Source organism: Benincasa hispida, chromosome 4 (assembly GCF_009727055.1).
Source record: "Benincasa hispida cultivar B227 chromosome 4, ASM972705v1, whole genome shotgun sequence".
Taxonomy (NCBI): domain Eukaryota; kingdom Viridiplantae; phylum Streptophyta; class Magnoliopsida; order Cucurbitales; family Cucurbitaceae; genus Benincasa; species Benincasa hispida.
Window position 1 is genome coordinate 40,481,718 of NC_052352.1, and position 70,012 is coordinate 40,551,729.

At 34.5% G+C, this 70,012-nt stretch overlaps 3 protein-coding genes across 4 annotated transcripts; 2 read left to right on the forward strand and 1 right to left on the reverse strand.

Moving 5' to 3' along the window:
* Positions 1 to 1,083: 1,083 nt before the first annotated feature.
* Positions 1,084 to 5,558, forward strand: LOC120076449 (uncharacterized oxidoreductase At4g09670-like). Its single transcript, XM_039030282.1, has 2 exons — positions 1,084 to 1,699; positions 4,606 to 5,558. Exons 1-2 carry the CDS (start codon positions 1,238 to 1,240, stop codon positions 5,224 to 5,226), a joined length of 1,083 nt encoding a protein of 360 aa, XP_038886210.1. The 5' UTR covers positions 1,084 to 1,237; the 3' UTR covers positions 5,227 to 5,558.
* A 1,702-nt stretch (positions 5,559 to 7,260) lies between these two features.
* LOC120075364 (exocyst complex component SEC6) lies at positions 7,261 to 39,416 on the forward strand. 2 transcript variants are annotated; one of them, XM_039028686.1, is made up of 26 exons: positions 7,261 to 7,376; positions 7,575 to 7,709; positions 8,762 to 8,800; positions 8,958 to 9,046; positions 9,127 to 9,217; positions 9,642 to 9,731; positions 9,901 to 9,980; positions 10,873 to 10,965; positions 12,816 to 12,842; positions 24,040 to 24,147; positions 24,233 to 24,368; positions 24,804 to 24,848; positions 25,923 to 25,978; positions 26,228 to 26,336; positions 27,347 to 27,487; positions 27,581 to 27,760; positions 28,125 to 28,208; positions 28,303 to 28,389; positions 34,102 to 34,146; positions 36,327 to 36,405; positions 36,896 to 36,965; positions 37,453 to 37,540; positions 37,651 to 37,740; positions 37,886 to 38,002; positions 38,237 to 38,299; positions 38,772 to 39,416. In XM_039028686.1, the coding sequence occupies exons 2-26, from the start codon at positions 7,581 to 7,583 to the stop codon at positions 38,901 to 38,903; spliced, it is 2,268 nt and encodes a 755-aa protein (XP_038884614.1). In that variant the 5' UTR covers positions 7,261 to 7,376; positions 7,575 to 7,580; the 3' UTR covers positions 38,904 to 39,416. The 2 variants fall into 2 exon arrangements, with proteins under 2 accessions (XP_038884614.1, XP_038884615.1); XM_039028687.1 differs by lacking the exons at positions 7,261 to 7,376; positions 7,575 to 7,709 and adding an exon at positions 8,061 to 8,200.
* Positions 39,417 to 45,866: 6,450 nt separating this feature from the next.
* LOC120075591 (G-type lectin S-receptor-like serine/threonine-protein kinase At1g34300) lies at positions 45,867 to 49,042 on the reverse strand. Its single transcript, XM_039029127.1, has one exon. It carries the CDS (start codon positions 48,720 to 48,722, stop codon positions 46,158 to 46,160), a length of 2,565 nt encoding a protein of 854 aa, XP_038885055.1. The 5' UTR covers positions 48,723 to 49,042; the 3' UTR covers positions 45,867 to 46,157.
* Positions 49,043 to 70,012: the final 20,970 nt, after the last annotated feature.

The following is a 70,012-nucleotide window of genomic DNA, read 5'->3' on the forward strand; positions in this document are numbered from 1 at the left end:
GTCTAAGAATATTTTAAAACTTACTTGTCGAGTTCGTATATTCAAACGAGTGGCAACAAATAATCCTCTAGCTTGAACTCTGGAATTAATTTTAAAAACCTATACGAGTAATGTGAATGTAAAAATAACATGAAAACAAAAGAAAATATATAGAGCATAATATAAATATAAAAATTATGTAAACAAAAATTAACGATACATTTTTAATAAAATGTTCTTGAGAGTTGAAATTAAAAAGTGAACTTCAAGAAGAAGAAAAAAGTTTATAAAAATTCTATTATCGATAAAAAAAATATTATTTGACTATTTATTTTTTTAGGGTAAAAAGCCATTTAAAATCTTAAATAAAAATTTAATAAGGTGTAGGTATCAAGTCCTTGCACCTTACCAAACATATATCACCCCAACATATATCACCCCACGCCAACAAACCAACACCAATATTATTACTTAAGTTGAACTTTTTTATATATATTAATACATATCACTTTATAATTTATATTAAAAATATAAAAAAAAACAAATAAATTAAGGGGAGGCACGTGCCCCCAACACCTATGTAGTTCCGCCCTTGCAAGTGGGATACATATAAAAAGTTTCTAAAGTGTGGTGGTAGTTGAAGTATAACATTTTCACCATATGTGTGTCGTTGTCACTGGCCGAACGGATGGATTTGAGTAACTGTACTTATCCTTTTAAATTTGTATAAAAAAAATTACAGAGTCTGAGTGTTGTTGATAGCTGTACTTATCATTTTAAATTTTTATCAAAAAGATTATAGAGTTTGGATGTTGTGTGAACTTTAGGGGACCAATCGATTTGTTGCGATATAACACCGAGGTTACGTCTTTTAATTTTAAGATAATGACTTTATCCACAACACAACAACCTTCATCCGAAAGAACAAGTAGTTCGGATAAAATTGAATCTGAAAACTCGTAATCCAAAATGTAACCAAAGTCCAAAAAGTGTCCCCCTAATGAAAATAAATATATTTTCATAAATTTATGACCTCAGACACATTGCCGATCTTACCCTCGTTCAGTCTATAAATGAACCATAGTTAGCACATATTTTTATACATCCGACAAATTATGATTCAGCAGATATAACTTGGAATATACGGATACCTAGTTAATTTTTCCAATAAATTTAATTTCATACACATCCGGTTACCTGTTCTCTCCTTTATCTCCATCACACTTTCCAGCAACGTCCAAACCTCCGGGCCGCAGACATGGCCGACACAATCATCCGTTTCGGAATCATCGGCGCCGCCGAGATTGCTCGGAAAGTTTCACGAGCTATTGCTCTTGCTCCCAACGCCACTCTCTTAGCAATCGGCAGTCGTTCACTTGAAAAGGCCTCGAAATTTGCGTCCGATAATGGGTTCAGTCCTCAGGTCAAAATCTATGGTTCTTACGAAGCTGTACTCGATGATAACGAAATCGATGCCGTCTATATCCCCCTTCCGACTGGTCTTCACTTGCGCTGGGCCGTGCTCGCCGCCGAGAAGAAGAAGCACGTGCTCCTCGAGAAGCCTGTAGCTCTTAATGTAGCTGAGTTTGACAAGATTCTCGAAGCGTGTGAGGCCAATGGAGTGCAGTTCATGGACGGTACCATGTGGATGCACAACCCTCGTACGGCCAAGATGAAGGAATTTCTTTCCGATGCAGACAAGTTTGGCCAGCTCAAATGGGTATGTCATTCAAATTCCATTCAGAATGATGTAATTTATCTACTGAACTCTCTGACTTAATCCAATCATGCCGGAAATTCGAAATATTCGAAAAGTAATTTGAATTGTTTGGTTTCTTAGTTGAAGAGGATTAAGTTGAGCGTCAATTATGTGGTTATACCTGATTGTGGTCTGTTGTTTCCTGCAAATGGATATGATATAGCCGTGGGCTATTAGGCTTACCACTAGCCTTTAAACTTTTTTTTAGGAAGTTTGGACTTAAGACATAGATTGTTAGCTTATTCACATTGAGAGATGGAAACTTCTCTGAAAATGACTTTATTTGGAGTTGTAATTTCAATCACGATAACAGATGGCAACAAGCAAAATAATGAGGTGTGGTATTATTTCAGACATTGAAGAGAAACAAGAGGAAGAACATATGTTTGATTTGTGATATTCTGTATAGTTCTTTGGAGCTATTGGAAGGAAAGAAAACAAATTATTTGATAATTTTGATGATGAAATCGGTGTGTTATTTCGTTTATTTATAGTTATGCAATATTGAAACTTTCGATGTGATGTTTGATTGTTTTCTCTGGGTTCTACCTTGTAAATTTTTTCTTTTGATGATAGTTTGTTTCTTTCTGAAAACTTCCAAAAGTAAAATCGTTTAACTTTCAAAAGTAAAAAGTTTGTTTCTTTTAGAAACTTACAAAAGCATAATAATTTGTTTCTTTTTTAAACTTTCAGAAGTGTCAAATGGGTTCTCAAACTTTCAAAAGTAAAATAGTTTGTTTCTTTTTTAAAAACTTACAAAAGCATAATAGTTTGTTTCTTTCTATAAACTTTCAAAAGTGTCAAATGGGTTCTTAAACTTTCAATTTTACGTCGAATGTTCCTGAACTTTCGAAGGAGTTGAAATTTTTAAAAAGCAATTGATATGTTAAATATAAATTGACCTTTATATCTAATGGAACCCTAAATTTTCATTTTTACAACTAGTAGATTCGTGAAATTTTTAAAAGTTTAGGGACAAAATTTGTAATCTTAAAAGTTTAAGGACTAAATAGATACAAACTCAAAGTTTAGGGACTAAATTTGTAATTTAACCAATTTTTTTTCTTTTTTCATTTTCAAAAAGAACTATCATTACAAGAATTGAAGGATTTTATTCTTGTTCATTGGGTTGTCCTCGTCCATTATTGAGCTCACACGATTCCCATAAAAACCATAGGAAGAGGGCAAATGTGCATGACTACTTAGTTAGTATGATAGTGTCAGCATATTTCGTACCGAAGGAGAAGTGGGACCCTTTGAGTTCGGTAGTTGGAGTAAGCACCAAATAGATGATGTATAAGCAACGTTCTTTTATTTTTTCTCAATGAAAGTCGTTTTTTCTATTAAAAAAATGATGATGCGTAAGCAGTAAAGAGAGTTAAGTACTGAACTAAGCATTGGGAGAACCTCAGACCTCTTGAATAGTCAGAGAACTTGTACTTCCATCTTGTTTTACAATTGGCACATCTGCTTTCCTTTTTATCTAGATTCCTACATTCCCCTTGTTTCATTTATTCATTTTTCCCCCTTCAAGGAGATGGTTTGTACCTATTGACTGTTTATATAGCATAGTGTTTCCTTCCTAGCAAATTCTGAGAATGCTTGTAACACCCCAAGCCCAGGATTCGGAATCTGGATTCGGCCCCTGATGGCCCTGACATTCCCCTGCGTCCCCTGCGACTTGGCTACATCATCCTCACTTACCTTGAATGCTTCTAGAAGTGAACATTGTCCCCACAAAGCAACACGGATTCCGAATTCTGGGCCTGGGGCGTTACAGATGGTATCAGAGCGGAACCTCTCCCAGTAAGATGTGGTTCGGGGACGAACCAAGTGGAAGCGGGTGGGCATATAACGACCCGAGTTTAGGAGGGGTACATGAATGAACCGGTATCACATCCGAATGAGAGGGAACCTGAGGACATGAAAGTATGGTTGAGAAAGGCTTAAAAGAATTGAAAGTTACTACCTATACCAACAAGGTGCACTTTCCTTTTCGGTGGCTCAATCATAAGAACTCCAAAGTTAAGCGTGCTTAGCTTGGAGCAATCCTATGTTGGGTGACCTCTTGGGAATTTTCCTAGGATGCATGTGAGTGAGGACAAAGCATGCTGAAAGGACCCGTGTTGGTTTATGGGGACAACTTTCACTTTTAAAGCATTCAAGGCAAGGGAGGATGACATAGCCAGGTTGCAAGGGACGTAGGGGAATGCCGGGGCCATTAGGGGCCGAATCCTGGGCCTGGGGCGTTACAATGCTAGTTATGGATATGTTGAAAATACTAGTAGAATAGTAGTTATTGCATAGTGGTAATTAGTTAGTGGGTATCTTGATTATAAATAAAGGGACACTTTAGATGGGAAATGGTTTTTGGTATTGTCCAGTGTGGGACTTTAGAAGAGGGATGAACCTCTTGAAAGACTGTTGATAATGTAATTTCTTCATCGGCACTGCAATGTAGTTATATTTGTTGTTTTCTTATATTTTGCATACTTAGGATATCTAACAAAAATGCTTTGCTCATCAAAATTGTTGGTTGTGGTCTTGAACAAGATGAAATGAAATGGGTTCTCCTTCGGCAGTCACTGTTTGTTGTCATGATCACATTGGTCTTTACTTTTCCAAATTTGATGATAACTATGTATTGCGTAGATGTTAAAAGGTTTGAGTGAACTAGTTTTTGGATAAAATTATAAAAACAAAATGTTAAATTTAGCAAATGCTATGGAGAATATTAAACTCTTATGTAAATGTTATTTTTCGCTAGTTATTTTCATTGTACTTAAGCCAATCAGTTCATAATTACTCTTGATTTGGATGATTAATTAATAAGAGGACTGTATGTTTTTTCTTTATGAATATCACAGGTAAACAGTATTTTCTCTTTTGCGGCTGATTCTGACTTCTTAGCTAAGGATATTCGTGTGAAACCCGACCTTGATGGTCTTGGTGCTTTGGGTGATGCCGGATGGTACTGTATTCGCTCGATCCTTTTTGCTGCCAACTTTGAACTACCTAAAAGAGTAATTGCCTTGCCTAATCCTGTTTTGAACGAATTGGGCGTGATTTTATCATGTGGATGCTCTCTTTTTTGGGATGATGGGAAAGTAGCAACCTTCCATTGCTCTTTCTTGTCAAACTTGACCATGGATATGACTGCCATAGGAACAAATGGGACATTACATCTTAATGATTTCATTATACCTTACGTAGAGAAGGAGGCCTATTTCTCCACCAGTTCGAAATCCGGGTTCACTGAACTCGTGACTGGTTGGGAACCACTACCAAGCAAACATATCGTTCCTACCGATCTTCCTCAGGAGGCTCACATGGTGAGAGAATTTTCTCATTTGGTTAAAGAGATCAAATTAAATGGCTCCAAACCTGAGAAAAATTGGCCAACCATCACTCGAAAGACTCAACTGGTGCTTGATGCAGTGAAGGTGTCACTCGAGCGAGGATTCGAACCCGTTGAAGTAGGACTGTGATTCCAATGGTCTTTCTTCATTTCTTGTTGCTTTATGATGCTATCTATGTATTGGAACTTCAATTTGTTGGTCTATTAGTGTGATCATGTTCCTTTGCACTTGTAAAGGTTGGAAAGCTTTGCATTGTCTTGAAGAGCTAAAAGCATGGAGAGAAGTCATTCCTTGAAGATGATTGCATGGTTAATTTGTGTCAATTGTGTTTATATGTTGTTCAAATGTTCTTGTAATAAATTTAGAGTCTCCAATTTGGAAGTTTAGATTTTGGATTTCAAACATGGCAGGAATTTTGTTAATTTTATCTTCATAATGCTTAAATTTATTATGAATCAAAACTACATGATAGAAGCTAATTTTGTTCAATCACTGAATGAGCTTAATGAGAATTAGAGATAATTAAAATCGGTATTAGTTTTTTGTTAGAAAGAAACTAATGAATTGTAATGTATAGTAAATATACTTTAATATGGATTTTATTCAATTTTACCTGAGGATTAGATTTTGTGTTTTGTTTCTGTTTTTGAAAATTAGGTTTATGAACATTACTTTTATCTTAAATTTCTTTGTTTGTTATCTATTTTTTATTAAATTAAGTCAAATTTTGATAACTAAAAAAAGTTGTTTCAAAAAGTTGTTTTTTGTTTTTTTTTGGCTAATAAAACCATTTAATTGAAAGAGATGCAAATTATTGAAATGGATGAAATAGATTGGAGTCTATTTAAGGGGAAAAAAAAGGTGGAAAGGATTAAGATATCTTTTGATAATATAATGAGTTAGTTTACTATAGTTTGTTGCTTTCAAAATTATTTTTAAAATGGTAGTGAAGAATTAAAGTTATGTATATATGCACACTTTTATTTATATATATGTATGTATATTTGAATTCTCTTTTTAGTACGAGTTGGGGATGAGGAATATGAATCACGTACCACTTGATCTTTGATACTAGGGGTTTTGTGGGTTTGGGTTGAAGTATTTTTTAGATCTAATCCAATTATTCAATGGTTAAATTTCTTCAGCTTAAATAATCTTTATTTAAAAAACATGGTTGGGTGGATTGGTTTTGCTTACTCAGATTATTTATTTACATGTTTGTTTTAAAAATATGTAAAATGTTAATAAGTAGAAATTTGATTTAATTATTTATATATATTGAATTAAGATTAGGGTTGTCATCAAATATAGAAAAAGAACCAAAATATTTATAAAATATAACAAAATTTTAGATATATCAATGATAGACGCTGATAGACACAGGTGTCTATCAGCGTCTATCAGTAACATTGATAGACACTAATAAAAGTTTATCAATATTTATCATTAGCAGTTTTATAATTTTGCTATATCTTGTAAATATTTTCAACTTTACCATTTGAAATAATTTATCTTAAGATTAACAACTCAACTTGAATTTATATAATAACATTTTTATTTTCAAAGTGCTAAATAACTATTTTTATGAGTTGCTAGAGAATAAATTATATAAAAAATAATGAAATAAAATAAAATAAAAATAAATACATGTATATATAATTGTATCAAAAATAAAAAAATATACATTCATTTGAATCAATTAAACCCAAAAAAATTTCATTTATTTGACCTCACAACCCAAGCTAAACTCTTATTGGCATATATATTTGAATTTAACCCATGGATGAAAGAATTTGAATCTCTATTTATTTATTTTTGTTTAGGGCATATGCCTTAAAATGGAGATGTTGATGGTCATCACCTTGTTCTAACCTCTATTTTAAAAATTCTTAGGAAAATTATTTTAAATGATAAAATTGTTGAAAATATTTACAAGATGTATCAAAATTTTAGAATTATTAATGATAGATGTTGATGTAGACACTAATCGACCTTTATCAACATCTATCAATAGGTATAAAATTTTGTTATATTTTGTAAATATTTCTTTTCATTTTTCTATATTTAAAAGTAACGCAAATTCTTATTTGTTTTCTAATTAATTTGTTTTTTTTAAACTATTTCTTATTAAAAAAATTAACTAGAATTTATTGTTTTGTCATTTTATTTTTTACGGAGAACACACTGTTCGACAGATAAAATCCCAGAAATCATTTAATTTCAAAGCAATTTCGTTCTGCCTAGCAATTCATGTTGTCGCCCAAACCGTCTTCAATCTGGTAAGAATTTTTTTGGAAGCAGCTTCGTCAATCAGATCCATTTCTATTCGGATGAAGAAAGATTGTTCCGAAGCTGAAGAATCTGTTTATCACCGGAGATCGCTTCTATTTTTTGAAATCAAGTTTTCGTTTAATTACATTGATTATCTTCTCCTCGATTTTCAAGTTTCTTTTGTGTTTCCGATTCTTCTTGTTTAGTGCAAGATGATGGTCGAAGATCTTGGTATCGAGGCAAAGGAAGCAGCCGTACGCGAGGTTGCCAAGCTTCTACCGCTTCCGGAGCTTCTGCAGTCAATTAGTTCGATCAAGGCCGATTACATTACTCGTCAACAGGTACTTGTTTTCGACGAATTTCTACCACATTCTTCAACTTCTGTGATTCTTTCCGAGATGCGCCTGAATTTTATCTTGCTTAATTTTTGTTCCAAATTTTTGTGCTGGAGCTTTGTAGGCATTCATACTAATGGTAGGATGTAGAGCAAGTAATTCTGCTTTTGTTTTATGTTTTGTTGTAAGAGACTGACGACGACAAGTATTTGATTTAGTTTAGTCAAGAAACACCAGAATATGTTGCATCATTGCTCTTCTGGATAGTGATCCTAGTCGGTCTTGAAAATTCTCAATTCCTCACCTACAGACTTATGCTTAATGCATTTCAGACTTGAGCACTTGCACTTAAAATCGTACTTCGACCATCCGTTCCTAGGAACGTATATAGTCTACAAAAATTTCAGGAGTTGGTGATTTTAAATAATTGACAAGTGATGTACATCCTTGAGAGTAATGAATAAAAATCAGTGCTGCAAACAAAGCGTGAATGCAGGGTATAACTATAACACTTGTCCATGTTATCAATTTTGGATCTCACTTAAGCTTCCATAAGCTGAGCTAATTTTTGCTTTCATTTAATTTTTTCTGGTAATTGGGTCTGGTCTCTGGATGTTGCACGCCACTCCACAATTCAGGTACTCCTCCTCATGTGAACTTCAGAACGTAAATTCTCCCATTTTGCCTAATTTTTTTATATAATTGGGGCATTTGATTAAACTTCTGGGTGCAAATGCAACATGTGTTTTTAGATGAAGTTTTGCAGTTTATTGTTGCTGTAAACAGCGTCAAAATTGGTTTAATTCAACAATCAACTTCCCACATAATATTAGTTAATGATACGAATGCTTATAGTTATTGATTTGAAAATATGTTTTGTACAGCTGAAGCATAATTGCTTGTATTCTGATGTTGTTTACAGGCACGATTACTGGTTGTCTTATCTTTCTGCTAAACATATTAAGTTAGCCTTGTTTTGTGGGGTTTACTGAACTCAATAATTCTTTTTTTGTTTTTCTTTTTTTCTCCTGAATGTTGCTATTGTACTTTGTTTGTAGGCAAATGATGCACAACTCAGTACAATGGTTGCAGAGCAGGTACAGCTGACAGCTTTTCCCCATAATTTTTGAAGAGATATGTTGTCTCACCATTGTGTATTACCATATTTACTATTGGACTGAATGTTCTGAGATGCACTTGAAGATAAGGAAGCTAGTGTTGCTGAAATAGTCTTGCTTCCCCACATGAATGCAGGTCGAACAAGCACAAGCTGGACTGGAGTCACTTTCACTATCTGAGAAGACAATAAATCAGCTTCGAGAGAACTTCATTTCAATTGAGAAGTACGAAAATAGATGCACTAGCAGTAAAATAAATATTTTGATTCAAGTATTTTGACAACTCAATTGCCATGGGCATTCAGGTTATGTCAAGAATGCCAAACATTAATAGAGAACCATGATCAGATAAAGCTCCTTAGCAATGCAAGGAATAACTTATTGACAACCTTGAAGGTCGGTCAGCCTTCTCGATAATTATAAATGTAATTTATCTCAAATGTGCCCTTGTAATTGAATACACTCTTGGATGATTTATGTGGCTGTCTTGTTTTCATTTTTGTTCTTGTTATTTTAGCTATTATTTAGGTCTTTATAGAATTCTAGATGCATAACTCGAGAAATTGTTTGTAAATTGAACTTGTACGATCTGCGCTGCAGTTGCATTAAGTACTCAGACTATTAATTTAACAGGCCAACTATCAACTTTTCTTATAGCGAAATCTTACATATCCTGCATGAAATACTAAATCCAAAATCAATCTTCTCACTATAAGCTCAAGACCTTTTTAACTTTATTTCTCTATCCATTTGTTTTCTCTCCATGGTGGTTAGCTGCACTCATATGGTGTTATAGAACTAATGTTTAAGCCTTCAATAGGATGTTGAGGGCATGATGTCCATATCTGTTGAAGCAGCTGAGGCCCGTGATTCTTTGAGTGATGATAGAGAGCTTATAAACACTTATGAGGTGAAGTGGCTTTGTTGTTATTGTTAAGGTTGAAAAAGTTTTCTCATCATTTAGGACATCTATGCATTTGTTTTAAAAGATTGAACAACGTAGTACCTTCATGTAGCTCTTCATGCATTTGTAATTTGGTCCTTATGGTTTTTTCCTATTATATGCACACTTGTCACAGAGGCTAACTGCACTTGATGGAAAACGGAGGTTTGCTTTAGCAGCTGCAGCATCTCACAAGGAAGAGGTTGGAAGACTAAGGTATCTGTTTTGTTTTGTTTTGTTTTTGTTTATGTATTCCTCTGTATATAGATCTATCTTGTTTTCATTAGGGAATAAAACGCCTTCTTAGTATTTGCAATTACATGCAAATATCTTTTAGTTTGGTATCTATTTTAGTTTGGAAGAAAAAGAATTCTTGGATCTTTCAAGACAAAGAAAAATCCTCACATGAAGGCCTAGAAGCCTTTCTTTTTATGACTCTTTCATGGTGTAAAAACCATTTAACAGCTACAACTTAAATTCTCTCATATTCAACAGGAGAAGTTTTTTGCAATTTTTTTGGATGAGTTTTCTCTTGTTTATCATTTTATTTAGTAAATGAAATTGCTTCCTATCCAAATAAATAAATAAATAAATAAATAAAAATTGAATATCTGGTTTTTGGTTACTTTTAATCTTTATAAATTTTATATCTGTGACCTCTTTGCTTGGTTTGGGGGTTGGCCCTTCATTGTTTTGTACATTTCATATTTTTAATGAAACAATGGCTAGAATAAATTTATGATTGTGAAATTTAATGATAGGCTTAAGTGGCTTACTTATTTGGTAGTGTTAGAAGTTCTTAAAGGAACCAGCTATGGTTGGTGGGACAATGGTAAGACAGCAGAGAGAATAATACTTCAATCTTTAAAAACTTTCCATGGGCTAATGTCATTTATTAGTATAACGAACAAATAAATTTATTAGGATGATGACCATGGTGACATTTTATGTTTCATTTTGCTTCTATTTTGTTTATATCAATGTTTTTTTATAATAATTTTATGAAAGTTAAGTTTCTTAGAAAAAAATTATATTTTTATGAATCCTTTTCTCTTGCCACATAGTGTGGCGTTCTCTGCTTCCTTCTAACCTTTGGAATAAACAACAGAGAATATTTTGAAGATGTAGATCGAACGTGGGAAACATTTGAGAAGACATTATGGGAACATGTATCCAACTTTTATAAACTTTCTAAAGAGAGGTACAGTGTGTATAATTTCAGTGCTATTTTTTAAATTTAATTTTATGTGCACCTTGTATTCCCGTTCTCTTTTATTTGTTTGCACCTCATTACTCCTGGGAGGTTGATCTTGGACTGTAGTTCTCATGTTTTTTTTTATTTGGTGTCCCTTTGAAGCAAGGGGACTTAAATTCTGATTATATTCCCCAGGAAAGATATCTAGTTTGTATCATACTAGAGTTATTTTCTTTTGATGCACAATATAAAATCTGAACAATTTTTAGGAAAAAAAGAACATAGTATAATGAATAATACGTTTTTTTCTTTTGAACGGAAACGAGATTATTCATTGATATAATGAAAGAGTCTAATGCTCAAAGGACATGAGAAGAAACAAAGAAAAAACTTCAAGCATGCCAATACAAGGCTAGAACCACCAAATTACATCATAAAGACTAAACTCTAGAAAAAAAATAAAACAATCGAATTAAACACATAGCTCAAGAGAAATCCAAATTCCAGAAGACTTAAACTCGAAAAAGTCCAAAACAAATAGAAGAAAAGCTTCCACCGCAATATCTTGCAAATGTTGAACTTGAGATTAACGACAAGCCCACTAAGCATGATGCAATCTTTGAGAACAATTAAGAGCTCCAAATATCATCACCCAAATTGAATATTTACTCTTCTAGGACAGCTTGATTTCCAGAAGGCTTTAAACAACTTTGTATCCATGGATGAAGATGCAGCTAATCTTTTGGAAAGTGATTTAACCAAAAACTGCCCAGAATTTTCCAAACTCCAAACTCTTTTGTCTAGATAGTCAACCTCTATGAATTGAACCACAACCACAAAACAGAACCAAAATAATTAAAACCAACCTCTTCATAACAACCACAAAACTTTTCTGGCTAAAGAAGAAATACTAAGATTCCAATTTTCAGTAAAATTAAAGTGAATTGTGATGAATAATCCTACCAAGCTTCAATTAAGGAAAAAAACTTTGAAGAGATTTCATGAGACTTGATTAAGGAGAACTTGCAAGAAAGCATCTGTGGTAACTGTTTGAAGGAAGGAGTTTGAAAGAGATCTAACCTCTTTCCCAAAAATATACCTTCTTGTTCTTAGGCCGAAATTGGAACCAAAATTTCTGGTTCTTCACTGCTAACACTTGCCGTAGAGTTGTCATCAAAATCTTCCTCTGTCACATGGATTTTTGGACTTGCAATCGATGGAACTTCCCTTGTTAAATTGAATTTTCCATTTGGAACTGGAATAATCGATCTAGTGACAGCATGGTTGGAGCAAGAAATCTCGGGCTGTTTTCTAATTATTTCTGGAACTTGGGCATGAGTGCAGCAAATTTCAATTATGTCAGGATTAAAATCAGCAATTTTTTTTTAGGCTAGGCCTTTTAATATTTTGTTGAGGAGTTTTGAGAGCTTTAGAATCTGATCCTTCCTTCTTTGACATCGAAATTCTAGGACTATTTGCCACCAATTTAAATGCTGAAGATAAATGTACTCCCTTAATACCATTGGCAAATGATGACCGCAATAATAAGAATTTTTTTTTAAGGTGGACCCATTTAGAAACTTTTGGGATTTACGCTGATTTTCTATGAACAATATAGAGTTGAGCAGCCATTATTACTTATGTAGATGAACTCTTTCCAAATTCTTGTGATAATAATTTAATGTTCATTACAATGTGTGTGTGTGTTTGTGATTTAATCAATTGTAAAGTGGATTGATATAATTAAAAACAGTAGGTACATAATTTGTTCTTTGATAAAGCTTCACTATTAGCTGTCTATGATTTTGATCCTTTTAGCACTCATTTTCTAACTGTGTAAATTTTCCATTCTGCAGTCCACAAACACTGGTTCGTGCTATAAGGTAATGTCTAAATCGACATTTGCCAATCTTGGGTTAAATTTTGTTTATTAATTTAGCTAGCACGATCATTCAGACATATGTTTTGGATCTCATGCTGGCAAGAACTCAGATACTTTTAAAGAAATCAGATTCACTATCCTTGTATATTTTCAATTTTCTTACTATCTTGAAAATGGTATGGTATTTAAGTACTCCCAGGAAATAAAAAATTGAAACAATAAAGAAAGGAATAGAAGTTGTATAATATCTTTAGCTGTTTGTTGATACTTCCACCATTTCGTATCTGGTTAATGGAGGGAAAAGATAATTTCGTTATGGAGCACAATGTGCTGCATTAGAAGTCCTCTACCCTTTACCAACTCTCCGCAATAATCATTCGAGAAAAACAAGGACTAAGGGCTCTACAAAGTTGTATAAAAATTTATATAATCACAATCAGATATAATAGGATAACTATTTTTGGTACAGGACAACCAATTTTTGACATGTAAAAATGGTGGAATTTTCTTTTATGTGATTGTCAACTCTCAACTCCCATGAAGAAGCTAAAAGATATTACCAAGTGTTACTTCTCTTTTTTTTTTTTTTTGGAAATGGAAACGAGCCTTTTCATTAAAAAAATGAATGGCTCGTTTCCAATTTCAAAAAAAAAAAAAAAAAAAAAAGAAAGAAAGAAATGAGACTAATGCTCAAAGTACAAGAGAATTATACTAAGAATAAAAGATAAATAGGCCTAAGGATCAATCTCGTGATCATATGATTAAAATTTTCATTTGCATAGACAAGAAATTTCGTACCCTTATATGTATATTTTGGTTTATTGGAAACTTATTTATACAAATGAGAAAATTGTAGCTTTTGTTATTGACATGCCATCAAAAAGCTCCTTCTTGTTTTCGTGGTTAATGGCTTATTGATATGCTATCACACTTTGTTTCATAACTTCACTAGTGGCAGAAGGGATAAAAGGGTGGGTAAAATCTTCGTTGATTTGATTTTCTTACTTCCTAAGGCACTTACCGTAGATTTGTATATAAAATAGTTACATTTGAATTAGTCATTTACATTTTTTTTAATGTTTTTTAGATGTTCTCTTTCCTATTTTAATTAGTTTTCTTGTTATATTTCTCTTATATTATATTTACCCATTGTTTGGTCCCTTTTGAAGAATAAGAGAAAATTATTATTATCTCTCCAAAATATCTTGGTATTAGAGCTAAAAAACTAAAACCCCTAACCCTAGCCATCTCTAAGTAGTCATCGACATTGGCCATAGAAGTAATTACCATCTCTAGCTGTCGTCGTCTGCCAAATATTCGGTCTTCAGCCCAGGTTGCCATTCGTGGATCTTCCAACGTTGTCGCCAACATCTGCCATAAAAGCAATCACCAACTCCAATCATCGTCGTCTGTCGTCTGCTAAATCTTCTCCTCAATGTCTTGCTATGGCCACTTTCGACCTCGCCTCCATTTGGTGCCGTTGGTTCCCCCTCAATCCGTGGTTCATGGTGTTCGTGGCATGGGTTTTGTCCAACTGCGTTTTCTCCTCAGCCTGTGGTTTGTGTTGTTCATGGTGTGGGCTTTGTCCAACTAGGTTTCTCCTCCTCAGCTGGGTTCATGTCACGCCATCTTTGGATCCGACTTCCGTCCTTAACAAAAGGATTTGGTAACATTTGGTGCAAGATTTGGGTTGAAATCAGTTTCCCTTCGTGTTTATCATTTGGTTGCATCGATTTGGTCCTCACCAAACCAAATATTTTTCTCTGCAATTGTGGGTATCATTTGGAATGTCTCTTCCATCATGTCAAAGCAGAATGTTACAACACCTACAAGTTACTTTACTCATCAATATACTGTCTTTCATTGTTTCTCTGTTCAGAAGAATAAACAAAATTTATGGATGGTGGATTTTGGGTTGTCAGATCACATAACTGGTGACATCAATATTTTCCTTCAGTTCAAACTACAGAGCCTGGTCATTCCTCAGTTCGAATAGCATATGTATCTCTCTCTAAAGTTATAAGAACAGGATCGATAAAATTATCAAATGATCTCTTACTCGCCAATGTTATTTATGTTCCTACATTGAGTTATAACTTGATGTCAATAAGCAAACTTACAAGTTATTTGAATTATACATCTAAATTTTATTCAATTTTTTGTGGATTTCTGGAGTTGGGTACGGGAAAGGTGATTGTCATTGTTAAGCAGTAGAGCGGCCTCTATCATTTTCAAGAAAAACATCTTCCAAGTTCATCTTTCAACCCTAGGTATGAGTCTTCTTCAAATTCTGTTAGTCTAATCCCTAAGTCCTCTTCAAGTTCTAGGTCTTTGTCTAGTGAAAATCACGTCATGTTGTGGCACTTTCGTCTTAGTCATCCAAATTTTTTATACCTTGAACAATTGTTTCCTCATTTTTTCATCAATGATAAACAAGCCATTTTCAGTGTGAAATTTGCCAAATTTCCAAACATACTCAAAATTCTTATCCAAGGGTGCCCTACAAGCCTTGAAAACCTTTTGCATTGATCCATAGTGATATTTGGGGGCCCTCTAGAGTTAGAAATATATCAGGAGCATGTTGGTTCATAACTTTTATTAATGGCCATACTAGACTGACATGGACATATCTCATGAAGGACAAATCTGAAACATCAAGTACATTTCAATCCTTTCACTCTATGACCTTCACGCAGTTTCAAAGTATTATTCAAGTTTCCAGAACAAATAATGCTCATGACTATTTCAATTCAACTCTTGGGTAATTTTTTTCACCTCATGGTATTGTACACTAGTTCATGTGCGGACACTCCTCAACAAAATGGGATTGTTGAACGAAAAAATAGACACCTTTTTAGGTCGCTCGCTCTCTTATGATTGCCAATAATGTTCCTAATTTGTTTTGGAGAGAAGTCATTCTTACTGCAACCTTTCTCATAAATCGAATGTCTAGTCGAGTCCTCCAATTCAAATCTCTTCGAGATGTCTTCCTCTAAACTAATTCCCAACTACAAAATTTTTCTTCAAGTGTACCTATTTGGGTGTTTGGATTTTTATCCTTTGTTCACAATCATTCCTCTCATCGATTCAAACTTGATCCAAAATTCATCAAGTGCATTTTTCTAGGTTATTCGTCACATCAAAAGGATAAAAATGTTATTCTCCAATGACTAGGAAAATTTACCCTTCTATGGACGTTACCTTCTTTGAAAACCAACATTTTTTTCACCAAATCTCAAATTCGAGGGGGAGAATGTGAGAGAATTTGAGCCATGAGTAGTTCAGGCTACTTGTCCCACACCTCCTACTCGCATTATAATTGAAGTCTTAGCTCCTCCTCTAAGTGAGCTACAATTACCTTGTCGAACTCGCCTATTGTTTCTGAACCTGAAGTCTAACAAGTTTCTGAACTTGTAGTCTCACATAGTCAAACTCCTATTGTTTACTCGAGAAAGAAAGGGGTTACCTTGCAAGACTTTGAATGTCAACCACTTGAACTAGACACATCTTTGAATTCCACATATGAGAATATCATTTCAATGGTGCCCTTGATTGATGATGCAACGCTATCAATTGCTCAATGGAAAGGTGCTAGAAGTTGTACCAGTCATCCAATTGAAAAATATGTGGCATACAGGAAATCACATTTATCTTATAAAGTCTGTGTAACTCACTTGGACAATATTCAAATTACATATAATATTCAAGATGCATTGAAGGATCCTAAGTGGAAAAATGTTGTACATGAGGAAATTAAAGCTCTTGAGAGTAATGGAACATGGACTCTCACAACACTTCCTCCTATAAGAACACCATTGGTTGCAAATGAATTTTGACAGTTAAATACAAGTCAGATGGCAGTGTTGAAAGATTCAAAGCAAGACTTGTGGCTAAGGGCTTCACTCAATCATATGGCATTGATAAAGACTTTTGCTCCCGTTGCTAAATTAAACATTTTTTGTGTTCTTTTATCTTTAATAGTAAATCAAGATCGGCCTCTTCAACTTGATGTTAAAAATGCTTTTTTGTGATCTCGAAGAAGTTTACATGCAGGTTCCTCCTAGAATGGAAAATGAGACTAATAAAGACTTGGTACGCAAGTTGAGAAAGTCTTTGCACGGATTAAAACATTCTTCTCGTGCTTGGTTTGAAAGATTTGCTAAAGTTATGATTAAAAGTGGTTATCATCAATGTCAAGCTAATCATACTCTATTCGTGAATTCTACGGACAACAAAACTGCAATCTTAATTGTATATGTAGATGATATCATCATTACAGGAAATGATCTATGGGAGATTTAAAAAGGATGCTTGCAACTGAGTTTGAAATCAAAGACTTGGGAAGTTTGAGATATTTTTTAGGAATGAAGGTAGCAAGATCTATAGATGGCATTCTTATTTTTCAACGAAAATATATTCTAAATTTGCTAAAGGGGATTGGAAATCTTGGGTGTAAACCTACTAAAACACATATGGATCCAAATCTAGGCCAAGACCAAAGTGAAGAGATTAGTCTAGTTGACAAGGGTATGTATCAAAGGCGTGTGGGAAAGCTGATTTACTTGTCACATACCAAACCAAAAATATCATATTCACCAAGCATTGTTAGTCAGCACATGAACAATCCAAATGAACATCATCTTCGGGTGGTTACAAAATTTTAAGATACTTGAAAGGTACTCCAGATCATGGACTATTGTTTAAAAAGTCATCAAATAGTATGGTAGAACCTTGTACTGATGCTAGTTGGGTTGGAGAATTTATTGATCGAAGATACATATCTGAATATTGTTTTTATATTTAGGGCAACTTAGTCACGTGGAGAAGCAAAAAGTAGTCAGTTGTAGCTAGAAGCAACGGAGGCTGAATTTCGAGCTCTAGCTTTGGGAATTTGTGAAGGGATGTGGATTCAAAAGCTTTTGAAAGAACTAAGGATAGAACCTCAAAGTTCATTCTAAATACTGTGCGACAGTCAAGTAGCAATTGGCATAGCAAAGAATCTCGTAAATCATGACAAAATGGAATGCATAGAGGTTGATTGACATTTCATATTTGAGGTTTGGCAAGAACATAGTAGAAGTAAACCATGTTCCATCTGCCATCAACTTGCCGACATTCTCACCAAAGCTTTACCAAGGAGAACTTTTGATGAATTTAATTCCAAGCTTGGATTGTATTCTATATACAACCCAGCTTGAGGGACAGTGTAGATTTGTATATAAAATAATGCATTTGAATTAATCATTTACATTTTTTTTAATTATTTTTAGATGTTCTTTCCCTTTTTAATTAGTTTCCTTGTTAGTATTTCTCTTGTATTATATTTACCCATTATTGGGTCCCTTTCGAAGAATAAGAGAATTATTATTATCTCTCCAAAAATATCAGAGCATCTTAGGCCACCAATATAGCAAAAGCTTAAACTAATGGGTGAAGGCAAATTTAAGTAATTAGGGTATCATCAAATTTGGGTGCGCTCCACCGATGTACATAAGATGGCCGTTCGTACATATGAAGGCCATTACGAGTTTTTGGTGATGTCGTTCGGGTTGAAGAACACACCCTCAACATTTCAGTCCATTATGAACTACTTTGATCCCATATGTGTAAGTTTGTGCTAGTGTTCTTTGACGACATATTTATCTATTATAAATCGTGGAAGACCATCTGATGCATTTGACAGTAGTGTTGGACATATTAATTTCAAATCAGTTTGTGGTTAATTTTAAGAAGTGTCAGTTTACGGTTGAAAGCGTCGAATATTTGAGCCATATTATATATGTTGAGGGAGTGGTGCAGATCCAATTAAGCTAGAGGCGATGGGTACTTGGGCCATGTCAGGAAATGTTAAAGACTTGAGAGGGTTTTTAGGCCTTACGAGGTATTATCGTAGCCAACTATGGATTTGTTGCCTTACCATTGACTCAGTTACTTAAGAAAGGCAATTGTCTATGGAATTCAGAGGTAGAGGAAGCTTTTTAGCACTTAAACTCAGCAATATTGTTCGTTCCAGTGCTCAGTATTCCAGGTTTTTCCCAGACTTTTATGGTTAAGATGGATGCATCTGGAGTAGGTGCGGGCGTGTTTTGATGTAGCACCAGCGGCCTTTGGCTTATTTTAGTCAGGACTTACCCCTACACATCGATTTAAAGCAGTTTATGACATATAATTGATAGCTATTGTGTTGACAGTTCAAGAAAGGTTTGGAAAACTCGACTGCAGATGCATTATCTAGACTGCCACCACCGGCATTGGAATTGGGTCTTTTGAGCGTAATCGGGGGACTCAATACGTTAGTATTTGTAGACAAAGTGAGAGAAAATGAGTCTTTGAATGGCATTCGCCAAGCTTCATTAAATGGGTAGCCTGTACCCGTGGGATACACCTTGCAAGGTGAGGTCCTATGTTTATAATGGACGATTGGTCCTTTTTGATACTTCTTGCACTATACCTTTACTACTAGCTAAATTCCACAATAGGCCTGTGGGTAGTCATTAAGGAGTCTTGAAAACATATCAACGTCTAGCTTGAGAGGTGTATTGGCGTGGCATGAAGGCTCGAGTTTGTGCATTTATGGCTGAATGTTCCATTCCTAATCAAATTTGGGAGGATATTAGTATGGACTTCATCGAGGAATTATCGAAATTCGAGGGGTATGACACTATTTTGGTGGTTGTTGATCGCCTATCCAAGTATGCACATTTCATCCCTCTTAAACATCCTTTTAGTGCTTGATATGTGGCTGTTGTGTTTGTGTGTGAAATTGTGCGACTGCACGGTTGTCCACGTAGTGTAGTGTCTGATCGAGACCACATTTTTACTAGTTTGTTTTGGGAAGAGCTGATGCGGTTATTGGGTACTCATGACATAGTACTACTTACCACCCTCAGATTGATGGGCAAATAGAAGTAGTCAACCGAGGGGTTGAGACTTACTTACGTTATTTTGCCATGGGAACTCCGAAGCAATGGTTTAAATGGTTATCGTGGGTAGAACTTAGATACAACACTGACTATCACACTTCACCTCACATGACTCCTTTTGAGATTACCTATGGTTGACCGTCTCCTCATGTGTTACCATACGAGAAAGGGACAAGCATGGTTAATGAAATTGACCAATTGTTAAGGGATCAGGATGAAATGCTTGCAGTTTTGAAGGCTAACTTTTTGAAGGCTCAACAACAGATGATCAAGTTTGCTAACACTAAGCGGCAGGAAGTTTAATATGAGATCAACAATTGGGTGTATGTTAAGTTACGTCCTTACCACCAATCTTCCCTTAGTCAACATGCCCACCCAAGCTTCGCACCCCGGTTTATTGGACCATTTTAGGTTGTGGCACTCTGGCACGTATGGGACCTGTTGCATATCGGCTCGCCTTGTCGAAAGAGACGGCATTCATCCAATATTTCATGTGTCTATTTTGCGCAATGTTGTGGGCTTTAATCTGCCAATTTTTCCTACTCCAAAAACACTAGCTGCTGACTTGTCTGTGCATATTATGCCTTTTGCTTTGTTGGGACGGCAAAAATCAACTGTTGAGGATGAGGACTTAGAAGTTTTGATTCAATGGGAAAATAGCTTACTAGAGGATGCAACTTAGGAGCAAGGGGATCTCATTCAGTTGCAATTTCCTGACTTCCACCTTGAGGACAAGGTGGCTCTTTTGGGGGGCAGGTAATGATAGGCCCCCAGTAGTGAATGTATATACTCGTGGGCATAAAAAGGGTTGACGAAGGGTAGGGGAATGTTTTATTTATGGGCTTATGAGAATATTGCTAGTTAGAAGCCAAGAGTATGTTATGCTTTAGTTGCTTTTAAATACTGTTATGTTAGTATAGGGGAAGGAGGGACCCTAGTTGTTTCCTCTTCCACCCTCCAACTTCTCTGTCCATTGCCAACTTTGATCACCGTCGTTCGTATTTGACCTTCTGTTGCCACCCTCGATCGTCTCTTTAAGGTGCTCCATTCTCCATAACCCTCTCTCTTCTTCTCCCACCTTATTGCGTTTGTCAACTTCCCTTTGGCTTTTGTCTCAGTTTTCTCCATCCATTGTCGGCTTCGTCCACAGCCGCTCCGATCTTCATCAACCATCCTTGGCCTTTCACCGCCTCCCTCGGTTGCCACTTCTAGTTTGTCTCCCCAAAACCCAAATTCTTTTAACCCTGTTTTTTCTCTCTTTTCTTTTTTCCTCCTTACCAAAACCCTAGTTGCATTTTCTTGTCTTCCCCTCTAGCCTTGCCTCCATTTTCTTCCCCTCAACTTCTTCGCTGTCAACCCTCCCTTTGTCTCTCCCACCTTTGTTGTACATTTTTCAACCTTAGATTTTCCCATCCTTTACAGCTCTCTCAGGTCGTGCCTCAGTCACCAATTTGGTTTCCGGCGCGCTTCTCATTTTAAGATGTCTTTGAACAATTTGGATGAGTTGTATTAGGAACTCTTATTTTTGGATAAAGTATGAGAAGAACATGTTATCTATTGAGAATTCAAGTATTAATCAGAAGATTTTTCTTTCAATCTCCCATTTGCTTTGGTTTGAACTATCCTTGGTGGAGTTGTTTCTCCTGAGATGACTCTGGACTCATTCGTCTAGCTAAGTTCGAATCGTTAAATGAAAGGAATGTGCTATTTGGCCACCTATTGGTAGTAGGAAAATCTACATGTTCCGACTGGTTTCTTGAAGAAAGGTTGGATGGTTTTCTGGGAAGTTATTAGAGACTTTTTGAGCAAAGTGGAGTCTTGTTTGTTGTCCTTCCCTCAGTTTGTTTTGGTGAGTATTTTTTGGGAGCCTTTAGCTCCAGTGCTCTCAAATGATTTAAAGGTGGCTAGAAAATTTCAGGTCGTTTCTTAGCTTGTCTGACTTTGATTCCTCTCATTGGGTTAGATAGCAAAGATGCGTTGACATTGAACTTCAACAATTTGTTTGTTGTTTATCGTTTGTTTGCCTACTATTCTTGGAAGGATATTCGTCTTGCTCTAGAAGACTATTTTTAGTCTAAAATTCTAATAAATTCTTCATGTTTGATAAGGCATTATTAAAACTTGATGATAATTTTGCTGATATGGATTTTGATGGAAAATGGCGAGAAATTGGATCCTTTCATTTGAAAGTCAAAAATTGGTCTTTTAAAGCACATTCTCATCCAAAGTTCATTGTGAGTTATAGAGGTTGGCTTTCGATAAAAAATTTACCTTTGCCTTTTTGTAGTCGGACCCATTGGAGAAAAACCTTGAGGGACTGGTTAGTATTTCTTCTCAAACTCTGAGTTTCTTGGATTGCACTGAAACTCATATTGAAGTTAAAAGAGATTTGTGTGGTTTTCTACCCGCTGAAATTGAAATTAAAGATAAGAGTAGACAAATGGTAATTTCTACCTTAGATTTGGTGATATTTCTTCATTAGATTCTCCAATTATCCTTCAAGTCATTTTTCAATGATTTTTCTAACTCTTTGGATATTGTGAGATTGATTGAAGTTAAGCGTGATGTAGATTTGATTGAAGTTAAGCGTGATGAAGATGTGTTTGAGGCATCAGATATTTTGGAAGAGGGTGTTCCCAGACAGTTAGACAAGCAAATCAGTTTTGTTTCAACTCCGAATGAGGTGGATGCACTTCCTCTAGGAAGCCTTAATTGTCCTTTGGAAACTACTGTTAATACTCCACATCCTGTAGACTTAAAGAGCAATAAAGAGGATGTGAACATTGAAAGTTCTCTATTTTCTTATTATCCACTTTCTTTCACTTGGACAAAAAAGAAGCAGTCGTTTGTAAAGGAACATTTTGGGTGCAATTAGATGTTTTGGAGGAGTCATTTACACGTCTTCTTCTAACTGATTCACATCCGGCAAACAATCAACATCCTTTGCCGTCTAGTTTGAATTTCAGCCAATCAATCGTTAAAATTTCAGGATCAAATATTTCTTTTGTGAAAGGAGTTTATAGCCATCCACCTCCGAAAATAATCTTTCTGACTACAATTCCGATTGTAAGCAATGAGAATATTATGGATTCTCTAGCACAAGATGCTTTAGTTGAGGAGACTCAAGAGGTTTACCTTGCAAATGGTTTTGATACTTTGTTTGTGAAGGGTGAAAATGTTCAAGCAAAATTGTCTCCCACAATTCCTGCCAAGTTTTCTGCTTTGATTTGAAAAATGTGGTTTTCAGATGGAATCAATTCCTCCATGTTCTCGTTCAGTTAAAGCTTAGTTTGGTGGTTTTGTTTAGGAATTGAAGTAATTTTGTGGTTTTCTCGTATTTATGCGCCTAAACCTTGTTGTTTTGTCCTTATGAAGTTCCGTTTTTTCTCCCAGTAGTTATAATCTTGGAAGTGGCAGTTTAGAAGTTGGTTTGATTTGTGGTTTGATTCTCGCACTTTTGGCCTTATTGGACTTCTTTCCTCGTCTACCCATTGGACTTCTATCGACTTTGGCTTTATAGTTTATGTGCTCTCTTGTTTTAATTTCCTTTTTGGAGTTGGTTTGTTAGGTTTAAGTGCGCGCTTTTCGTTGTCTCCTCCTCTTTGTATCTCATTAGTATTTCTTTTCATTTTGTTTTCTCGCATTTTCACTTTCTTCTTGATGGATATCATATCCTTGAACATTAGTCTCTTTTCATTTTATTTCCTTAAAAAAAAAGTGGGGGGGGGGCGGGGGGGGGGGGAGGGGGGGGGGGAGTATCTTCTTAGCGATCATCTTGTAACAGGTTCTCTCTTGCGAGTCAAGGAGAGATTGGGAAGCTCTCGAACCCTTCCCCAATTGTTGATAAATAAAATTGAGGCTGAGGCCTATCACACTCCCCCTCACTTTGAAATATGAAGAAGAGCCAAACAAGTGGAAGTCAATCTTAATTGGGGAGGAAATAACATTGCAGGGGCTTGAACATATGACCTTTTTGGACCACTTGCTCTAATACCATTTTAAATCACCGATTGGCCTAAAAACTTAAGCTGATGAATGAAGGTAGATTTAATTATATATCATCTAACACTTATATTTTCTAAATTAAATAACAAATGCCATGTTTGTGAAGATGATGAAATGCAAAGTAATCCTCAATTAATTGTTCATTTAATTCTTTGATTCCAGTAATCTTCAGATACAAATTTCTGGGAAATCCTTGATGAGATTTTCCATGATAGCTAATTTGATTGCCGGAAATGATTTAATGCTAATTTGTCAATCATACCTTTTCAGAGTCGTTGAAATGCAAGAAATTCTTGATCAACAACTTGCTGAGGAAGCAGCTGAGGCCGAGGGAGGTGGCGCAATGGCGACTGTAGCAAACCCCCGCAGAACCACAAAGTAATTATTTTATCATATTTTAACTCACTTTTTGAGATTTAATGCTGTTTATGCTGATCAATCAATTTTCAATATATCAAACCAGAAAAACCTCAGCAACAGCTTCTTCTAGAAACCTTACACAACAAAAATTGAAGGCTCAAGGGAAAGCATACAAAGACAAATGTTATGAGGCAATAAGGAAGACCGTTGAAGGAAGGTTTAGTAAACTTTTGACGGAGGTACTTCTCTTCAAATTTTGCATGAGAAAAGAAAAAGGAAGTATACTTTATAAGGAAAAATACAAAAACCACCTCTAAAATATGATGGTAGTTGCAATTACACTCTCAAACTTTCAATTGTAAAAATTGAGCCATCAAATTTATACAAGTGTTAAAATTTGACCCTCAAACTTACATAGTTATAGAAGTTGTTATAATTGTACAAGTTCGAGGGTTCAATTTAAATTATTTGGGGATCCAATTTCTACCACTATTTTAAGTTTGGGGGTCAAATTTTAACACTTGTATAGTTTGAGGGCTCAATTTTTACCAACGAAAATTTGAGGATGTAATTGCAACTACCACCATACTTTTAGGGGTGGTTTTTGCCATTTACCCTAGTTTTTACCTTCTTGGCTTCTTGTAGATGTACTCATGAAAGTTAATTCTCATCAGCTTGTTTTCGAGGACTTGAAGGCAGCTTTAGAGGAAGCTCGAACGGTATGCATCATATATTGTAATCCTTCTAGGGGATTTTTCCCTTTTCTAAAGAATTATTATTACTACTATTTATTTCTGGTTTGGAATGAGGATCAACAATGATCTTTTCTGTGTAAAATTAAAGCCATATATTGATATAAAAAATGATGAGTTAAACTTGGCGGTGTAACTTCATGAATGTTTTGTTGTGTACCTGTTGGCAGTGATTCAGAATGACAGAAAATGTCCAAGTAAACTTTAGACGGGAAAAGATTGAGAAAAACTAATGTTGCACCATTAAAACTGAGCAGTTGGCATCGCACCTGAAGTTGGCCTAATTACAAAGTTTCTACTTTGTATAAAGAGCGCTTGAGCTTGAGAACACCCAGAAAAGCATTTTAACTTTATTTTTAATGAACTTTTTGTGATATAGATTGATAATTAATAGAATCATTGTAAAGACGAGAGAATTTAATAAGTGGATATGAGGACATTAAGGTCATAGTTTTTGCCTCTATTAATTGGAAAGGTTACAAAATTCTCTAGAAGTTATCAATGTGTAGGCTGAATTTATTTGACCCTAAATATTGAAATCTTTTTTCAGTTCCATCCCGAATCTGTTAAAGGTTTCATCCCTTATGTAAAATGTTTAAAATTCTTTTAAACAAGTCTTTATTGTCTCAAAATGTTAAAATTAACTAACAAAATCTAGATGTTGGGTCAAAATTTCACCAATTTAGTAGAAAAATACCATGTTTTAATTAGATGAAATAGACATAGCACTCACCTATAAAATAATACACTTACTCACTTTGTACGACTTAGCATGCAGTAACTTGCTTGCCGAAAAATATTTTTTGTTGCAAAAAAAGGGAAAAAAAGATCCATTAAAAATTGGTTTACTAACAATTGACGGCCTTAGAAGAGTTACCAATTTTAAATTCATATATTCTCATTCTGTTGACATTTAGTGGTTGCAAGGACTTAATTGAAAAATTTATTGTTGTAGTGCAATAAGTAAGCTCTTCTAGTATCATATACTATTAAACCCTTCTCTTAATCTTCCCCCCGTCACTACAATTTTTCATGTTTTAGATCGGAGAAGAGCTTGGTGATGTCTATGACTACGTGGCTCCTTGTTTCCCTCCAAGGTTTGCTGATCTGGTTCCTCTCCTGAAGATTTATATTATTTTTCATATGAAACCAGAATTTCATTAAGCCCAACAAAAGATCCCCATTACTTGTATTTGTGCCTCATTTTAGTTTGTATAGAATATATGATTTGAAGATTATCTTTGAAGTTTCTTAGAAGTTCATAAGATACCTTGTTTCTATGTATAAAAGTATAATTTTCTTTTATCTAAATTAACCTCCCAACTTTTGATCTTATGCTTTTGTAGATATGAGATATTCCAACTCATGGTCAATTTGTACACTGAAAGGTTCATTCAGATGCTCAGATTACTCAGTGACAGAGCAAATGAATTAACCAATATAGAAATTTTAAAGGTACTTGTTTTTTCTGAGCAGTTAGTCATTTCATTTTATATCTTTGGTCCTTTTTTGGGGCGATGAATGTTGCCTTTGACTTCGAGATTCTATGCAAAGTGGCCCTAGGTGTGGTGAATGGCAGAGAAGAAGGTTTTGGTTTTGATTGGATACATCACAATAACATAGAATCTTACTTCGTTTATATGAATTGGTAGGGGTTTAAGAGAAGGGATCTCACTATAGTTTGCTTCTTAAGTTGATAATTCCCACTGATATTTCATTTTGAGTGGAACAAAAACTTGTGCCAAGGATTCTATGAAATGCACAGCTTGATTAATTCATAGAATTTTTGATGATGTGTATCCTTGGCTGTTGTTTTAAAAGGCACCTTGTGGTGCGCGCCTTGGCACTAAGCTCAAATTTAGCATGGAAGAAGGTGCACAATTAGCGCGTGCCTTCCTGTGAAGCCCTAAGGCCCAAAGCCCTAGGCCTTAGGGTTTCTTGCATTTAGGTTTTTTTGTGCTTGCATTTAGAGTTTTTGTGTTCTATGGTTTTTCTTCCACGTTCCCAGTTAAACCATGCATTTATCTTCTTTATGTATTCTTTATATATAGTGCAAAATAAAAAGAAAAGCATTTTATGCTTAAGCCCAAGAGGCTATTTTGCTAGTGCGCGTTCAGCTTTAGAAACACTGTCCCTATAGAAGAAGTGAGGATTTGTCCCTAGCTTTGGTCGTAATATTTTAAAACATATTGGCACCAGATGGGTTGACCCTGGAATTGTGAATAAATTGTTTCAGGATATTTATTATTGAGCACTCTAGGTAGTATTTGCGTGCATGGTACATATTTTTCATTAATAGGTTCCTTGCAAAGAAGACAAAGCGTGTAGTAATTTGCTAAATTCTCCAGTTCCTTGTTTAGCTTCCTCACATAATTTTATATGATGTTCTGTTATTTGAGTTTTTAACATCACATGAAGATCTTAGTTTCTAGATTTTACTCGTCTTCCTTCACTATTGGAGTTAGGTGACCGGTTGGGTTGTAGAGTATCAAGATAATCTGATTGGACTAGGTGTTGATGAGTCCCTGGCTCAAGTATGTTCTGAGAGCGGTGCTATGGATCCTCTGATGAATTCTTATGTTGAAAGAATGCAAGCTACTACAAGGGTAATGATTCGTCTATAATAATTTAACGGACAATGATGTTGGAGTCGCTGATCATTTTAAGCTGTGATCATTGTTGCTTCTTATGGTTCCTAGAAATGGTACTTGAATATCTTGGAGGCTGATAAGGTTCAACCACCGAAGAAAACGGAAGATGGCAAGCTGTATACACCTGCCGCTGTTGATTTGTTTAGGATCCTAGGTGAGCAAGTGCAAATTGTTCGTGATAATAGCACGAATGTCATGCTTTACAGAATTTCATTGGCAATTATTCAGGTGAGTTTAGAAAAAAATTGCACTCCTGATTGAACTATAGCTGGTACTTTTATTTCAGCGACACTTCAGAATTAGACAGTGCTCTTCTATTGTTGCCTCGATAACATGAGGTTTTTCTCACCCTTGGAGACAATTTTTTAGTAAATGAATGAAGCATTTTTTTTTTTTTTTTTTTTAACTTTTTTGTATAATGCTTATCTAATTGTTGCAGTTTAAATTTTAGCTTATTAAGCATAACATACACTTTTTTTCCCTGTTGTTACTATTATACACTCTTTTATTTTTTATTTTTTTAAGAAAGTTATAATGGTTATTCAGGCAGTCATTTAATATATATATGTATAATTTTCCTTTTGGTCCCAAGGTTATGATTGATTTTCAAGCAGCTGAGAGGAAGAGACTTGAAGAACCTGCTTCTGAAATTGGTCTAGAACCTCTGTGTGCAATGGTTTGTTTTTTTTTCCTTATGTAGGATTTAATATATCTTCAATATTTAAACTGAACCTCATGCTCTTACTACTTGATATTGAAAATGCCGACAGATTAACAACAACTTGCGTTGCTATGATCTTGCCATGGAGCTAAGTAATAGCACAATAGAAACCCTCCCCCAGAATTATGCTGAACAGGTGATGTGGTGGTGATCTCTTTCTGCATTTTACTTTTCAATATTATTTTGTATCTCGATGGTTCTTTTAGATGTTTTCTGCCTTAAATAAACTTTGTTATTTATCTTGAAAAGTTAGGGAAGAAAAGAAAACACCAGAGTTACGTGGAAAACCCTAGACCAGGGAGAAAAAAACACGATAAGAGTTTTTATTTTTAATTCAGATACACAGTACACAATACAAGAACATGTATAAATAACTAAACAATGAGAAACCCTAGACTGATAAAAGACAAAAACGCCCTTAGGACTAAAATAATTTCAACACTCCCGCTCAAGTTGGGGTGTAGATGTCAATGAGACCCAACTTGCTAACACAGGTGTCAAAAGTTTGTCTGGGTAACCCTTTGGTGAGAACATCCACAACTTGTTGGCTGGACGGAACATAAGGAATGCAAATGCTACCGTTATCCAGTTTTTCTTTGATGAAGTGTTGGTCAATCTCAATGTGTTTGGTTTTGTCATGTTGAACCGGATTGTGTGCAATATTAATGGCAGCCTTGTTATCGCAGTAAAGTCTCATTGGGTCATGACTTTCTTGATGTAGATCTACCAGAACCTTCTTCAACCAAATCTCCACATATACCCAAGCTCATAGCCCTGTATTCGGCTTCGGCATTGCTTCTAGCCACGACGCCTTGCTTCTTACTTCTCCAGGTAACTAAGTTTCCCCACACAAAGGTACAGTATCCTGAGGTAGATTTCCTATCTGTAACAGAACTGGCCCAGTCAGAATCTGTGTAGGCCTCGATACACCTTTCATCATGCTTTCTGAAAACCAAGTCCTTTCCAGGAGAAGACTTTAGATACCTCAGGATCCGTGTGTCTGCCTCCATGTGTCTTTCATACGGAGCCTGCATGAACTGACTGACCAAGCTAACTGCATATGATATATCAGGTCTGGTATGTGACAGATATATCAGTTTCCCCACAAGCCGTGATATCTCTCTTTGTTTACAGGAACATCATCTGCTGACTCTATCAGATTAAGGTTGGCTTCTACAGGTGTATCTACAGGTTTACATCCTGTCATTCCAGTCTCTTTCAACAAATCAAGTGTGTATTTCCTCTGAGACACTGAGATCCCTTTTACTGATCTTGCCACCTCCATTCATAGGAAATATCTCAAGGTATCGAGATCTTTTATCTCAAACTCATTTGCCATTTGTCATTTCAACCTGTCAATCTCTGTTGAATCATCTCCTGATAGTATAATATCATCAACATAGACAATCAGTATCGCTATTTTTCCTGGTGCTGACTTCTTAGTGAACAAGATGTGATCTGAATGCCCTTGAACAAACCCCTGAGATTTAACAAAGGTGGTGAATCGTTCGAACCAAGCTCTAAGGGACTGCTTCAGTCCATACAAGGATTTTTTTAATTTGCACACCTGATTGCCAAACTGTGCTTCAAAACCTGGAGGTGGGTTCATATAAACCTCTTCTTCCAGTTCACCATTCAGGAACGCATTTTTCGCATCCAACTAATGGAGAGGCCAGTCTTGATTAACAGCCACAAAAAGGAGGCCACAAATAGTGTTAAGTTTTGCCACAGGTGAGAAGGTTTTTGAGTAATCCACTCCATACATCTGAGTGAATCATTTTGCAACCAATCTGGCCTTTTATCTGTCGAGAGTTCCATCTGACTTGTATTTGACAATAAAAACCCACTTGCACCCTACGGTTTTGCGACCTCTCGGAAGACTAACCAGATTCCACGTTTTGTTAGTCTCAAGGGCCTGCATTTTCTCCATAATTGCACCTCGCCATTCAGGAATTTCCAAAGCCTTGTGCACATTGCCTGGAATTATCACATTATCCAGGCTGGTGGTGAAAGCTCTAAATCTCGTAGACAGGTTAAGACTAGAAGCTTGTCATAGAGTGTTTGGTGCACGACCTAGTACCTTTTCGCAGAGCTATCGGCAAATCCAAGGTAGCATCAACCCCGATCTCATTGGTCTTGTCAACCTGTTGATCTATACCCAACTGTTGTTCATTTTCAGTCCCCTGAGCACCACTGGGCGCTTCATTACTGCCATCATCCCTGACTTCACTCGAGTCCCCTATATCACCTTCAACATACTCATTGTCATTATGACTAGGGGTACCTTGAACCTGAGCCGGTTCCGGTTCTGGCTCTTGAACACCTTCCGACGGAGCACACAGGAGAAACAATTTCGGGAACTATTTTCTTTTCGGAGATGCTTCCTATAGTGGGTTATCCAAGGCACTTGTTTTGTAGGGAGGATAGTTCATCTGTTTCTGTTTCAGGGGTAGGTTCGGGAAACAAGTCTAAGGGAACAGAGTAGGTGGAAGTGTTAGCCTCTTCACTCGAAGTCTCCCCCTGAAGAGGACTAACGGGAAAGAAGGGCTTGTCCTCCAGAAATGTGACATCCATGGTGACGAAATACTTTCGAGAGGAAGGCTGAAAGCACTTGTAGTCCCGTTGATGGAGCGGATACCCAACAAAGATACATTTTTAGGCCCTAGGAGCAAATTTACTTTGGTGAGGACCATGATTATGGACAAACACGGTGCACCCAAAAACTCTAAGAGGAACATCAGGGAAAAGGCGAGTGGACGAGATGGATTCTTTAAAATGTTCTAAGGGGGTTTGGAATTTGAGCACACGGGAGGGCATCCGATTTATGAGATGAGCTACAGTAAGAATAACATCCCCCCATAGATACGAGGGTAAGGATGCATGTATCATGAGGGATCGGGCTACTTCAATGAGGTGGTGATTTTTCCGTTCGGCCACCCCATTTTGCTGAGGTGTATAGGCACAGGAATTTTGGTGGAAAATTCCTTTAGAGTTTAAGAACTCACGAAGGGTCTGATTAACAAATTCACGCCCATTGTCACTTCGAAGAATGGCGATTTTGGTATTGAACTGGGTTTCGACGGTGGTGTAAAACTGTTGAAAGATCGTCGTCACTTCAGACTTGTCTGTAAGAAAAAAACCCATGTAAGACGAGTGTGATCATCGATGAAGGTAACGAACCACCGTTTACCTGATACCGTTGTAACATTCGAAGGGCCCCAAACGTCACTATGTATCAGGTGGAAGGGCCGGGAAGGTTTGTAGGGTTGTGAGGTAAACGACGCCCTAGGTTGCTTAGCACGGATACAAACATCACACGACAAAGATGACATATTCACATTACGAAATAAATGGGGAAATAAATATTTCATATAATGAAAGTTTGGATGTCCAAGACGAAAATGCCATAATAAGAAATCAGTTTCAGAAATAGTAAGAGAAGATAGTAAACAAGTGCTAGATAAACTCCTAAAAGAAGCATCTTTGGAAAGAAAATAGAGCCCCCTATTGTGCCGGGCAGTGCCAATCATCTTCCTTGAGCTCAGGTCCTGAAACGAAACATTATCTGGTGAGAACAAAACTTTGCAATTCAAATCTCTGGTTAACTTACTGATTGATAGCAAATTATACGATATTTTTGGCATATGTAAGACATTATGCAAAATCAGTCCTTGAATTGGGGATAAGTGGCCCTTTCCTGCAACGGGGGCAAATGACCCATCTGCAATTCTTATTTTCTCATTTCCAACACTTGGATAATAGGAGAGGAATTGGTCAAATGATCCAGTTAGATGGTCCGTTGCTCCGGAATCAAGGATCCAAGATTCATCTCCCTCAGCAAAGAAACTAAAGGAATGGGGGAGTACCTGACTGTGCAATATTGCCGATTCCGACCGTACTGGATCCACCTGGCTCGTCCCTAAAGGGGCACCATCAACTGCTTCACTAACGAAGGCTTAACGGGACTTAGATTTGTCGTTGGGAGGACGCCGCTTGCCATTTGGAGGTCGGCCATGTAATTTCCAGCATTGATCTTTCGTATGCCATGGTTTCTTGCAATGCTCACAAATTGGAGGTCGGCCAGGGTATTAGGCGTTGTACCATTCATAACGCTGGTTCGATCTTCTTCCAATCTTACCTCTGAGCAAACTTCCATCAGGGACGACATTGGTCTTTGTCCCCAAATTCGGCTCCGAACACCATCAAACTTCGAGTTTAAGCCAGCCAGAAAATCATAAACACGGTCCGCTTCCTCAATCTTCAAATACTGAACCCCGTCAACTGGACAATTCCAAACTATTTCTCAACATAGATCCATCTCTTGCCACAATAATGATAATTTATTGAAATAGGATGTTACGTCGAGTGTCCCCTACTTGCACTCATGCACCTGTTTTCTCAAGGTATAAAGACGTGAAGCATTCTGCCTCTTAGAATAAAGTTTCTGGACAGCTTCCCAGATATCCCGAGTAGAAGTTGAGTAAAGAAGAGGCTTCCCGATCTGAGGCTCCATACTATTTATTAAAATTGAGCGAAGGAGAGAATCCTCCCCCTTCCATATCCGTTCCTGAGGATTCCCAGGGTTTGGTCTGGGTATTTCCCCTGTTAGGTACCCGAACTTGTGCCGCCTCTCGAGAACCATCCTCACAGATTGTGACCAAGAAAAGTAATTCTGTCCATTAAGTTTTTCGCTAATAGAAATTCCTGCAGAATTGCCTACAGACCCAAACATAATGTTTGTGAAAGGTAGAGTAGGGTAAATAGTTACCGGAGTTTCTGAACATAACGGAACCCCCGGGTATGTATCTGGTACAAAATCTGTTGATAGATTGGCTGAAGATCTAAGGGCTTCCCCAAGTGCAGAAATTTGCTGCTGAAGGTTGGCCAGTTGCTGTTAAACACTAACAGTCCCACCATGAATCGTTGTAGGTTGTTTCTGCCCATAAACCCCTGAAGATATCGTTTCTGTCGGTGTGGGAAAACCAATGGGAGTAGCCGGTTGACCAGAGGGCAAATAGTGGAAGACAAGAATTTGTTGTAAGGGGTTCAGTTGGACCGGGTTCGACTGGACCGGCTGGTTCAAGTGGTGTTGTGGGTTCTAGTAGCCCGACATATCGGGCGTATTCAGAAGGTTTGGAAGACACGATGGGTTCTGGACCGAGTGGAGACCAATGAGATCGGGTGTGTTCGGAGGGTAGGAAGAGCTGGGTAACGCCGGAAGGGAAAAAATCGGAGGAAGGGAAGACGACTGACCTGGAAAGTTTCCGCCGGCGGGATCTGGAGCGGAATCGGGGCAGCGATCTAAAAAAATCGGCGGCTGGAACACAGAGGACGTCGAAGGCAGACGCTCGGCGGATCTGGGCTGAACTAGCGGCGGATGGTCGAGTCTCGACGGCAGCGGCGGCAGTGTGGTTGAAGTCGTCGACGGCAGCGGCAGGGGTCCTCCGATGGTAGCGACGGCTGGATTTATTAGGGCTGGTTGGATCTGAATCGGTCCAAGTAATGATCGTAGATATTGGTCGACGGTAGCCTAATTTCAGCACGGGTAGAATTTTCTTCTGGAGTTCCATCCTCTACTAGAGTCGATGATTGAATCTCTTCTATTCCAACGACGTTCTCATCACCATGCTCTGATACCATCTTGAAAAGTTAGGGAGGCGAATTTGTGACTGTGGTTTGATGCAAACTTGTGGGAGGCGAATTTGTAATCCCTTTGCACTTGGGGATATCTCATTTCCTTTCTCTTTCTTTTTTCTGTGCATCTACGATTTTTGATTATTAAATCTTTTGTTTATTAATAATCCTCAGCATTTCATTTGAGTTAGGCTTGTTTTCACATATTTTACAGATAAATTTTGAAGACACTTGCAAAGGCTTCCTAGAAGTTGCCAAGGTACCAGACTTTTTTAGAATTACTTTTCCTGCAGTTCTTTGGTGGTCTCTTTATTTTGATCCTCGTGCACAACCGTATTGTACTTATGCTCACTTATGTACAAGTATATTATATTTCTGAGGTAGGTTTGATTCAGTTCTCCAATGAAATGCCATATAATCTGCACATTAGACTTTCAACTCCTGCAGATTTTGAAACCAAATTAATGTACAAGCCTTTGCAATGTCAGCCATGAAAGCGTGTAATTATTTGACACGTCAACATATTTAATATCATACAAGGTATTAAAATTTTTATAATGTGCCACATAGCCATATGAAATTGTCTAGCACATTTTTGTTGAAAGAATCAACGGCAATTAACTTCAAAGTCCATTAAGAACCAGTTTCAAATCCCAAGGACAATTGTAAAACTTTGAAAATTTGGGGCCGAATAGAATGTTTACTTAAATTTAAGACTAAGGGCTAGTTTGATTACAATTTTGTTTTAGTTTTCTGTCTGTGAAATTTATGTTTTTTCCTCACAATTTTCTCACCATGATTTTTACCGTAGAAACATTTGAATTCTTAGTTAAATTCCAAAAACCAAACAAATATTTAAAAACTACTATTTTTTTAGTCTTCAAAGCTTGATTTAAATTCAAAAAACAAAACAAGTTTTTAAAAAGTACCATCTTTAGTTTTAAAACCTGGTTTGGATTTTTAGAACTTGTTTACAAAGTAGACGACCAAAAAAAAAAAAAAATCAATCATGGGTGGAAACAGTATCTATGAGCATAATTTCTTTTGCGTCATGTAATGTGCACATTCGCTCAGGAGCCATTTTGCAAAATCTGTCTATTTTTGGGACCGTGACAAGAAAATCTGTGAAAATAACTGATGTCTCAGCCTTCTAAGTATTATCATTGCTTGTTAAGTTGATTTATTAAAAAAATAAAAAATAAAAATTAGTCCTTGAGGCTTTCCTTACCAATGCCACTCTTGCAAAGACAGCATTGATTAGGGTTGAGATGAGGGTTTATTTCAATTGAGTTTTAATGTTGGTGGTATCTTCCTTGTCAAGACTCAAGAGCCCAAATAAAACTTAGGAACAATTGTTATCAGAGTGCCTTCGTGAAAAGGCCTGATGGTAACTAAGAATACTTCCAAGAATCCCGACCCTCCTTTAGATGCGGAAGCGTCATCCTCTTCTCCTCAATCTCTCAACCAGCGGTTGACTCATGTGGAAGCATCACTCGAAGAAAATAACATTCGGCTACTGGATGTACAGTCGAAAATGGTTGGCCTTATGGCTTCTATGGCTGGAATTCAACAAGTAGTAGAATTCCTTACTCAAGAAAAGGGTAAGTCCACTGTTGCCTCTGTCCAAGCTCCAAATCCCAATCCCCTGCGCATCCAAGAACAGAACCACAACTCTGCCAACATTCAAGAACAAGATTCAAACCTCAATTGCATCCAAGAACACATGGCGAACCCACTCTAAGATCACCAAGAACGGGCTATTTTACCTCAGTTGCCACATGAAAGAGGTAATCCTAGAGCTGCAAGATTTCAAGAAGCACAACCTCAAGCTGATCAAAGAATCCAAGGCTGGGGTAGAGCACCTTATAGACCTCAATTTGGTATTGGTAAGAGGGGGCAATTGGGTAGGAATGTGCAAAATCCTGTACAAAACCATCACTTTTTTCAGCAAAGACATCTTCCGCACAATGTGGTAGGATTGGATTCCGACTCTTCTGACAAGGAAAATCTTGGAAATCCAATGCAAGATTATTACCATAGATACTCTCCATTCCAAGACCACCTTCCATTTCAAGAAAATTTCTAAGATCAGCCATAGACAACCTTGGAGGCAAAATTCCGAATACAAGATGAAAATTGACCTTCCATGTTACAACGGGCATAAACATTGAAGTATTTCTCAATTGTTTTCCCTAATGTTTTCCTACTTATGTTCTTAACAATTGTTTTGTTGTCCGTACCTTTTATGTAATTCTAATTTTTCATCAATTTAAATGTTTCTTAAAATAAACAGCACCAGCAGCAGCAAAAAGAACCCCAATTATTATGTGTTATTCCAGAGACTGTTGACATAAATGTTGTCTTTCAACATCCCATGTTAAATTGCTTATTAACTTGTCTATGAAAGAGTGAACATGAAGAATTATATCATGATGCTAGGAAGCTGTGCATCTTACGGTCAGTGTCATTTTTGAGGATCCTGGAGTGCAGGAGTTACTTGTCAAGCTTTATCAGAAGGGTAATATTCCTTCTCTCTTTTTCGTAATCCTCTGTAAGTTATGCAGTATTTTCATTGGTTTAAGAACATATCATGCCAAGAATGCATAAGCGGTTAGGAAATTTGTGCCTTCCACATACTGGGAATGGTAGAATTTTTATTGTCTTATATGTGGTGCATTGACATATAATTCTTTTTAAAAAATATATATTCCCCAGAAATATTGACGAATATATTTTGGATAGTATTAATTGGTTGGATAATGTTGATTGCTTATGGGTTATCTCTTTCTTCACCATATATTGTTTTTTGTCAAAAATGGTTCTCATCTATTTGTTTCATTAATATATGTTTCTTTTTGTACTCCTTTGTCTAATGTTCTTTTTCCCTATATTGTTTCCCATCTTATTTCGTAGTCCATTAAATGCTTGAAACCAATTTAAATGGACAGTTGCAATTTTCTAAACTGCACTTAGACTTTCCTTACACAAGTTACCCTATTCCTGTGTAGAATGGTGCGAAGGGCTTGTTACCGAATACCTAGTCGCAACATTTGGAGACTATTTTACAGATGTCAAGATGTAAGTTCTCATATTTTTTCCACTTTAGTCTTCTTGTACAAAGCATTCTGGGGAGAAAAAAAAAACCCCATGTAGTGTCATTGATGGCCACAAACTCACAAGTTTTTAGAACTAAAAGAGACTTCTTGTAGAAAATAATCTACCATGCATTATAGACTAATCTTAGATTGAGTTAAATCTAACTCCTTTTCTTTCTTGAAGAATTTTTTCCATCATGCTACCCGATATATAAAAACCCAAAATGTTCATTATGTTTACACAGGAAATCCATCATATATACATGAAATCACCATTATATTCTGCTGGTTTGTTTCCTGAAGATGTGCAAAATGTTCAATAATACTATGAAATTGTAAAGCATAAGAATTAGGAATAAGTTGGCTTTCAATGTCCGCCTTCTACCATATAAATTGTGATTACGATACACAATACACTGCTTATAGGAATTAAGCCTGACAACCTTCGTATATCAATTTTAATTTTGAAGGTATATTGAAGAAAGATCGTTCAGAAGATTCGTTGAGGCTTGCCTAGAGGAAACTGCTGTCGTCTATGTAGACCATTTGCTGACACAGGTTTTATTTTGGCTTGATAAATCACTCTTTTAGGTTCTCGATGCTTAATCTCGACTTCTTATACCCCGCAATTTGATTGTCTAATACCATCTTATGAATTTTTATTATAGAAAAACTACATAAAGGAAGAAACTATTGAGCGGATGAGGCTGGACGAAGAGGTCCTCATGGACTTTTTCAGGGAGTATATAAGCATCTCTGTAAGTAATCCCTGCAAATTTTATTTAAATATTCCACTGCATGTGTATTTTATTATCACATAGATAAAAGATAAATGCTTTTTCTTTTTTCCTTTTTTTTTTTGTCTTCTTAAGTTTCTTTTCCTTAATTCTTCCTTTGTAATAGAAAGTTGAAAGCAGAGTAAGGATACTGAGTGATCTAAGGGAACTTGCTTCTGCCGAGAGTCTGGATACTTTCACGCTCATTTACACAAATATCCTTGAGCACCAACCAGATTGCCCGGTAAAAGTTTTTCTGCTTTAATATATATATATATATCAACTATTATTACTTTTTTTTTTTGTGGTAAAACTTTTTTCATGAATATGGGTTACATATTAATTTGCAAAAATGAGAACGGTATTTTATTGTCTGCAAATTAACTGTAAAATATAATGAACGCAAGTCAATAATATTGTCTTAAGTATCCTGGGTTTGAATTTTTTATAATTGAGTTGCTCATATATCAACTTACAGCCTGAGGTGGTCGAGAAGCTTGTGGGACTTCGGGAAGGCATACCTAGAAAAGATGCTAAAGAGGTATTTTTCTCTATTTTTTATAATCATATTTTATATTTTATGAAGCTTCTCTCTTCTTTTTTCTTTTTTTTTTTTACAAAAAAAAAAAAGACGACTATTCTCTGACCATCGTCAAATATTTGGTCATGAATATCCCAATTACTTGAAACAAGTAGGTGGGGGTTGGATGAATGGATTTAAGCCATTTGTGGCCGTCCATTTAAGATTTTGTATCCTACAAACTTTTATGCCAATCTAATCATAGTTCAAGTAGTTACTACTTGTGTCCTCAATCAAGAAGTTAGAGGTTAAATTTTCTCTACTCTCACTTGTTGAACTAAAAAACTTCCATAGTAACCAAATGTAGTAAGATCGTGCCAATTTTTCATGAAATTAGTTAAAGTCGAGATTTAAAATGTTGATCTTTTTGCTTTTAGTGGGGAAAAAAGATTATATTGAAAAATGTGCTACACTTTTGTGATATTTTAAACAGGTTGTACAAGAATGCAAAGAAATATACGAGAATTCCCTAGTTGGAGGAAATCCCCCAAAAGCTGGCTTTGTATTCCCAAGGGTCAAATCCTTAGCACAGTCCAAAGGATACCTCTGGAGGAAGCTCACTTAGTATCTCTCTCTCACTCCCTCATTTCCTTTCTCATTCATTTTAAGGTCCCTCCTTTGTGTTCATAGTTCATATTTTTTTGTTCATTTTTAAGATTTTTGATCTTATTCTCTCGCTCACTTTCTCTCTAGCTTGTACTTATTTTTTTCTTCTTTTTCTGTTTCAACTTTCTAAGACAGTAGAATAAGAAATGCTTAAATGAATTTTCAAAATGTCCTTAGATGTCTTATGGTTTAATCGCAAATTTGATCCCTATTATTGAAAAAAGTTTGAATTTAGTCCATATTGTCTTAAAGGCTAGAATTTAATCTTATATGATTTGAGACTGTTTAAGACTGTTTATGAGGTTTTATCGTACCAAAGACTAAATTCTAGCTTTTAAAATCGTAGGGATTAAGTTCTAACTTTCTCCCAACTATAATGATCAAATTTGTAATTTAACCAAGGCTCATTTCAGGCTCTCATATATTTTCATTAATTGTTTACACCTAACCTTATTAGGTTTGGAAACTTGTAGTCTGTTGTGTGACTTAAATGCTTGCATACCTTTCTTTTTTCTTTTATTAGGATAATAAAGAGGGGAATTTGAATTAGTCGCTATTACATACTGTTAGACTTGAACGTAACTAATAGATACTATTAATCTCATTCTTTTTTATTTTTATGTTTTTCTTTTCTCTATTATACACCTGCTTTTTAATTACTTCAAGTTCCCGTCTATTAGACTTGAACACGATGGAAACTAATGAAAACAAACCTGTGGAAATAAATGGTTGCATAACAAGATCCCAATACTTTTGGTACAAGGTAAGGTAAATATATACGTAGTGTATGCCATTTTGTGTATGACCGGTGAGTAAGACTCAAATTATCATTTTAAAAGTTGATCTGATCTTCATTTATATATAATGTATAAAGATTTTTTTTTTTTTTTTTTTTTTTTGGAAAAAAAGTTTCTGTGGAGATAAGCAAGCACCTAGAATTTTCGTATTGAATAATTCGTAGCCACTGTTCTTTGCCACAAAATTTCCTTTAATCAGTGTCATTTTCAAATAAATTTGTGTTTATCTCAAGAAGAATTTTCACCAGACTAGAAAATATAGCCAAGTCCACAAGAAATGCCAAGAAATAACGAGAAGCAACAACTTTTCAACAAGAAAAAGACTTGAAACAACATGCTTGAAGACCTAGCCCCCACTACACCAATTTTAATGGCGGAATAAAAACTTTCACGGCAATTATTTTTCTTAGTAAGAAACTATGATTTATGGAGAGAAAATGAGTCTGGCCATAACTATTGAAAATGGCTTCAATTCAAAAAAATAGGGGACCATCTTATTCTAGACTCCAATTCTAACTACAGTGAACTAGCAAAAACCACTTAATTATGGTGGTAGTTACAAATATATCTAAAAAGCATATGGATAGGGATGCAAAATACGGTGATATGCCAATTTCTAAAAAAACTAAGATATGGATACATTTAAAAACTTGGTATCTAATGTCTAATTAATTTTTATAATGCTTATTTTAAGTTAAACCTGAGTAGATTTAAGAAGGGAGTGAAAACTGAAAAAGAAGAAAAAAAAAGTCTTACGTAGAGTGGTGGCGAAGCGACTAGAGTTGACGATAGGGAAGAAGTAAAAGATGAAAATTAAAGAATGAAGTTTGGGATAAAAGGGGGAGGAGATGTGAATCATAATTTTAGATAGTAGGAGAGAAGAGAATAATGAAGATTTATTTACTTTTTTTTTAATTAGTTTTTTATATTATTTTTAATCTATTTTGTCTTTTATTGCTAGATTTTAGTGGACTTTCAATAAAATAGGTCGTGGGTTGGGCTTTTTAACTAGTTGGGCTTAAATTTGAAAAAATAATGATTCAATGTATCCCTTCAGGTATCTGGAGGGGGATATATGTATCTGAAACTAATATATATATATATATATATATATAATCAGATACTTCAAATCATGTGTTCACGTATCTGGACGTATTCGTATTTGAAACCAATTCTCTGTATAATTAGAAATATCTGTGCTTTCGAGAATTATACTTTCAAACTTTCTATTATATAAGTTAAGCACTCAAACATTTTCAAGTGTTAAAATTGGATCCTCCAACTTGCAATAGTTGTAGAAGTTCAAATTTATATAATTGTTAGAATCTCTGCAATTATGTAAGTTTGAGAGTCCAATTTTAATATTTGTAAAAGCTTAAGGACTCAATTTTTATAATTAGAAGTTTAAGGATATAATTGAACCTACTACCATATTTTAAAGGTGGTTGTTACCATTTGTACTTCAAAATAATGTGACATGTTAAAAAGAGCATAACTCAATTGGCATCAATTATGTAGTATCAACTTCGAGTTTAGAATTTGATCTCCTCATCCCACAAATGGTAAAAGAAAAATAAATAATAACGATAATAAAACGTGTTCATGTGTTGCATGTCCTTTGGAAAGCAACTATATATATATATATATGTTTAAATACTATTTGAATCCCTTTACTTTTTATATGGATTTATTTTGGTCTTCATACTTTCAAAAAGTTCATTTTGATTTCTATATTTTCCACTTTTGTTCATTTTGGTTCTTATACTTTTAAAATGTTGATTTTGGTTTTTATACTTTCAACTTAGTTCATTTTGGTCTTTGTACTTTTAAAAAATATTAATTCTAGTCCTTTCGTTTTCATTTTTCATTTTTAAGGAATTAAAATGATAATTTCTAAAAGTTCAATGACCAAAATGAACATTTTGAAAGTATAGGGATTAAAATGAATCAAAGTTGAAATTATAGAGGCTAAAATGAACATTTTGAATGTAAAGAGACAAAAATGAACAAAAACTAAAAGTATAGGAATTCGGGCACACACACAAACATGCACACGTAGAAATATATAGTTTTTTAATTCAAATGATTCAAAATTTTCAATTTTGAAGAATTTAGTAATGTCTTAACCATTTTGAGCTTATACTAAACTGGGCAGAATATAATACAATTTGATTGGAGATGGAAAATTCGAACCACAAATTTCTTGGTTATTAATCTATACACATACACATATTGTATACCAGTTGAGCTATTCATTCAACTAAAAGAAAAAAAAGTTAGATAATAATTTACCATCGAGTTCATTGAATTGTTGTTTCATCCGCTCATAAAAATCCATCAGTCAAGCTTGACCAACTTAAACAAAACATCACCCATGTCTAGCCACTCCAATTTGAGGGTTTGAATTAAAAAGGAATTTTGATTCGTTTTCTTCTCCCTTTTAGAAGGCGGCTTCACCAACTCTACACAATGTTTTTCTTGAAACCAACACCTTCAAGTCTTGTGATGCTTCAAATTTTCATATCTCCATTCATTTATATGAATTTAGAATGGAAACACTAGTTTTTAAATTGGAACATATGCTATCTAATTAGCACTAATCAAGTATTAATGGTACACATGGGAATACGATGAGGGTACCTGCATGGACAGGTGGAGGTACTTCAATGTCGCCATGCTCACACCCTAGGCACAATCTATCATCAAGAATTGAAATATTGATGTCGATAACGTTATCAATATCGAGATTTCAATTTTACTAATATATCGATGAGATAAAATCTCGATATCAACGGATATTTCTGTAAGTCACAAAAATTATAAATTTTATTTAAATTAATAATTATGGTGTTCTTATTCTCAAAATAAGTTATGAATATTGTTATTAGTATTGATATTCATATTGGACTGTACAAGCATTTATAAAAATATTTGAGATGTCCATGAATATTCAATATTGATATCGAACCTTTCGATTTATGGATATATCGACGTATCGACAGATATTTTCACCCTATTGCTTATGGGGATTAGGGCATGTGCTTAGGGTGTAAGCGGGGTGTCTGAGGCTCAAGAAGGGTGGGCGGCGCGGTCGTAAAACATCCACACTCCAACATTGGGGCATGAGAGAGAGTGAGATGTTGAGCTAAGCTAGAGAAGTGAGCTTACTTAGACAATGCTCACATGTGGCTAATTGGTTGTTTGTTTACAACGTGGTAAAGACGGCCTTGCTATGCTACTTGCAAAGACGCGGCGTGATACGCTTGACCTTCCGACATTGACTTCGCCCAACAAATTTTTGCTATGTTTTAGTCTCTCTCTCTCTTTCTTGTTTTGGTAGTTTCAATTAGTTTTTGTGTTTGATTTTCAATTTAGGTCTTTACATTTTAACAATTTTCAATTATTCTCTCATCATCCATGAGTGTTCAAGTTCATTCCTATTTTTCTTCTATTTAACAAAAATCTTAAACTAAAAAATAATATAAAGCAAACAAAATATAAATTTAAATTCAAAGCATAACATGATATGATATTTTAAATATTATATATATATATATATATATATACAATTTTTTTAACGAGCTTATTTAGTCATTATTGTTAATCACAATAATTTATCATTTACCAAATACTACCTACCTTTTAGGGTTAAAGCTGAAATCTACTAATACTAATTTACTTCATTTTACATAAGATTGGCAAAATTCCTAGCGGGGACCTATCCGATTGAGTGGGGAGTCCTCGATTTGACCGGGGATGGGGTCAAATCGAGAAAAAATTTTGGGGCCCGTCCCCGACCTCGATTTGATAAATTTATATTTTTATAAATATATATTTATAATATATAAAATAATTTATTTATATATATGCATATAATGTATAGTGTTGGATTAGAGCCCAATATTAAATATCCAATTTCTAACTCTAAGCCTAAGAAACCAAGCCCGAACTTAAAAAACTAAAAAGGGTCCTAAATTGAATATGGTAGGGGATTCCCGCGGGGAACTAGTAAGGGAATCCCACGGGAAACGGGAAATGGGGCCCCGCGAGGACCCCGTTCCCCGACGGGGAATCCCACCTTCATATGGCAGGCACGGGGGCGGGGATGGAGGATGCCCCCGCCTCGCTCCGACCCCGACCCCGTTGTCAACCCTAATTTTAGGGCTGATTTTTTTTATAATTATAGTGGCCAGTAAATAGTCCTTGGACTACTTTTTATGGGATTAAGTTATGTATTTGATCTTCAAACTTTTAGGTTTATGTCTATTTAATTTGTGGAATTTAAATAGTTTACTATTAAAATTATTAAAATGTAAAAAACAAAAATAAATAAAATAAAATAAAGCAACTAAAGAAGCTGTACTTATGGTCTATAGGAAGCATAAAGATTACCTAGAATCCTTTTTGATAACCATTTCATTTTTTATTTTTTGTTTTTAAAAAATTAAGTTTATTTTTCCTCAATTTGTTATCATGATTTATATCTTTCTTAAGTAAATAAGAAAAAAAGTTGAGTTATTAGCCCAATTTTTAAAACAAAAAATAAGTTTTTAAGAATTTTTTTTTTAGTTATCAAAATTTGACTTGGTTGTAAAAACACTCCTAAAATGTAGCCAACAAAATTTGGAAACCAATGTTTGAAAGTGAAATTTGTAGGCTTAATTTTCAAAAACTAAAAACTAAAAACTAAATTATTACCAAACAGAGTCCTTATAATCCACACAACTTCTCTTTGATGTGATTTTTATTTTATTTATATAAGATTGAACTTTAAAATTGCATTGAACTAATTTAGGCTCCATTTGATAAATATTTCATTTTTTTTATTTTTTTATTTTTAAAAATTAAGCTTATAAACACTCTTTTCAACTCCAAAATTTTTTCATTTGTTATTTACTATTTATCAATGATTTAAAAATCAATCCAAATTTTAAAATTTTAAAAAGTAGTTTTAAAAGTTTTGTGTCTGAAACTTGGAATTTGACTAAGAATTCAACTCTTGTACCTAAGAAAAATGCAAATCAATGTCAAAATAGAGAGGAAATATGTTTAATTTTTAAAAATAAAAAATACAAAATGAAATGGTTATCAAAACAGGGTATTAGTTTTTTATTTTTAGTTTTTAAAAATTAAGCCTACAAATATCCCTTCGACTTCTAGGTTTCTTGTTTTGTGATCTACTTACGAAGTGTTTTTAAGAACCAAACCAAAATTTGAAAAACTAAATAAAGTAATTTTTATTTTTAGATTTTTGCTAAAAATTCAACTCTTGTACTTCAAAAAGATGCAAATCATGACAAGAAAATGAGAAAATATCGTCAACAAGAGCATAGTTCAACTGACATATTGTTTATATTATCGACGTCAAGGTTTGAGGTTTGATTCCTCCACCCCACACTTTAATTACAATATTTTTTTTAAAAAAAAAAAAAAAAAGAGAGAGAGAGAGAGAATATGGACTTAATTTTAAAAAAAAAAATGGCTACCCAAGGAAGTTTTAATGTTCAGGTAGATTAATTAATGTTACAATGATATGATGATATGATGATATGATTCAACCTCGCCTTCTTTCAAATTCAAGAAAATTTAATATGAAGTTGATTTGATTTGTTGTCGTCCAAAACTCCAACATGTAGCTATCCATATTTGGATAGGAAAGGAATTTAATAGTGCTATAATAATGATATTAAAAAAAAAAACTATCTGATAATGTGGTAGTAAGAAGGCTTCAAAAAGAAACGGATCGATGTAAAACTTATTCAAGTGATTTAAGTACATTTTCGAAAACAAATTTATTAACATTACGAGTACTTGTACAATTTTTTCAATTCAAATAAGCGGGTGAAGACGAAAATTCAAACAACGTGAGTTAATATAATAATTATAAAGTACGAGGATTTGAATTCTGATTTGAAGGGTGTGAATATATATGTTAATTACCACTAAACATTAAAATTACTCTTGTGGCAAGCAAATGCTTGAAATTGGTAAAAGTATGTACACCGTAACCTCCCCAGTGGGAAAAGGTAACATCCAAAGCTTGTTACTAAGTTCTAATATTTAGTAACAAATAATATAGAAGATGGAAAATTTAACAATTTTTTTTTTCTAGGAAGCTCTCTAAGTGGACTAAAAAAAATCTTCATCCATCATACAAATAATATAGAATTTAACAAATTATACAGTTTTAGTGTTGTTACAAACTACAACTTTGTTGGGCTTGCACCCTCAGCACCAAAACAAAACTGAACAATGATTTACAAAATATTTTCGTAGTTACGAGGAAAAATAAGTTGAAGAAAAGACTTATTGTTACAACAACATGACTTGGAACTGTAAAGCTTTCTAGAAAAGATATTTGAACCAAGGTCTGTGTAAGAAGCTTCAAATTTGACATGAACTGAAAAGCTAAGAGGTTAGTCGTACCTTGATTGCAGAAGAGATGAACTTGTTTTCTCACTATTGCTGCCACCAGGAGTGAAATCTACTGCAGCAAGAGACGACGAAAATGAGGCCGGTGTAGCAGGTGTTTCGGCTGTTGGTGTGGTGGAGAAATTGCTCAAATTGCTGCTGATATAAGTGCTTGTTCCAGTTGCAGAAACCATGGATGTTACTTTTGGTGCAGGAGGCCTCTCGATGTCGATGACTCCTTCGATCATCTGCACGACTTTTCCCATCATTGGCCTCTGAGACGGTTGCTCCTGGATGCACCAAAAGCTCACTTGAAGCACCCTGTTCACTTGCTCCATATCAATCTCTTGATCCACCAGCCTTTTGTCAACAATTTCTATGAGATTCCCCTTTTCAAACTCTTCATAAGCCCACAAAGAGAACCTCTTGTGATTTGTTTCTGCAGAAACGTCGAAATTCCTTCGTCCACTCACGATCTCTAAAAGAACCATACCGTAGCTGAAAACATCAGATTTTGAAGTCAGTGGTAGATTTGCTAGCCATTCAGGTGCCAAATATCCCCTTGTCCCTCTTACGCTAGTCAAGGTTCGATATCTGTGGTCTTTCATATTAATGAGCTTTGCCAGGCCAAAATCTGAGACTTTAGCATTTAAATGCTCATCTAAGAGTATGTTCTCTGGCTTTATATCACAATGAATGATGCAATCACGGCACTCCTCGTGAAGGTATGTGATCCCCTTGGCAGTGCCAACAGCAATTTTGAAACGATCTTCCCAGCTAAGGAACTTCCCCGATTGCCCTTCTTCTCCCTTGAATAGCAAACTATCGAGAGAGCCGTTTTTCATGAGCTCATATACTAACAGCCTATGGCGTCCTTCCGAGCAAAAACCAACCAATCTCACCAGATTCAAATGATGTGTGCTACTTATAGTTGCTACCTCCATCCTAAATTGCTTCTCTCCCTGCTCAATTCCCTCAAGTTGCTTCACTGCAACAACTGTCCTATTAGTGAGAACCCCTTTATAAACAGCACCAAATCCACCAGCTCCAAGCTTTTCCTTGAAACCGTTCGTCACACGATGGAGTTCTTTATATGAGAACTGGACTGGAGCACCAGAAGCATACTCAAGAAGAGTATATTGGCTGGACATCCCTCCAAAATTGGGGGTGTTTCTGCAACACCACCACCATAAACCAGCCTCAAAAGCAATCATAGCAAAAAGGGTAACCAAAACCACAACTGCCAAAACCCAAGCCTTCACATTCTTACCACCCGGCCTCGAAACATCGGAAGATTCCGGTTGGTTTGGGAGCACTTGTCCACAGACCTTGAGAAATGAAGTGCTTGGCAATGCAGCACTTTGATATCCCCTAATAAAACCTGACATCACGTAATAACAAAACCCACTCCCATCTGATAGTGCAGTGGAGGCATTACAGGCATCACTTTGTCGACAATTCGATTGACACCCCGATATCTGCATCGAGAAAGACTGTAAGCCTGGGAAATTCCATGGATATTGTAAAAGTTTTGTATTTTGCAACGACAACATATTAATGCCGCTGGAACAGTTTCCAAGATCCAACTTCCTCTTACACCCTTTCTTCCAATCATTTGGATCAACTGGTTCAAAGTTTGCAGATGGGCAACTACAGATTGGACTTGTATCATTATAACTACAGATACTAAGTTCCCCACAGAACCCAAATATCTGACATCTATCTGGAACAGCTTCCCATCCCATTGTTTCAGACCCACTGCCTCTAACAACACTATGAATCCCTAAATTTCCATCTCTTTGCAACCTTAGAAACCTAAAAGTTTCAACCCCACCATTATCTGCATAATCATTGCTATAAGCCACAAATGAACCAGCCGGTATTTTGGTATCAAAAACAGCCAACATTCCAATAGGATCTAATCGTAAACTAGGAGAATTCAAAGTTCCATTGATTGATGTATTTAATCCGTGATTCCAATAAATAACATTGTCATTCGGTCCATTTCCATTCCAAGTCAGAGTTATATTCCCAACATCAAGTAGGTTAAAAGCATACTGACCAGACCGCAGGACCATCCCCACTGTGAAATTCTGCGATGGAACAATCGTATCGGTCGGGTGATCGAACGAAGACCAGACCGGCTGGGAGCTACTATTTAGAAGGACGAGGTTGCCGGAATCCTCGAGCACAGCGGAGGAGACGCCACGGCCAGTGGTATTAGATTCCCAAACGACGGCACCAGAGCCACTGACAAGACGAAGATTACCGTCAGATTGAAAGTGAAGAGCACCAGAAGTATCCACCACAGCGCCGCCACCAGCGGACCAGATAGTAGGAACGCCACCAGTGAAGACTATGCCGGCGATAAAAGACGAAGAACCGGAAGAATCCAGTGGAAGGAAACTCAAAGAGAAAGATCCATCAGACGAATTCCACGCCTGATTGGAATCCGAAACTCTCAAAGACGAACCTAGAGTTATAGCAGCCTCCGATAAAGACACTGCAAAAGCAAGAAGAACCAAAGCAAAAGCAATAGAGCAACGAAACAAATGGGTATGGAAGTTCATTTCTCTTCAATCTTGATTCAGAACAGAACACCTCGGAAGAGTTTCAAATCAGTGAAATCCGATCATAATCCCCAAGAAAATCGACGGAAAACGACCGGAAAATCTTGGTTCTCCGATCAAAATCTGAAGATACTGGCTTCAGAAGGGAAATCCGTATCTGTATATAAATTGGAGAAGAAGACAAATGGCAATCATCTAGAAGCATAAGATTGGAAAATGGAAATGGAAGTGGAAGAAATTTTAGGATTGAATTCATTGGATTGTTCTTTCTTTGTATACTCATGAATCTTTCTTCCAACCGTCAATTTTCTCGGAAAATGACTTTGAAAGTCCAATTTTCCTTTCTACCAAACAGTTTTTTCTCTTTTTTTCCTTTTTTTTTTTTTTTTTACCATTGGGGAAATTAAGATATTTCTTTTGCCCCAATTTGTGGGGTTCCAATTTGGAGTCATTTGTTTTGTTCAATCGTTCTCACTCCAACGTGATCTACTTTTTGTTCTTTTCTTATTAATTAAATATTAAATATATTTTGATACTGATTATTTGAATTTTATCCTAAAAATTTGGGGAACACAACAGATCATGGATGTGGAGAAAATATAATACAATAATAAATAAATAGATATTAAAATAAAATAAAGAAAAAAAGGAAATCATGAAATTTTCTCTAAATTTTCCTCCAAAAATTTGGATTTCTCACGGATCTTCACCATCCTACAAAATGCATAAATAATCACTATTTATAGGAGAATTTACAAGTAGGTTGTGGCTATTAAGACACTAACCATGTATAAATTTGTGAGACATAGGGTAACATGTGTTAAGGACACATGGTCTCTTTTGGGATTGGCATCAATCATTTATAATATTTATAATATTCTCTCTTAGATGGTTTATTATAATATATATATATTATATATATATATATATATATATATATATATATAATTAATATTATAATATATATATATCTTGTTAAAACCTTACTGGGCAAAACTTCCAATAGGAAAAAATCATAGTGAAGGAAAAAAAAAATACATATTTCATATAATCTAATAATTCTAAAAGAATATAATATATTTGTTTCTCCACATGGAAACATCATTTAATATCTCTGAGTTGTCGCATTTCGATGTTGTGCACCAATTTTTTCAAGGTTATTGTAGGTAATGACTTTGTAAATAAGTCACCATTTTCTTTGAACAAATTTATTGTATAGGGATGTCACCATTTTCTTCAAGATCATGAGTATAGAAAAGCTTTGGTGAAATATGTTTTGTTTTATCTTCGTTAATATATCCTCCTCTGATTTGGGATATGCATAATATGTTGTCTTCATATAATATCGTTGGAAGATTTTTACTAGAAGATAAACCACATATTTCACGAATTTGTTGAGTAATTGATCTTAACCATACACATTCTCAACTAACCTCGTGAATTGCAAGAAATTTTAACATGATTTGAAGAAGCGGTTGTTATGGTCTGTTTTACCGATTGCTATGACATAGAAGTTCCTCCACATGTGAATAGATAACCTGTTTGAGATCTAGCTTTGTGTGGATCAGATAAATATCCAGAATTTGCATAACCAACTAGATCAAAATTTGATTTATTTGAATAAAACAAACTCATGTCGATCGTTCCTCGGAGATAACAGAGTATATGCTTAATTTCATTCCAATGTCTTTTTGTAGAAGAAGAACTATATCTAGCTAATAAATTTACTAAAAATACAATATCTAGTCTTGTATTATTAGCAAGATACATAAATGCACTAATTGCACTAAGATATGGTACTTCAGGACTAAGTAATTCTTCATTATCATCTCGAGGTCAAAATATATCTTTCCTCACCTCTAATGAACGAACTTCTATTGGAATTTTCCATGGATGTATTTTGTCCATATAAAATCTTTTCCAAAATTTTCTTGTATAAGTTGACTGGTGAATAAATATCTTATCTGCTAAATGCTTAATTTGCAAACCATGACAAAATTTTATTTTTTTGAGATCTTTCATCTCAAATTCTTTCATAAGATATTCTATTGCCTTTGAAGACTCTTCTGGAGTTCCAATTATATTTAAATCATCAACATATACAATTATAATAGCAAGTCCTGATTGTGATTTCTTTATAAAAACACGCGAACATATTTGATTATTTTGATATCCTTCTTTCAACAAATATCCACTCAGGCGATTGTACCGCATTTGTCCTGATTGTTTCAATCCATATAGCGATTTTTGTAACTTTATTGAATACAATTCTCTGAAATTTAATTTATATGTTTCAGATACCTTAAATCCTTCTGAGATTCTCATATAAATATCGTTATCAAGAGATCCATATAAGTATGACGTGACTACATTCATAAGATGCATATCCAGACTTTTATACACAGCCAGACTAACTAAATATCTTGATGTAATTGCATCCACCACCGGAAAATGCATATCCTCATAATGAATACCAGGTTTTTATGAAATACCTTGTGCAACTAATCTTACTTTATATTTTGTGACCTCATTATTTTCATTTTTTTTCCTCACAAATACCCATTTGTATCCCACATGTTTGACACCTTCTGGTGTTTGGACTACTGGTCCAAAAACCTTATGTGAGTTTAATTCTGTCTCAATTGCTTCTTTCTACTGAAGCCAATCTTTTCTATATCGACATTCTTCAATAGATTTTGGTTCAAAATCCTCATTTTCAGATATAATATCAAGAGCAATATTATACGCAAGAATATTGTCAATAACTACATGAGTTTGGTTCCATCTTTTTCCTCTCATGACATAATTTATTGAAATATTATTATTAACTTTAGGTATTTCACATTCCTCATTAGTCATGTCATGAATTTTCTTCATGGATATTTACATCCTCAACCAGTTCTTCTTGACTATTAATTATTTTTCTTTTTCTAGGATTTTTATCTTTGGAACCAATTGGTCTACCATGCTTCTGCCGTGTTCCAAGCTCATTAAGGACAACTTGTTGTATTGGGATATCAATTTTAGATGAAACATTTGCAGGTAGTATATGTGATTTAGTTACTTTTTTTGTATCTATAAATGCATATGGTAAGTGATTTGTTATATTTTGCAAATGATTTATCTTCTGAACTTCAAGTTCACATTGATCTGTATGAAGATCTAAATGAGATCATAACGATGCATTCTATGTAATTTATTTTTCCAACTTCTTAATTTTTCCTCTTAATGTTAGAAATTTTGTCTCATTAAAATGACAATCAACAAATCATGCAGTAAATACATCACCCATCAGGGGTTTAGAATATTTAATAATTGATGGGGAATCATATCCAACATATATTTTAACCTCCTTTTAAGACCCATCTTAGTACGTTGTGTTGGAGCAATTAGAACATATACTGCACTATTCTATTCTCATATGTAAAATATCTGGTTCATGGCCATAAGCTAATTATAATGGTGAGTACTTATAATAAGCTACTGGCCTAATGCGTACGATTGACACTGCTACAAAATAGCATGTCCCCATACAGATGTAGGAAGCTTATCTGTCATAAGCAATGGTCTAGCAATTGACTACAAACGTTTTATAAATGATTCTGCTAAACCATTTTGTGTATGAACATGAGCTACAAGATGTTCAACACTTATCCCAATTGACATACAATCATTATCAAAAGCTTGGGATGTAAATTCACCAGCATTATCAAGACGAATGGTCTTAATTGTATAACTAGGAAATTGTGCTCTTAACTTAGTTATTTGAGCAAGTAATCTTGCAAATGCAAGATTTCAACTTGATAATGAGCACACGTGTGACCATATGTTGAATGCGTCTATTAATACCATAAAATATCCAAATGGTCATTTGGTGGGTTAATAGGTCCACATATACCACCATGAATTCTTTCTAAAAATGTAGGAGATTCAATTCCCACTTTTGCCGGTGATGGTCTAATTATTAATTTGCCTTGAGAGGAAGCATCACATAATAATTCATTAGATTGAAGAATCTTCTGGCTCTTCAATGGATGTCCATTTGAATTCTCAATAATTCTTCTCATCATTATAGACCCTGGATGACCTCATTTGTCATGCCAAATTGTAAATATGTCTGGATTCATGAACTCTAGGTTCATTGTTATATATGTGTTTCAATTATTCGTATATGAGTATAATATAATCCAAAAGATAAAGCATACAGTTCTTTCAGTATACATTTTTCTTATGAGACAGTAGATATGATATAAACTCCATATTATTCTTTCTACTAATCTCAATATGATAACCACTGCAACGTATATCTTTAAAACTAAGTAAATTTCTCTATTATTGACTAGAGAACAATGCATTGTCAATTGTAAATTTTGTTCCTCTAGCCAAAATAATATTTGTTTTTCCTAATTCTTCAATCAGGTTTGCATAATCCGATATTGTATTGACTTTTGCTTCCAGCATTGTCAATTTGAAAAATATTTTCTACTTGTAAATGTTGTATGTGTAGTTGCACTGTCTACCAGACATAGATCTTCTTTACTCATTTTTTAGTCACCCAACATATGAAAATGATCCAGACTTCTTCATTAAAAAAAAATAATTACAATAAGAAAAACAACATTTGAAATATACAAAATTTAATATTAACCAATGAAAAAAAAACGTGAAAATAAAAAAAAATAAAAAAGACAACATTAATACTAAATATTCTTAAAATCAAAAGAAATGTTTGTTATGTTGTCAATCATGCCAATTTTCTCTTCAAGAGATATGAAAAAATGTGATTATCTTGAATTATCAAGTAATTTTAATTTAATTATCTTGAATTATTTGGATTACCTTTTGAATTTCGAGGAAAAAATTGAATTATTGGATTAAGACAATTCAATTTAAAACATAATGGATAAAAGGTTTGAAATTTCTGATTTAATTTAATTGGGGGAACTGGAAGATTTTTAATTTAATTGAATTTTTGGATTTAATTTTGAGAAGAAAAAGGAACAAGAAATATGTATGTGTGTAATATATATATATATATTAGGATTTTTAAAAAAGGGCCTTATTTCCCTTTAATTGTGAAATTTATAACCAAAATTACTATATGTTAAAAAGATTTTTAGTTGTTGGGCTTAAAGGTTAAGAATTAGGCTTGAACTAGGGCAAGGGTTAATTGTTGACCATTTGGATTAGGGTTCGACCCTAAAAAAAAGAAAAGAAAAGAAAATATATGTCACAGGATCTTTTATTTAAATAATGTAGATTAGAATAAATATTAGTGAAATATTGTAGTTTGGAAAGTATTTAGAGACTTAGGTAGTTTTAAGATTTCGAGCTGGGAAAAAAAATCTCAACATAGAGGAAGTTGAGGGTTGAAATCTCGACCTTCCCATTCACAGGTCGAGGGTTCAAAACTCGACCTACATAGGTCGAGACTTCAATCTTCGACAAGTTGTTGTCGTGTCCCGTCACTTCATGTCGCTTCCCCATGATTGCTCGCCTGCCGCGCGCCTTGACCAAATATTGCAATTTAAAATTGCCTCTGTGTCCTCAACTATTTCCTCTTCTTCTTAAATTCGCGGGTTGAGTTTTGAACACTCGACCTACGGCTATTTAACCCCACATCCCACTATTTTTTTCATCCCACTCATTTCTTCATTGTCTTACTCTTTTCACCTATTTTCACAAGGGACAGTTGTAAATATAGACATTAGATCCAAATTATTAGCAGATGTAACATAATGTAAAAAAAGTTACAAATATGGTCAAATTTAAATAGTCTATCAGTGATAGACTATATTATTGGTAGGAGTCTATCAGACCATATCACTAGTAAGAGTCTATCAACGATAGAAGTCTATCGCTGATAGACTTGACTATATTTGCATTTTTTTTAAATGATGTTATACACTTGGTTAGTATTCCTAAAAATGCTAGCAATTGTAATTACCATTTCCACAACTGCTTACTTCGTTCTCCTTACTCTCTTCTTCTATTTTAATTCTCATCTTCTATTTTGTATGGATCCTTTATCTCCACACTTTATCCTTAAACCATATGAGGTTGTGGAATCGACACCAATGATTTTGACGATTCAATGTAAGAAGTGGGAAGAAGGTTGCAAATGAAGAATTTGTACAACAAAGAAAAAGTTGCATGGCTTGTTTGAGATCACTAAGTATGTTGATCAACATACATATTTTTACTCAGAACTTAGTCAAAGTCATGTACAGTTAGATTTATCGATGATTGCACTAGAGTTTGTGATGTCGTAAGAGAAAAACCATCTATCAGTGTGGCACAACTGCAGTCCGACATAAAATCAAAATTTGGATATCATGTTCCTTACCATAGGGTGTGGAAGGGCAAAAGAAATGCATTGGCTAAAGTGTTTGGTGACTGGGACGAGTCATACAAATTGTTACCCAGGTGATTGTATATAGTTAAACAGACCAATTCCGGAACACACGTGGAATGGAGAGTGAAAGAAACATAACTGAAGGTTATGTTATCCTAACTTCTGTATTTTGGGCATTTGATCCTTGTATAATAAATATCGGCTGGTGATTCAGATAGTCGGTACCCCCTTGTATGGGAAATATCGAGGAAAATTAAGGATTTCTACATCATTGATTTAAATGGGCATCTTCTTCCACTTGCATTCGTCGTTGTAGATGAAAAGTCTGGACTCATGGGATGGTTCCTAAAACACCTGAGAGAAATTGTAACACACGAAGAGGTGTGTTTAATTTCAGATCGACATGTTGGCATCATCGTAGCAGTGAACAATCCAGATAATGGTTGAACGGGACCAAAATATCACCATCATTTCTGCTTATGACATATCGTCAGCAACTTCAATAAAAAAATACAAATTTAACACATTGAAAAATTATGTTTATCGTGTCGGGTGTCAATTTCAAATTCGAAAGTTTAACAAAGCCATTGAGGACATCAAAGGAATAAATCGGAGTTGTCTGAGTTTTTTTTTACAACATTGGTATAAAGCAATGGACTCAAGCACATGATGGAGGGTTCTGATACGAGTGGATGACGACAAATCTATCAAAGTGCATAAATGGCGTCCTTAAAGAAGCATAAATATTGCCAATAAATGCTCTTGCTCAAATAACATTCTTCAAGTATATAAATTATTTTGAAAAATGAAAGAAGAAATAAAAGTTGCTTTAAAGCGTCAATATAAATATACCCGGTAATATTTTTTCTTTATATATGTTATTAACAATTTGTTTCAAACATAATTATAATACGAAGTGGAGTAAAAATTCAAGTACGCACACGAAAAAATTAATAAATGGGCTGCAAGATCTAGTAAACATGAAGTATGGTCATACGATTGATATGAAGGTGTGAGTTTTATGTCCTAAAACTCACCGTTTGTAAAATGATAAACATTTTTTATGATCAATATATTTATTATTGATTTCATAAATTGCATGAAAGTCTAAATCCAATAAACTAAGACATGACTATTGTATGAGTACTTGAACTTTATGTGGAGACATAAGAGTGAATCAGATTCGAGTAAATAGTCAAAATGATTTATGGTACATGAATAAGTTTGGGTACCTTATTCTGGTACCACATTGGATGCGGCCTACTCTGTAGTTGTTACAAAGAGTTGTAAGGTGCTACATACGATGTGATCCTAATTCGTATATGTTATGACATGAGGAGTGGGGGCATCTTATGCAATGAGTTTGCATAAGATAAGGACCAAGAAATAAAGCATTCTTATTTTATAACGTTGTTTACTATTTAAGACTGACTATTTCACCTAGATGACCTAGATAACTCGATCTTAATCCTGAGCTAACTATAAACTTCTGTTTATTCAGGATTGCCCTTAGATTTGCATAGGTGAAGGTTGGCTCAACAGTGCCGGCTCAATAAGACTTCCATTTCAGGGGTAAGACCGGATAGATAGCTGGGGACAGGGTGCAAGACAGAGTTCACACCTATCCAATTTAAGGATAGAAGAAAGGTTGTTCGCACTGAATCCAGGTCTTGAACAAGGGGCCCCACCCTATCACTGGCCTGAGAGAGTTTGGTTTAGTGATTGGATCACAAACCAATTGTTCATTAGAGTATCAGTAGGGACTTGAGGAATAAGACGTAATCTCGGGGATAAATAGATATTTGACCCAGCCGTTATTACGAACAACCTGTTAAGGGTCGACTTGCTGATTATGATTAAATCATGTAGGCATAATATATCTAGGGAGTGCAACTATGAGCTTTAGTGGAGTGACTCATTAGTTAACGAATGGGGATTAATCTAGTCTAATGAGTTTAGCCAATTAATCTCGGATCGTTGGAGCCCATGATCTGTAGGTCCGCAAGGTCCCCCTACTAGCTCGTAACGGACTAGATCTAGAATAGCGTAATAAGTTAATTTGAAACGTTCAAATTAGAATTAAGGGAATTATTAATTATATGAGATATAATTACATGTTTAATTTGACAATTAAACGGAATAGGAGAATTTATATATTTAAATATGATTTAAATATATAAAGATGTAGATGTGTTAAAATTAATTTAATATTTGATATTAAATTAATTAAGTTTTATTTAATAATTAATTTATGAAATTAATTAATTTTTCAATTTTAAAAATCAAAATGAATTTTAAAATCAAATTTTGATTTTTGAGATAAAATTGAAAAAGAGAAAAACGAAACACAAAATAGAAAAAATGGTTTTTCCATTATCCATCTTTCAACTTGCTAATGGCATCTTCCTTGCCTTGTCTTCTCCAAGCATGAGCTGCAACTCGTGTAACTCTCTCCTTTGTATGTTGATCTGCAATATAATGAAGAGATTGGAGTGAAAATCGGGCATGCAATCTATAGAGAATTTTAAAGAAAATTCAGGTTGAAGAAAGGGTTCTTCAACAAGATTGTTACAGTGAGCATTTCTCCTTCATTCCTTGATTCAAGCTTGTTTTGAGTCCCACAACTCAATCTAGAGCAACAAGAGAATAGTGGGGAAGATCTTGAGGTGGTCTGCAAAAAGATTTGAAGAAGATAGCAACTGGAGAAGGAGCTTTGAAGAAGTTCTACAAAAGATATGTCTTGAAACTCACTTGTTTTCTGCAAGAACATGCTTCATATTTTGCCAAAATTAGTGAATTTGAGTGCTTAGATGATTCTTGTGCTTCTGTTGTTGCTGATACAATCCTACAGAAGGTGTATTTCATGTAAAGATCGGACGTCACAACCGCAATGCTAAAGGAGGAAATGTTCAGTATTGATGTTAAACGGGTCCGAGCGATACTGTTCATGTAACAAGTGGCAAGCCTTCGGCATACCATGTTCGTATTTTATGGCAGTTTGCTCATATTTTAACATGAGCTAGAAGATTTTATTGAAGACTACTATAAACTGTCAACATATGGTGTATGTTACTCTCCTCAATTTCAACATGTACCTCATGAAGATTACTGTATCATGCACCCTAATATGCCTGTCTTACATGTTGACCCATCGTTGTTGAGGAAACCTGGTAGACCAAAGAGTTCATGATACCATAACGAGATAGATTGGATAGAACCAAGCGCTCGACTACAATGTGGGTTTTGTAATCAGTTAAGTCATAATCGAAGAAAGTGTTCTTCGTTACTAAGACAGGCTCCAGACAGTTATGGATTTTTATTAATATTTTTATCTTATAAATAATAATTTTATTGTATAGTTAATTTTTTTTATTATAATTTATTAAGTTGCACATTTTTTTTAATTAAGTTGTACATTATTTACTTGAGAAATAAATAATTTTTTTCTTTTAGATCATGACTTTACATCCAAGACCTATTGATCTTGATGTTATGTACGACTAATCGATTCATCGATCATTAGTTGTATGACAAGAGCGTACTACTGGTAAAATATCTTGTAGACGTCGAGAGGCAGTTGTTTAGCACACTATCCCACTCCACCCTCGAATACTATCGTTACTTCGTACGTCTAGATTTTATGGAGTTTCCAGATTGTGATTCATTCAACTAGATTGGTATCTCATCACAACATTGGTTGAGAGATAAAGATCTGAGATACATACATTTCATATATCCATTGGAGAGCACACTATCACTCTACAAGACATAGAAGTGTTGTTCGGGTTACCTATTAACGGTAAGTCAGTCTCTGGAGTGATGTATGACGACTGATTACAAATTTGTTAACTGTACCTCGATGTGACCCCACCTGCAGATAAAATTAAAGGATCGTGGTTAAGTTTGATATGGTTAGGGACACAATTCTGTGAGCTCGTCAATGATACAGACAAGAAAATCGTCATGAGATATACGCGAGTATATATACTGCAAATAATGGGAGAAAGTCTGTTTCTGACAAATCAAATCATTTTGTTCACTTGATGTTCCTGCAACTATTAACTAACCTCTATGATGCGAGACGGTATTCTTGGGGTGGAGCATATTTGGCATGGTTGTATAGACAGTTGTGCAAAGCAACAAAACCTGAAATTCACAAGATCGTTAGGCCTCTGATACTTTTGCAACTATGGACTTGGGAACGATTTTCAACAATAGCTCCATAGCTCCAACATGAAAATGACGCTCAGTTGGCTGGACAAACCCACGGTTCTCGGTATGTTATTTTAATCCAATTTAATTTTTATATGATTGATCTAGTTAATTCATAATCTAAATTATTGATTTAAAATTTTAGGTGGAGAGATAAATTTTGTGTAATTAGGACAACCACACATGTAGTCAGCCAGTATAAATACATGTTTAATCTGCTTCAACTTGATCAGGTACATTAATACTGAACCAAATTGAATTTTTTATGCAAATTTTTATTGTATTTGTCTATAATATTTTTCAATATAATATTTTGTGTTTCGAATTATTTGGGATGCTTAGAAAGTTGTTATGGACACTTTGCCCAATTTCTATACAAATAGTCAAACATATGGTGAACGATAAGTCCTCTCATACATTTTCACATTGGTGAGTGGCATCTTCCCGATGGGGTAATGAGACAATTCAATTTTCAGCAGGATGTCTCATCTCCTTGTAATACTGAACCTCTACTGCATGACATCGACTTAAGAACTGGAGATTGGTCCGAAAAAGTTGCACATTTGGTAGTGCAATGGCACTATCGTGCAAGGTTTATTTCAATTGGGGTTTCTATTGGGTAGTTTGATAGGGATGTCATTCAAAACTACATCAACTGGTATAATAATATTACAAGGTGCTACGTGACTCGTCCGGGAGCAGTTGTGGGTCATCTGGTACATAAATAAATATTATCTAATTATTTTCAATTTAAATTTATTTTAAATATTGTCTAATTATTTTATAATTCAAAGAGATCGAACAATAATAGACTCTGTGATGTTGCAAATGATCCGAACCAGGTTCTTGCTATATGTAGTGACAACGAGAGCTATATGGAGGAGATACATTATATGTACGATATACCTATTGTTCCTCCATCGGCTCCTAGACGTAGAAGACCTATTCGAGGAGAAGAAGATGAGTTTGATGAGGTTGCCTACAATGTAGAAGAATTGCCCCCCATGATGCAGACACGAGCCAAACTGATTATGTTAGTCTGACGATGATGATGTCAACATTTGGTTCAGGATATTATGATTCAGAGACTGGTCCATCGTCTTCATACGTGCATGGACATGGTTGTGATCGTGGAGAGCATAATGAATATTTATATTATGAAGCGCTTGCAAAAGTACTGGAGCAACATCAAGAGGAACCAGAGCAACCTCAAGTTCAAAGTCGACATCGACAACCAACTCGAAATCGACGACGTCCGCCTTGTGGAACATGTTAATTTTTTTAATTATTTTTAAATAAATGAGATAATAGTTGTATTAATATGAATATTTTAGTTTACATTTTATTATTTTTAAATTATGGAAGAAAACGTGAATGAGATATTATTTTCTATCATATTTCTTAAAGTTAAGTTAAGAAAATGGTGGTCGAAAATAATAACAAAGTGATGTTGAATATAATAAATAATAAAAGGAGAAAAGGAGGTCGAATATTAAAATAATAAAATGGAAAAGGGAGAAAATGAAAAAAATAATAAAATGGGAAAAAGTCGAGTATTCAAAACTCGACTTACCCTTGTCGAGTTTTGAACACTCGACTTCCTTTGTTGAGTTTTCAAAACTCAACATACTGAAACTTTAAAAAAATAATAATAAATAATATTTTTCTAAATTCTTTTGAAATAACCATATTTTTCTAAATAGTTTTAAAAAGAACATTTTTTTCTAGATTATTGGATTTTTAGCCCTCAATCAGCAGCCACCTCTTTCTCTCTCTTCAACATCTCCTTGTTGCTCCATTTTTAGCTTCACGTTAGAAACCCACCTTATGCCAGTCATTGTCTGACCACCGCTCATCGTCGGTAGAAGTGGTCGATGTTTCAGCCCCATTGCACGACCGTCGCGCGTCGGGTGCCCAGTCCATCGTCGGTCGTTACAACTTCCTCCACCAATGGTAAGCTCTCTCTCTCACTCTCTTCCTGATCACTCTATCTCTTTAGATCTCTCACGATTTTTTATCTCTCTAGAAGCTCTGTTCGGTCGTCGCACAGCCTCGTTAGTCTGTCGGTCGTCAAAGCCTTCATCTTGGACCGTCGTACACTTAAGCCACTGTGGATCATGTCTTCATCGGAGCTTTTCGTCTGGTGGACCGTTTGCGTATAGATCAAGTGTTGTCTATCGCATTTTTTGTTTTCCCTCTGTTCATTGATTTGGTGTGGCCAGCCCTCTATTGTTGCCAAAAGTGGTTGCGAGCCTCACCAGAGTTGGTTTTGGGTGAGGTTTTGGTGAGTTTTAGTTGAATTTCTTGAAGATTTTGGTTACCCATTGGCTTTTTGGTTGGTGTTCGTTATTTTCTGATTTATAGATTGAATATTTGGAGGATTTTGAGCTACTGTCCAACACGTTCGAGGTCACTTTTAACATGTTCTAGGTGCGTCCTTAAGGTTATTTAACCTTTTGGGTTGCTAGTAAGAATGTCGTGTGGGTTCTCTTCAAATGGTTGTGCATGGATTAGGAACATGTTGAATTTTGAGGGCTTGAGGTAGGGGTGTTTAAATAACCTGATAACCCAAACAACCCGGACTACCCAACCCAAAATGTAATGGTTATTGAGTTGGATTAGTTTTGTTCTTAGATCAGGTTAGGCTAAACTTTTTTTACTTTTATTGAGTTAGGTTGGGTTGGGTCTTGGGTTGGCTAAAAAAAATTTGAGTTGACCTAACCCAACTCAAACTGTATATATATCTTTGTTTAAAGTTTGGTTACTTTGTATTGATTAATTTGTAAATTTTTAATATTTTTCTTTTAAAATTGTTATGACATTTATCTTTGTTTGAAGTTCGGAATAAATATAATAGATATTTAGTATTTAGCATTTGAATTTTATGAGATTTTAGTTATTGATCATGTGTTGTAGATAAATTTACATATTTTTAATTAAAAAGAAAAAAATAAGTTACAACCCGAGAACTTAACCCAACCCAACCCGAAATTTACGAGTTAGGTTGCCTTAGCTTGGCTTGGAGACTTTATTTGGGTTTTTTGGGTTGCCAACTCAACCAATCCGAATTTTTGGGTTGGTCCAAAAAACATCCCCAACTCAATCCAACCCAACCCATGTTTGATTTTTTTTTTTTTTTTTTTTAACTAAGGCACTTTGGGCAAAAATTATTTGGAGTTACTTGGATAAATTGGTAAACGGAACTAGGCCCTAGAGGTTGAATTTATTTCAATTTGTATTATAGATTTTAATTCAAAATTTTGTTGGAGATTGATTGCTGGATAAATTTTTGGACTTGCAGAACTTGAGGTAAGTATCTTCCTACCGATTTACCCTCGATCCAGATACCCTAACCAAGTTGATGTTAAGATTGTGTATACATGTGAAAGCATGATATTATTGTGATGGAATGATTTGCTATGATTTACTAATGGATGGACTATTGAGGGTATTCTAAGACCTATGAGTCATGTTACTAAGATTATGATAACATGTTTATGGTTTGATACGAAATTTGGATGTTATATGTTGTATGTTAGACTAATGGTGATTGTTAGCAGTCCTATCGAACTATGTACATCTCATATTTGTGAACCTTCAAGTTCATGTCTTATGTTCATATTTTGGTGTCCCTATGGGATCGCCACCTATGCTTATGATTGTGACCTTTCGGGATCACTACCTATGAAAAGCATGTTTTCGAGTTCGCCCCTTATGCTTATGCCTATACTTATACTTATGCCTATGATACGTGATGTACACCTGTGACTCGATAAAAAGGCTAACAATATCACCTAGTGGGTCCAGTAGTAGGTCACTTATTGAGTATTTATATATTCATCCTTTTCTTTACATGTTTTTCAAGTAAAGGTAAGGACTGATCGGTGAATGACAAGAAGAATTCATGATCGAGCCTTTGGAACTTGACATCACGTCCGCACATATATTTCTTGAATGTCTATATTTTGGTTTAGGAGCTAGACACTTAGAATTCTTTGATTATTTATTTTGGTTATTTATTTAACTTATTTTAAATTGTAGTTAGAGGTACTCCGAATAGGGATTTTATGTTTTTATTCTTTTAGAGCTTTATTTAATAAAAAGTGTTTTGTTTCTTTTTCTTAAATTTACAAAAAGACCCATTTTCAAGTTATGCATGTATGTATTAACGTTAGTAATGTTGGGAATAGTGTCTTAAACCTCCTTGTAGTCTCGTACTTTGTAAACTCTGTAAACATATTGTTATTAATAAAATAAGTGTTATTTTATAAACATTTACTAGATCCCATAAACTAAGATCCGTGGTTATTTTATGTAAATTTAAACAAGTATATAGAGGCATACAGATGGATCTTGTTTAAATTAATAACCTAAATGGTCGGTAGTAGATGGATAAGGAGGGATACCTTATCCTGGTGACACTATGGTTACGGCCCACTTTGTAGATGTTACAAGTGGTCTAAAGTGCTACAAATGGTCTAATCCTGATTATTCATGTGGAGACATATGAGCGGGGTATCCTATACAAAGAGTTTGTATAAGATTGGATCACGAAATGTTAGTCTCTTTATATAACGTCATTGATAATAGAGACTTACATTTCACTAGGATGACCATAGGTGACATGACCTGAATCCTGAATGAGTTGGGAACTCCTGCCTATGAGGGCGATCCTTTGATTTGTATGGGTGAGAGTGGTCAGATTTCCAACTCAACAAGCCTACCATTTTGGGGATTCGTCTGATTGGGGAGCTGGGAACTCAACTACAAAAGACGGAATTCACTTCTTCCCCAAAGGAGGGGTAAGTAGATAAATTTCTCCCTTAAGGGCTAATTTCGAGTCTTAAACATAAGGGTCATACCCTCTCTTGGGAAGAGAGGACTCAGTCACAGTGGAACTATAACTTATTGTTCATTAGAAGAATCAGTGGTACTTAAGAAGTTAGATATAACTATAGAGGAAAAACGATAAATTGGCTCAGCTATACTTACGAGCGATTTGTGAAGGGTCATCGCACTGTTGATTGGTTATATCCGATGCACACAAAAATATATCTGCAGTGTGAAAAGTGCAACTGTCGGTCTTTACTGGAGTGTCCGGTAGTTAGCGGATGGTGGATATCGTGATTAAAGAGTTTAGTCAGTTATTCACGTACCATTGGAGCTTCAAGCTACAGGTCTATAAGGTCTCCTTAGTAGCTCAATGGGTTCAAGTTGAAAATCAGATTTTGGGTTAGTTTGAAGTGTTTAAATTAACAAGAGGAAATTTGATTATATATGATATAATTAAATTGATTCAATCATATGTGATATTATTGAAATGATGTATTTGATACATTATTAGATTAGAGGAATTAATATAAATATGATTTATATTAAATTCCATAAAATAGAAAAAGAACTATGGTTTTTATGTTGCATATGATGCAATATTAAAACTATAGGTTATAAATATAATATGATAAGTTAGTTATTATATTTATTTATAATTTATTAATTATATGATAATTAATTTTTCTTTGTCTCAATAACCGACTTGAGTGGGAGGTTATTCACGGTTTTATGGTAACTATGAGATAAAAAGGAAAGATAGTTTTTTCAAATCATTCAGTCGAAACATCTCACAGAAAAACTATCGAGTAAAAACTAGTTTTACTAAACGATAACTTTAGAGCCTAAACGATCAAATATCGAGTTTACTATACGATAGTTACTCGTTGCTACATGATTGAATATCAAGTCTATACAATAGGCTTCTTCTTCTACACGATCGTTTGATTGCATACTCGATCGTTTACTCGATTGATTACCTCCTCCATTCCTCTATCCAAAATCATACATAACCCACGACTCCTGGATTCTCACACCAAGAATACTAAGGTAACCTTGTGGTGGTGTCGAGTTCTTAATGAGGATCGAGGATCGAGTTATACTCGTTGGTGATCGAGGATCTTTCAGTTGCCATTGAGTTCGAGTTCTGATCGTTGCGTTCGAGTTCTTGTTTGGACGCCTTGGAGACTAATCGAAGGAAATACGTGAAGAAAGAGTTCTTCAAAGGTATTATACTCGATCCCCTTGTATTTACTTAAGAATTATGCTGTAATTTATTTTTTATGCATAATTGTTTCTGTATGACTATAAATGTATGTGTTCTTTCTCAATGGAGTTTGAAAATATCTGCTTCCACTCACTGGTTCTCTAGTTTTAGAGTTCTTTCAAGTAAGTGTTAGAGAGTCGGGTTGTTACAGTTGGTATCAGAGCCTAAGTTTTTAGGTTCAGTAGACTGACTTATATTGTAAGTCCAAAATGTCCTTATGACACATTCACAGATTCTTTGTCATCGTTAGGTACATTTGATCAGTAAAAGTATTATGGAAAGTTTTATATGGAAGTATTTCCTCAATTTAATGGCACAAATTATGTCCACTGCTTGTCTAGTGCCTTTACAAAAAGTTAGCATGAGTTTGTGATTTCGTTATGGTTTAATGAGAAATTGATGGATATTGGAAGTCACTTGACATTATATTATCTTATGAAAGGAATGCTAGGAGGACTAGATGTTTTAGTTCAAAGATTTTAAAGCCTAATAAAGCTATGTAACTTTATGATATGGTAGTGAAAGTAGTAAAGAATGTAATTGTTTAAACCATAGAATAAGGTAGGTGAGTTGAGAATTTACTGAGGAATAGTATTAATTGCATTGGGAGAATGAGATTGATGATGATACAAGAAACTTCATCACAGGACACACGTTCTTAGGTTTGAGATTAAAGTTGCTTTATATATAAGAAATAGATGAAAAAGGGACTATGGTTTTATTATATGATACTAGATATTGAAGTCAAATGTTTCCAAGAGGAATTTTAAAAGGATTAATAAGTCATAATTGCTTTTGTGGTAGTGAAGTTTGATGGATTGAGTAAGTTGTTGTGTTTTGCTTCTTCATGAAACGTGCCTAAGAGGAAAAAAAAATTGCTAGTTGGAGTACAAGTAATAACATGAAGATCTCTTTATAAGATAACGGTAAGATGAATTTATCAAAGAAAGCCAACATGATTGAAAATGAAGTTGATTTAAATTGGATAAAAAAAAATGAGTTGTTGAATTTAATTATTGCTTTCAAGATACTTGGGTTGGTCAATGATATCGTTGTGATGGAAAAAATCAAGTTTAATTAACTATGCTAGAGGAAGAATAAGTATCTGGAATTTAAAAGCAATATCAACTAGCAGAGAAATACTCTACTAAAGTATGAGTTTGGAGTTTGATTTTATATTCTTTTTAGGATTATGAATAGTCACATGTTTTAGTTTGGGAATTATGTTTCACTTGGGAAAAAAAAGTCTTGAATTTAATGGTTTTATCCAAAATAAGTGTGAATGAGAGAAAAGTATCTAAGAAAAGTTGCTATTTTGGAGAGAGAAAAAGAAAATGTGTTCAAGGCTCCTAAATACTACAGTATGGTTTGGATTCTAAGATATGAGTTGATCAGTGGCTGCTTGGTGGTTGTTTTGGTGTAAAAGAAGAAGAATCTCCCGTTATCATATGAAAATTTGGGACAATATGTGTTGGTTGGAAAGATAGCTTACTGAGGTGATTGATTGTGGAACTTTGTTTTAGTACAAGAATATATTTCCAGAATAAAAGATTAAGAAAGGATAATTTAAAGCAGGGTTAATGGCAACAATAGATGTCAAGCACTATTAACATGTAATGTTGAGGATTCCTTTATTAAAAGGTGGATCATAGAGATCAACTAAATATTTTGGCATACGATAGGTACGTGACCAATGTCCAATCATTCCATATTGAAAGCATTTATTTTCAACATTTTTTGGACTCTTATCTTGTGAAACTTTTCTTTTGTGATAACTATTTTTTGTGGTTCTTTTGAAATTTGAATTATTAGAACGACCACCACGAAAATAATAATTATTTCTTCCTCTTCCACAGTCACAAACTCAACCATGACCACAATCTCGACCACGATTATTAAAATTCACAGTGTTCATTTCAAGGAATGTTGTTCCAGTTGGTCGATATTCATGATTTTTTATCCACGATTATTAAAATTTACAACATTCACTTCAAGGAATGTTGTTGCTCTAGTTGGCTACGATTGTTTTTTTTTAAAAAAAATCAATAACTTGTTATTTCATTCGGTCACGTGAAGACAGCAGATGAATGCATAATACTTTTAAAATATTTCTCTCGATATTGCTACTATAGGAGCATATCCAAAATGTAGAAAAATGTCTTTTCTAACCTATTGATTTAAAATTTTGGAGCCTCAGGTGTATCCATTTATGACAAGATTTAGAAAGAAAATTTGTTTTCTGATGATCACATTTTTATGGCGTATCGATGTATTTCAGCATCAAGCACTTATGACAAATAATTATTACCATTAATATCAAATACTACAAATTTTTATTTTATAATATTTTTCATAGTAACGATATTAAAAATATTATATTTATATTAGAAATTTAATATATATCAAACATGTAAAACAACATTTAATTTATTAATTATATTGACGAGAGAAAAATCGAACATACCTTTAGGACCTACCTTTAGTGGGAAAAACAATAGAAGCTCATGCTGATGATGTGTTGTAAAATTGGGAGCACAACGGAACATAGATATGGAAAAAATATAATATAATAAGAACAATAAAATAAAGAAATATTAAAATAAAATAAAGAAATAAAGAAAATAAGAAAATCATGAATTTTCTCTAAATTTTTCTCTAAAAGTTTGGATTTCTCACGAATCTTCACCATCCTACAAAAGGCATAAATAACCACTATTTATAGAAGAATTGACAAGTAGGATGTGGCTATCAGGACACTTACCATGTATAAATTTGTGGCACATAGAGTAACATGTTTAAGGACACGTGGTCCTTTTTGGGATGAGTATCTATCTTCCATAATATACAATACTAGTTTAGTTTTTAGTCTCTAATTATAACATTTAATTTTATTTCATATTTTAAAATTTGTCCTATTTTATTATCAATTTTGTCTATCAAGTCATCAAATTAGTATTGGAAAAATTAATGGTTCAATCTCTCACATTCACATTTAACAATGTTGAATTTTAAAAAAAAAAAATATTTACTTGTTTTATGAGTTTTAATATTTAAAATTGATCATTTTAATCCTCGAATTTTCAAGAATAAGTTTAAAAGGTTCCTTTACTAATAAACTCATTGAATTTAATTGATTAAATGATGGCATGGCAAGATGTCAAGATAACTTGTAAAAAAAAAATTATTATTATTATTTTCCTCTTTTCTCTTCTCCTTTCCTCTTCTCTCTCCTCCGATCATTGAGATGTTCATTTAACCCACGACGTCAGAGTTCCGTGGGGACCCGCCTTAAATGGGATGGAAAATTCTCGATTAGACGAGGAATGGAGGAAGAAGTAGGGACACTTTTCTACCCGATGGTTAAATGAGAACGGGAATAGAGATTATATTCCTCATCCTTGAACCTGCATCACCCCGCCTTAATATATTATATATTTATACAAGCTCACTGTGAATTTATAATTATATGTACTTTTCTATATAAAAAATAATCATATCTTTTACACATTAAATGTTAAATATTATTACTTTTAGCAAAGATTTCGTAATGAAATGACCATTTAATATAGAAAAATTTAAAACTTTTATTTGGTTGAGAATGAATTAAAACAACTAGTTAAAAAAGAATAAATCAAACAAACAAACGGGGAATTTTTTTGGTGAAAAATTTTGCATAGATGGGAATTAAAATAAGGAGTGGGAATGGGAATGGAGAAGCCTTTTCCGTCGACATCTTTAGTGACATACCATTGTGAAATCTAGAGATCAAATAAAAATTAAATATAAAACTTATTAAAAAAAAAAAAAAAAAAAAAAAAAAAACTTCTTTATTAGTTTTATTGGCAAAATTGGACAAGTAGAAAGGCTTCTCAAGTATACTCAAGTGCTAGTTGACACATAAAATTTAACAAGTTTATAAGCAAAAATCCAATAATCTTTAGGTTAACAATTCTTTTGAAAAGATAAATTTGAGAATTACTAAAACATTATAGACTATTTAACAAAATATTAGTTAAACTTTAAAAAAAAATTTAAAAAAAAAAAAAAAAAAAAAAAAAAAAAACAGCATTACAATTGAGATTAAATAGTCTTAAAATAAACCAATATTTTAAAGAAAAATTTTCACAAAAAGAAAAAATGTCAAACTATTTACAGAAATAACAAAAAAAAAATATTGATAGACTTCTATCAGCATTTATCACATAGTATCAATAATAGACTTCTATCAATTTCTATTACTGATAGATATAAAGGGTGTGTTTGGGGTAAGAATTATCCTAAGACTATAATAACCACCTCTTGTAAATACTATTTTGTATTCTTCAACTAGGCACGGTCAATACTATTTTAAAATCTCATTTGTTACATTATTTACTATTTGCTACCGTTTTTACTATTTTACATTCATATTTTTTTATTTTTTGTTACATTATTTACTATTTCCTTCTCAAATTAAAATAGTTTACACCTCAAATACATACTATTATAACTCAAACTAAAATAATCTATACCTCAAATAAAAACTATTATAACTCAACTATAATAATATAGGACTTCTATTAGCCTCTATCAGTCTCTATGAAAAAAATAAATAAATTTTGCTATTTTGTGCAAATAGTTTTTCTT

Coding starts and splice junctions, on each gene's coding strand:
- LOC120075364 (XM_039028686.1), top strand. CDS start 7,581: ATGATGGTCGAAGATCTTGGTATCGAGGCAAAGGAAGCAGCCGTACGC. Junction 8,801..8,957: donor GTACAATGGTTGCAGAGCAG/GTACAGCTGACA, acceptor ACATGAATGCAG/GTCGAACAAGCACAAGCTGG. Junction 36,406..36,895: donor TGTCAAGCTTTATCAGAAGG/GTAATATTCCTT, acceptor ATTCCTGTGTAG/AATGGTGCGAAGGGCTTGTT.
- LOC120076449 (XM_039030282.1), top strand. CDS start 1,238: ATGGCCGACACAATCATCCGTTTCGGAATCATCGGCGCCGCCGAGATT. Junction 1,700..4,605: donor AGTTTGGCCAGCTCAAATGG/GTATGTCATTCA, acceptor TGAATATCACAG/GTAAACAGTATTTTCTCTTT.
- LOC120075591 (XM_039029127.1), bottom strand. CDS start 48,722: ATGAACTTCCATACCCATTTGTTTCGTTGCTCTATTGCTTTTGCTTTG.